The sequence below is a fragment of the Pollachius pollachius genome (assembly GCF_949987615.1).
Source record: "Pollachius pollachius genome assembly, chromosome: 10".
In the NCBI taxonomy this organism is placed as follows: Eukaryota; Metazoa; Chordata; class Actinopteri; order Gadiformes; family Gadidae; genus Pollachius; species Pollachius pollachius.
In genome coordinates, this window is record NC_136943.1 from 6,891,420 (window position 1) to 6,949,956 (window position 58,537).

Genomic DNA, 58,537 nt, shown 5'->3' on the forward strand with positions numbered 1-58,537 from the left:
TAGATAGATAGATAGATAGATAGATAGATAGATAGATAGATAGATAGATAGATAGATAGATCATTTGCTTGATTGATTTATTGAGTGATGGAAAGACCAACTAACAAACCCAATTATAATATATCTCTAGTCAGCATGAACTACCAGTACCACTTTTATATATTTAAAAATCTGGATTAATGATTCCAGAGGACAGCTGAGTCCTCAATCAGGGACTCACTTTCACTCATCAAACATCTTTGGGGAGATTCTGGCCTGCTAAATTAGATCTAATCTGTTGAGAACGCGGCTATTTTTACCCGCATCACGAGACTGGTAGTCAATCAGTGGCCCGGGCTGCCTATGCTGCCTAGGCTGAGGCAATCTCGGTTGTGACTCGACCTGAACGCTCAATCAGCAATACACTGCAATCCCAGAGTAATAAGACAGCCACGAGAATGCAAGCATTGATTTATCTCTCAGTTCTCGTATTGTCTCCTTAAACACGGAAAGATTGTTGCACGGCCGGAGGTGAACTTAAAGTGCGAGGGCGACTGCTCTGCATCTTCATACAGCATCACTAACAGCATGGCGAAGCTGCACGTAACATTCCAATGTAATAATCCATTAATCCACAAGAGGGGGAAACATAACCTTTTTTGACCCTGCTACTGAAATACCAATGGTTGGGCAGAGAAGTTAACACTGAAGTTGATAATATCTGGAACACTTTTTTTGGAATATGCGAATTTTTATCTCACGCTGAAAATAGAGTAGTTTGGATCTGAAACACACACACACAAACACACACACGCACGCACGCACGCACACACACACACACACACACACACACACACACACACACACACACACACACACACACACACACACAATAATAAATCAGTGAAGCCTGAGGCAGCCTGAGAAATGTTTAATCGCAATCTATTATACAAATATGGGAAGAGATTATAAACATCAAAAATGTTTACAGTCTTGAGTTCTATCTGGTTTAAGGTACATTCTGCTGCAGTCATCAGAGCAGTAAAGCCGGATGAAGGCGCGAGATGAGTAGGATCTGTAGTAAGGACATTTCACCGGTAGGGGGAAACAAATGCATATTCAGATGTTGGGTCAGTGCCAACAAGACACTCCCGTTATAAGTCTGTAGCAATAAAGGTTGTTTCTTATATCATACAAGCATGTTTGTGAAAGCATACATGAATCTGCCCTCCATTTTGTTGTAAAAAGATTCATGGAATTTATTTCAAAAGGAACAGGAATTTATTGCTCTGTCCAATTCTGGCTCAACTTGTAAAAAACAGAAAAATAATTGTCTTGGAGGGACCTGGGGTCCAATCATCCGTGGTTTAGCTTGTGGTTTAACAGGGAGACCATAATAACCCTGGACAAGAGGGGATGGGGATCGACAACAACACAAACATTGACGCTAAGTGACGTTTGTGTATGGAGAAATAAAGGACACCCATATGTTCGATATTGGAGATAGGTCAGAGACGGTGTGTTATTGATGCCCTCAGCACCACTAGACCATAATACTACAAACCTATATGTGTGTGTGTGTGTGTGTGTGTGTGTGTGTGTGTGTGTGTGTGTGTGTGTGTGTGTGTGTGTGTGTGTGTGTGTGTGTGTGTGTGTGTGTGTGTGTAAATACACAGAGACAGAGTCTCTGAGTCATACATTGAGGTAAATTGCGCGACTTGATTCCTCTGTTGAATCAGTTGCTGTTCTTCAAATCCAGAATCCAGAGAATGCAGATCATCTTTTCCATTGGGTCACGGTCTAGCTCGCCTCTCATGTCGATTACTTCCCCTATAATCATGACGCAACAACGTAATATAACAAGGACACGTATTCAAAATCAGACAACAAGGAAGACACGCTTTTTTTTATGAGGTTAGTATAAAGGAGGGGGGGGGAGAAGGGGATATGGGATGTAAGCCGGCGGTCAAATAGCGATAGTGCATCGCTGTACACTCGGTGTGAACCATCATCGGCCACTGAGAGCTGTGATATCTCGCTGAGGAATCCCACGGAGAGGCACGGTGGCGCCTCGTCCATCATACCCTCCCCCCTCCCCCCCCAGCCACCGGGAGGAAATATGATGCTGTCGACGTTTGTTTTTTGGGGGGGATTATGGTTTGTTGACGCATGCCTCCGAAGACAGCTTCTCGTACCGGGTGGTGGAGCGACTGCACGGCCGGCCTCTCAGACCTCCGATGAGTTTTTTTTTTTTTTATAAATCCTTGAACACGCACCACTATGGCGGTGTGTGACGTCACGATCAGAGCTTAGCCCCATGCTTACATGTAGCCCCTTTAAACCTTTAGAGAGAGAGAGAGAGAGAGAGAGAGACAGACAGACAGACAGACAGACAGACAGACAGACAGACAGACAGACAGACAGACAGACAGACAGACAGAGAGACAGACAGAGAGAGGGGCGTGTACGGGAGTTGGTGTGTGTCCTCGGTCTTTGTGTTTGTGTGCGAGCCCACGTGTGTGCGTGGATGTGTGTCTGTGAAAAAGAAGATGAACTTGAACTAGGGAGCAAATTTTCAAAGTACAAATAAGAGACACTCTTTAGGAGATGATCCACAGTAAGCGGGTGGGGGCAGGACAGGAGATTTGAGCGTATCCTTGTGCGGTTTCTATGTTTATAAGAGCGATTTATAAGAGCGACACATTGAACGATTTTTAGTATCCACCTTATATGTTTTTTACAATCATAAATCCCAAATATTCCATTCAAACAAGTTAATCTCGAAGGTATGTTAAATATAACCCCCAAAAAAGTTTCTAAAGTAACATAGTAACTCAAGTGTCATCATGGTAACGTTAGGAAGAATTGGATCATTTAAAATATTTCATGAATTGCATAGAAGTCAGCTGCCTAATTTAAACGCAAATATTATGCCCTTATCTACACAAAAAAAAAAAAATAGGCCTACTGATGCTTTAAGGCAAGTCTAATCGACTTCCACATTCCCAGGAATAAGAATTGTTATATTTTATTCAGTGAACTTGTTCTGCCATTGCATGGCTATGGCAAAACATTGCTTTTGTGTTTTTGGTTCATTCTTACAATGTCATCTATGAATTTTGTCAAAGACAATACAAGGCAAGGCAAGGCCAGTGTATTCGTATAGCACCATTCAAACCAATTCATAGTGCTTTACAAAGGAAGAAATCACAAAGACAATATTAAAACTGCTATTTGATTTGGAAAGAGGAGATCAGAGAGAGCCAAGGTAATGTTTCAATGGAATAGAGGGTGACACAAATCCAATACTCTATAATATTCTTTGTACGTTCATATATTTTTCTGGAGGGTTTACAATAATGATGGCCCTCAAAAAATATTTTACATCATGCTGCTTCTTAGAATGTATTGAGAAGCCCCTCTTTTGACAGCCCATGAATTTTAGTTTAATTTAGCAAACTGGGTGGGCTGGAGGCTTTGTGCTATGAAGTTTGATGAAGGGCTCCTTCTGCTGTCTGCTTTGGTTTCCTGGAACTAGGATACTGTGAAATCAAATGACTGGCACAAGATCTGTATCATCACGCTACTGCAACAACCCAAAGAGGCTCAATGGCGGTTTCAAACTTGGATTATTGCTGGAAAAATTGAAATTGATTCATGACGTAAATTTTCCACCAAGCCGATAGAACTGTTTTGATTCAGATTATTCCGTAAACCAAAATAAATGTGTTTGACGAGGCCTATTAAGAAATCGAGGACATCTGGCGATCTAGGCTTCTTTTCATGCCACAGAAGGACATTATTTAAATAAATAACTGAAGATTGAAGAAATAGATAACAAAGTCATGTTGAATTCCTGCATGACATTGCATGAAAAAGGGCTATTCATCCATGTGTTGTACCATCATTGATATCCATCCTTTTGTGTGAACCTATGTCTGGTAGCTTCAATTACTTATGGTAATTGATATCCTCAAGAATCCTATCTTCTCATAATCCGTTGCTGGAATGTCTGACTGTCTGTGATTTAGCAAAACATTTGTGATTTTTATTTTGGACTTCCATTCCAAAATAATGTCCAATAAACAGCGAAAGTAGCCTATAGTTTGAGATGTATTAAAAGATGACTAGTTTATCTCGTGGGATATATTTTATTTTCACGATCTAAATATTCATGTTTCTTTTTCTTCCCATGTTGATTACTGTAATTCCCCTTTTCACCTGTCTGAGCAAGACAATCCTGACATCTCAGATTTTCAGAAAGCAGCTGAAGACCCTTATGTTTGGACTTGCTCTTCTTTCAATTGTTTTGTTTACTTTTTGTTATTGTGTGTCTATTGCTCTCAGATTTATTTTCTTTTTCTGAAACCTCAGACGCCAGCCTTCCGAGTTGCACTTTCCGTCATTTCAGCAGTGCACGTCATTTTCCTGTCTCGGAGCATTTATTGCGTTCCTGTTCGTCTTTGTGATAGTGTCATGAAATTTGCTAGTCGTTGTTTATTGTTAGCTACATTAGCCTCTTTAACAAAGCCAGAATAAAAACAACGCAACTTTACATTGTATTGCACGCACAGCAAGACCATGCAATGTTTAAATTGGTGACCGGAATAAAGTAGCAATGTAATCAAGTGTGTAAGAGCATTTAAAATTGACATTAAAATGACCAACGAGGTACAAATACAAAGAAAATAAATCTCTTCACGGGCCCATTTTGTTGAGAGCGTCATCACTGCTCTCGGTCTACTGTCAGAATTCCGAAAGATGAAGACAAAAAGGGGGCGTGCCTCCGAGAAATGCCGCAAGAGAGCTGGGAGATCGTCAACTTTCGACTCGGAAGTCTGGCGTCCGAGGATTGAGGAACACACCAGTAAACCGAGTTCAGAGATGACGCTCTCAACAAAAATGGCTGCGTCCGTAAAGAGATTTATTTTCTGTGTATTTGTACCACGTTGGTCATTTTAATGTCGATTTTAAATCCTCTTACACACTTGATTACATTGCTACTTTATTCCAGTCACCAATTTATGCATTGCACGGACTTGCTGTGCGTGCAATGCAATTTAAAGTTCTTTTGTTTGTTTTCGAGCTGGTTTTTTCAAGAGGCTAATGTATCTAATGGTGTGTTCCTGAATCCTCGGACGCCAGCCTTCCGAGTCGGAAGTCGGGAAATCTCCATGCTTTCTTGCGGCATTGAATAGTTGAATAGTGATAATGGCGGCTGTTTTGCAAAAGTGTTTATAATACCAGTGTGATTAAAATGTAAGGGGAATAAACTACCACTAAATGTGGTAATTTAAATGTTTTACCATTGCTTCCGCTGTTTAACTAGCCCCATGAATTATACGCACTACACATTTATGGGCGCATGTGCAAACCATTATTCCAGTTTGTTTCTATCATTGCATACACAAGTCCTTTACATTTAAATGTTGGCTTCTGCATAGTTTCAAAGTTATTCTATATTTATTTTCTTTCCTGTTGACAGTTGAAGAGTTGTGTGTTGTTGCGGCACTGGAAAATAAATCCTATTTTATTCATTCTCATTCCAGTCTCATTCCTGTCTCGTTACAGTCTCGTTACACCGTCATTCCTGTCTCGTTACAGTCTCCTAACACTCTTGTTAAACTCTTGTTACACTCTTGTTACACTCTCGTTCCTATCTTGTTACAGTCTCGTTACTGTCTCGTTACACTCTTGTTACACTCTCATTACTGTCCCGTTACACTCTCGTTACAGTTTCATCACAGTCTCGTCACAGTCTCGTTATAGTCTCATTACAGTCTCGTTCCAGGAGCCCATCCTAGTAACATTCATGTTATACACTCCACTTTTTTGCATTGTGAGAAATAAATAAACACCTAGCTTTTTTTAATTTAATGTATGATAGTTTGCAGAAAAAGTTGATAAAAAAGTTGGGTTCAAAAAAAAAGAATTTGGAATAGGATCTGGTTCAAAATATGTTCTTTCTTTAAATAAAGGTTCCAAAGCCTAACCCTAACCGCAGATTGTGTTTGTATATATACATACCTTGTAACTAAATGTAACAACGGTGGAGGTTTGCTGGGTCGTAGTAAAATATGATAATCTTTTACTACTTTGACTGGCAGCTGAGGCAGTTTTCACACGCAAAAGGTATCCATGACAACACACCTTTCCCTGGACCTTCAACGGGCCTTTTTATACAAAATCGCAAGAGGACTCCAGATTTCTGCTCAGTTTTATGGTCATACTTACCCTAAAACAGTAGAACAGGCACCAAGTAGTTCACATTAACTAACTACAGTATAAATTATCTGTAAATTCCTCCCAAAGGTCTGGCTTATTGCTCATCAGGTCGTAGCCACCTTGTTATATTGGAATATAACAAGGTTCCATTAATTCACATCTTGTTCCCCAGTATGGTAGTATTGCTACACAGGCCTACTGTATTTGTAAGACTGGGCCTACAGTGTACATTGAAACTAAAGCGTTACCAATATTTATAATAATATTAATTATCAATGTCTTAACTTCAATGCATAACAGTTATTGTGAATTAATCTGAAACAAAGGAAGTTCAGTGTAAGCGTGGTTGAATGTTTGAGAACACGATTCTCTAATTGGGATTTTGAATAATTACCCCTTTTTCCATAACTTCACATCTTGTACACCAGTAGTATTGCTACACAGGCCAACTGCATTTATAAAATTGCCCTGTAGCTTTGGCCTATGCTGTATATTGAATCTAAAGCGTAACCAATAATTATAATAATATTCATGTACATCATGTACACCATCGCCCATACAATGATAGACTCTGTTTTTAAAATGTGACTTTTAACTAGCTCAGTGAGTGTCTGGACTCCCTGATGGGTAGGAACTGTACACTGAGTGGACCCAGAGCGATTGACATTGGCATGGCCCCCCAGCACCGATTTATATCTTTCATGAACAGAAACATTCATATGAGATCAGAGACATGTGATATTATTAACTCTGAGGCAGATAGAGCGAGCCATTGTTGATCTGTTTGTTCTCTCTCACTCTGACTTGGATCATTTAGTTGTCTGGCTCAAAGTATGCATTTTGTTTGCCGCCATAGTGAGCCATCCTTGCGTGCTGCGTCCGTGTGTGTGTCTGTGAGTATGTGTGTGTGTGTGTGTGTCTGTGTGTGTGTGTGTGTGTGTGTGTGTGTGTGTGTGTGTGTGTGTGCGTGTGTGTGCGTGTGTGTGCGTGTGTGTGTGTGTGTGTGTGTGTGTGTGTGTGTGTGTGTGGTGGTGTGCGGCCTCGTTCATTAAACACGCGTTATGAGGAACCATGTGACAGTTCATCTTGTCAACATTGAAGACATTTCCATTGAAAAGATTGTAATAAACAGATAAATAGCCTAATATGGGACATATAGGCAGCCTTTGTGATGTGTGTGAGTAAGATATATCTGTGGTTTTCACAGTTCCCTCCCATACTGATCTATGGGATAAGACAAATCATGTTCTCAAACTATAGTCCTTTGATACAGCTCTCCACTGGAGGCCAGTATGAGATGCTTTCTTTCATAGGGAGCCTCTTCATAATGACATATTAACTACCACAGCGCACGTGCATCTTCTCATACATGTACGACCCACTCGCAGTGCAGTGGGAAAAGGGAAATCAAGTGACCTACATGCCCATTCCTACCAAGGAGGAAACTATTGTACCGTCGACACTGCCCGGGACTGGCTCTTGTTATTGGAGCAGCAGCAGGAGTGCATCATTACGCGCGGATCTTTCTGAGCCCAGAGCCGTCACTGGGTCGGTGCGTGTAGTCTGATATACGCCGCATGTTACCTCCTGCTCTCATTTCATTCGGTGATTTTCCGGGTCGAAATTCTTCAACGTGGTAACGAAGTTGAGGACAAGTTTACCTGGCCTGTGTTTGAAGTGGAAACCTGCACTGCTGTACTGCTGTTCGTGCGTCTCTCTTTAAGCATCGGAGGTGCCTATACTTTATTTGGTGAACATTTCCACCCTCTGCGCTTTTACTTACACTATAACTACGCAAGACAACCTTTGGAGGAAAAAACAACAAGCCAAAGATGAATGCAACGGACATTTTTTGCAATAATAATGAAACGTGCAAGTCTACGAACATTTCCAGTACGGACGCCACCACTCCCCCCGACAGCTACACCGACATCACTACTTTTATGCACATATTTCCATCCATTTATGGGATCCTCTGTACAGTTGGCGTCATAGCAAACGGACTGGTTATCTATGCCGTGGCCACATGTAAAAAGAAAATGGTGTCAGACATCTACGTGTTGAATTTAGCCATTGCTGATTTGCTTTTCTTGCTTGTGATGCCCTTCAATATACACCAGCTGGTACGGGACAGACAGTGGGTTTTTGGGAACTTCATGTGCAAAGCAGTGGTGGTGGTGGATGTCAGCAATCAGTTCACCACAGTTGGAGTGGTGACAGTCCTGTGTATTGACAGGTAGGTTCCTTCCCAGACTGCTCAGTAGAAATTATAATAACACCTTGGCAGAGAATGCTGGGCCTATAGGATGCCTGCCCCCTTTTCAGATCTCGGCAAACCAGAACGAAAGGGATACATAGTAGGATAAACGAACAACGATTAACTATTATCAACAGAGAGTGAAAAAAAAAAAGGAATCACAAGAAATCACGGGGCACGTCCATTGTGTATAACCGCCATGTCATACACAACAGACTACTTGTGAAAACTAAATAATAAACACTAACTTTTCTAGGAAAATGTGTCTTTAAAGGAAGATGAGCACACACTGATACAACTTAAATCAGGTTAATTAATGTTAACCTTCACTGCTACCTTGAAAATGCGATGTCGGAGCGTGATGCTCATTTTGAACATATTATATGATTAAAAACACAGGAATGTCATGTGTGATGGCAGTGATAAGACAAACATTATGTATGCTTTTTATTTTGTTGCATTGCCACAGCTATTCTATCGATTAATTCAAGAGTATTATTAGAAAGAGAAGGCCTACGCACAGACAAATATTTTGGGTTCAACAAAGATATCCTTTGAGGGCTCTTTTGTTTTTGCTTCCTCAATATAAGCATACACAATAATACAATAACAAGAGAGGTGTTAGTCATACATGAGAAGAGTGACAATCCACTCTAATGATACACTCCAAACCGAATGCCAATGTTTGGGATGGTATTTATCCGTGACTCTGGATCTCGTGCTGCAGATTCCAGAGATCAGACACAGATGCTCCATGTCCCGTGTGTTTGTGTAACTAGAATGGACAAGTGGATGCTCTGTTTGTAGTCCAAATGAATCCAAGTGAATTTGAAGGCGATATGTGGCTGTAAGTCAGGAAGTCGAGGTATGTAACCATTTTAATGACAAGGCCATCTACTGTAAAGCCATGGCTGCTTATTGTGTTATTCGTTTTATCACATAATTTGGCAGAGTGTATAAATCACAAAGGGAAGTTTACACTTGTGTTTATGTTTGTGTCTAGCTCTAGGCAGGCACTCGTGTGTTTATCGCACGCACGCACGCACGCACGCACGCACGCACGCACGCACGCACGCACACGCACGCACGCACACACACACACACACACACACACACACACACACACACACACACACACACACACACACACAAAGACACAGACACAGTGGGCTACCATAGGTTATCCTGATCGGGTCCACGATAAGTCTTGAGCCAATTGAATGCCCTAGTTTCCGGCTCCTAAGGTGAACCCACAGGGGGGTAACACTAAATAACTGATTAGTATATCGTGATGGCTGAACATCCTTCCATTAATGCAAACAATGGTCACACTGTATCCACTGATGGCTATCTCTCCGGGGGTTTTCTGTATGACGCGGTAGGTTGAGGAAGAAGAAGAGGCTCGCGCTCTTGGGAGCTTGTTTATCCTTTTCCCTGCCAATTACAGATGAGAATAACACAAAGGCAACAGCCCACGAAGACCAAATTTGATCTTTACACTTTGACAAACACAAATATGTGGCCAGACAATTGACTGCTTGCCAAGTTGTTTTCCACATCAATCAAATTAGGCGGCTTAAATGCAGGTTATAGGGGTTAATTACCCACAAAAAGCCTTTTACTCCAGACGGTATAAAGCCTGGCAATAGTAGATAGTGGTTTCTTTGTCATAACTTGCAGCCATTTAAACCAGATAACTGTCTACTGCACGGCTTGATTGGTATGTTTCTAGGCATTTTGCTTTATATGATGTACGTCTGCAGAATATGACTGCGTTGCCATCGTTACCATTATCGTTGGCTTAAAACAGAGTGTTCCCTTTGAGCTGGCACAAAGCAAACATGTCAGGACCGACATGTCATAAATGTTATGAATTAAGTGGTTGGACCACAACTTACATGCCAATTAAAGGTTGTTTTGTTCCCCCTTCAATGTCAACAAATAAATATCAAACTCTGGCTCTTCAACGAGTCATCTTGTATTTCTAATCTAACTCTGCATTACTGTTGCACTATATGTTAATTTGTTTGACCCCCCGCGGTCGATGTGTCTTCAAAGTGCCCCTGGAGGCCACCCTCGTCATGACGCCTTCCCTCCTGTCTACCTCCCCAGGTACATCGCCATCGTGCACCCCACCTCGGACAAGCGTACCATCCAGTGGACCATCGTCATCAACCTGCTGGTGTGGCTGGGCAGCTTCCTGCTCACCGTGCCCGTCATGATGTACGCCAAGGTGGTGGGCAAGCGAGACCTGGAGATGTGCATGATGTACCTGGACGGCCCCCAGGACATGTACTGGTACACCCTCTACCAGTCCATCCTGGGCTTCATCATCCCCCTGGCCATCATCAGCACGTTCTACTCCCTCACGCTCTACCACGTGTTCAGCTCCATCCGGAGGGTCAAGCGCAAGCAGTCCGTGTGGGCCAAACGGGCCACCAAGACGGTGCTGATGGTCATCGCCCTCTTCCTGGTGTGCTGGTCGCCCTACCACGTCATCCAGGTGGTGAACCTGAGCAACAACACGCCCACCACCGCCTTCGTCTACGCCTACAACATCAGCATCTGCCTGAGCTACTCTCACAGCTGCATCAACCCGCTCATGCTGCTCATCTTCGCTCAGAACTACCGCGAGCGCCTGTGCCGGCGCAACGCGCTGCTCAGCTCCCAGCACTCGTCCAAGACCACGTCGGTGCGGCCGGACGGGTCCAGCCTGGCCACCGAGCCGAGCTACCGCTGCACCCCTATCTGAGCGCGACGCGGGGGGGGGGGAGCGGGCCCGCGTGGACGATGATGCTGCTGCTGTGTGTGAGGGCGCTTCAATAAAAGGGCTTTGGTGTAATGAGGAGCAGTGAGTGTTCTGTTGATTCGAGACAAGGTTGTGTGCCAAATGCAATGTGGTCGGTCGCTTTTACTCCAGGGCTGTGGGGGTGTGTTGTGGACTCGATATCGGGAGGGGGGGATTGATGTTAGAGCTGTATTCCGGCGAGACCTGTCAATTTCCCCCAACCCCATTGATCACTCTGGCTCTCTTCTCTTCCTCTCTGTCACACTCTCCCGCCTTCTCTTCCTTGATCTTTTACACGGTTCGGTTCTTTAGCCTTGTTTTGTCTGGGTCAGATCGGGTGAGGTTTCACGACTCCACCGTTGACCTATTTACGATAGGTGTTTTGGTCCCGGAAAATACACTCCCAGCTCAGGAACAAACCAAAAGCTGTTTAGTGTTGTTTCACTTAGAGGATCAACATGTTGTCAAACTGATATTACTATTCATTTTAATTAAACTTGATGATAGTAATGACATTTAAATGGAGTGAAATGTATTCAATGGGATCACGTCTTGATTTGGTGTTTGTTTATGTTGTACATAATGTGTGTCTGAACCAATGGGATTTTCTTTTTGTTTTTTAATTGCGTGTCATGCGTTGGTTCTACGACTGAGCTGTTCAATGATGAACACGGGAGAAAAATACATTTTCTGTACCATTGATCTGTATCAACGATTCACAAAAACATCCATTTATAACTTGAAAAGAAAAACGTGCATATGTGTTTATTGCCAATTTCAGAAAGGTTATATAATGATCTTGGTGAAATGCTCAGTAATCTAATCGGTAATCTACCATTGCCACCTGATCAGTGATATACCACTACAGGTTAGAACAACATAGACGACAATGACGGTGTATATTAGAAAGCACATGCAGACAAAGAAAATAAACATCTGAAATCACCTGGAGATGCTGCTTATCGCTGTCATCAACTAAAGCAAACCTGTGGTTCGTTGTTTCAGTCTAGACTCATCAAATTTACTTTTTTGTTTTTGGTTAATAGTATTATGAAAGGTGTCCTACCCCGAATGATGTACCTCTGCGTAGTGATGTGCCTTAATATTCACACAAATCATTTGAAAGGCGTACATAGCAGTGGTCCTATTTTGTCTGCATGTATGGAATGTGTATCTTGTGGATATAGTGAAAGGTTTTGTATGAAAGTCTGAAGACACAACAATTTTGTGAGAAGGGCCTAACCCCAGAGGGCCCGTAGTGTAAGGAAAAACAACATAAAACTTAATGAAGGACTCTCATGTTGGAAAACCTGAAACCACACTGTTAATCCAGCAACAATACCCATATTTGTCTATCAGTAAAGCATTTGCGTAGCTAGCTCTGGCAGGACACTATAGTCATGTGCTGCAACAGCTGACTTTTAACGTAACACACACACACACACACACACACACACACACACACACACACACACACACACACCACCTGCTTTTGTTCAGCTCTGTAATCGATGTTACCTCCTGCACGATTGGCGGAGACATCTGCTGTTGATTGTATAGTGCTGCCTGCATTTGGTATGCTGTATCTGACCTCGGTATGCTATGCTTTCGACCTTTCAGCAAGGAGGCCTCTAAAAGAGTGGATCCGTACCAAACTAAAGTGTATTACCATTTCATGCAATAAATGGTTGATGATGGACTTCAGACAGTCTGAAACGTCTCTTCTGTAATAGAAGTGGGTTTGTTCATAACAAGGCTAAATGCACTTGAAATATCAACATGATAAAAGGTTAAAGCTAAGGACCCATTTCCACCACCTGATCCCTGGTCAATTCCTGGTTCTGAAGAACAACACCACTTTTTTTGCCGGCTTAAATTAAAGTTAAAGTGCATGATGATCTTCCATTCATTGAGTATGACATTGGTAACATCCTTAACAGGGACGTTCAGCCTTGCTCCCGAAGCCAAGCATAAGAGATTCATATAATGAAAGTCAAATGTGTTCTAGTACGGCCCTGTGTTTTAGATATAAAATGATCCTTAGTGTAACTCAATTTTGGGCTTGTGAAAATAGTTAAACAAACTTTAAGAAAACACACTTCCAATATCTACAATGAAGGCATGAGTCTAGTCGGAAAAACAACTTATTTCCAAATTAAGTAGTTCTGAGGATTGGGGTCATTTTCATAGAAAGATACTCCAAAGTAAAGTTTCTAATAAATTTGATGGCCAAATCATAAAATAGATATTATAAATATTAGAGTTGAATTTCTTAAATGTCTTATTTACTATTTGCATAATATTGGAATATAAAATAGCTATTTAAGATGAACTAATGTACGATTGCATAAGTGTATGACGTATGCATATTACATAAAATGTTCTCCATTTCCAAAGTAATAAGGATAGGAAGCTAAGCTTCACATGCACAGACTGTGTTTGGTCAGGCTCCAGACTACTGGAGTTTCCATATCCATAAATCTCAATAAATAAAGGCTTCTCCAGACAAGCTGCATATATGCCTTCAGATCACTTTCCTGTCCAAACAAACACAGCCGTGGGGTCAGTAGAGAATGTTGATGATGTAAGTGAGGAAGCCATTTGAGCTTCACGGTGTTCCAATTCTGTTAATGCAATTCGTCTCTTTGGACGTACATGATAATGCCGGTGATGCATTCTGTTTTATCAGGTAAACTGGAACCAGATCCTGGTTCAATGACGCCCATTAGTTGTATTTTAGGTTCCATCATGTTGAAGTTCATAACAAGCCCAGGCTTCAAATCTTATTATCTTGACGCCATGAAACGTCATTGAATCATCATTCTTTGTGTGTAGGATTTAATCTCATACCCATTTTGGGCCAAGTACTCTCAACAGAAGCCCCACTATAAAGTATGATGTCGGAGCCATGCAAGAGAAGAATGCAACACTTCATGTTTTGATGATAATCATTTGAAAACAGACATTCAGTGAATCAAAGATTCAGTGTTGAGTATGCCCATCTCAAGTGAAGTTGTTTGGGAGCATTACATCGGGCACCCTGGAATCATCGTGTAACAACTGGAATAATAAACGCATTCATGTCATTCTAATAAAAAATATATATGATATAGAGTCGGTTTTTGCATTCAATTGATGGTGGGAATGTTGTGCAACACGACAATGTTGTGCGTTAATTCCTATTGTACTATTCATAACAAGTCCCAATCAAACGATCAAGATACCCTCTCCAGGAAGGTACTGCCTTGAGTGTCATCTCACAATAGAAGGCTAAATAGGGTTACTTATTAGGCTCTACAGAGTTGAAAACATAGGGGTTGGGGAAAGACACTCATTCAAGTACGTAATATTGACGGCAAGGTAAGGCTGTTTCACCAATGAGACATAATGACCGTCCTTGTGCATACAAACACCCCTAGGCCCATAGGAGATGAATCAAAGCGCCTTTACAAAGCATGCTTGTAAATCCAGATCTCATGCCGGCCCATGCACCCTGACCAGGAAACAAGGGAGGCAATGATAAACATGGTTGATTTGGGGAGTTCCTTCCATCCCTCGAGGGCCCATAGCATCTGTTCAGTGTGAATAGTATTTCAAGTTTTTCAATTTATAATAAAAAATAAAATTGGTCATGCTTTTATGCTCCTCCATAAATAAGAAGCCATGAACATATCTATAAAGGGTTAGCTTGCAGCAATGCCAGTGCCACACTCCTGCTAGGCGACTTCAGCTGGGCTCCTCCCCGACAGAGGAGGCAGGGCAGTGGTGTTGGGGAAGAGGTTTACAGTAAGGTCGAAGACAATGACACAGGACAACGGTGCTCCGTGTCGATGACTCAATGTGAAACAGGCGTTTAGCCTCACCCAGCCCCAGATTTCAATCAGACTCGGCCATGTGACAAGTGTTGTAATCAAGGGCGATCCATCCATCCATTCGTCTGTCCATCCATCCATCCATGCATATGTCAGAGCCTGCCTGCTAACGACCCAGCCCGCCCACCCATCCATCCGTCCAACAAACACATTAAAGACAACCGCCTTCAGAAGCCCCGCCTCCTCCCCATTGATAGGGCGGCGTATTCCGAGGAAGCACTCTTAATGTGTTATACATCGCAGAGGACTCACTGTATATATCCTCCGACCACATTAGCTAACATGCGGCCATCGACTGCGCTGAAGTTACTCAGACTGATTAAGCGATCCTGGGTCTCATTGAGCAGACCGATGGTTTCCAGTCATTGACCAGCCCAGTGTAATGCGAGGTGAAATAACTAAGATTGAATATTGATCAGAAGGCCTTACATACAGCCTGCGAGGCACTTTGGTATCATCGCTTCCCCACTTGTCTCGTCTGCCTCGGAGCACTGCTAATGAAGTGAGTGATGGATAGCAATGCAAGGCCATCGCCGTCGCTGGGATCTTTCATAGCACCGCATACGCACGCACGCACACACACATACTCACACACAAGCACGTGCACATGCACAAGCACGTGCACATTCACACAGACCCACACCTGCATGTTCACACACACACACACACAAACACATATTATGCACAAACTCGCACGCGCACAGGCATACACAGACAAACACATGCACACACAAACACATGCATGCACACACACACACACACACACACAAGCACTTGCACATGCACAGAGATCCACGCTAGTATGTTCACACACTCACAAACACACACACACACAAACACATATGTACACACTTGCACGCGCACAGGCACACACAGACAAACGCATGCACACACACACACACACACACACATGCCCACACACAGGCATACGCCCCCACGTATTGAAATAGAAATTGGGTTTTTGACTCTGCAGTATACAATTAGGGGGGTTGTCTTCCTACACACCTTTAATTGAAGCACAGCAGAAGTGGCAGCACTTGTGTGTGAGAGGGACATAGGGAAGAGAGCTAGAAAGCAAGAAGGAGGGGAGTGGGGAAGAGAGAGCTGGGGAGAGGAAGAGAGGACAGAACAGAAGGAGAGAGCGGGAGAGGGAGACAGAAGGAGAGAGTAGGAGAGGGAGTATTCAGAGAGAAATAGGAAAGAGGTGGGAGAGAAAGAGGCAGAGAAGGGAGAGAGTCAGCTGTAGACGGAGAGAGAAGGAGAGATGGGAGAGAGTGTGTCGGAGAAGGAGAGAGAAGGAGAGAGAAGGAGAGAGCGGAGTGCTCAAGAGAGATATACCGATAGTTTCTGCAGGAGAGGAAGGGTCATTCTCATCATGGATCTCAGCTGCATCTCCCAGAATGCATCATCCTGATTTCATATGACAACCCCTAGGCCATTTCAGAACCCAATCGGAACATCAATTTTGACTTCGGTTAGCGGCCAGAACCTGCAGGGCAGGTGTAGGGCGTTTGTCTTGCGGAGAGAGGATCCCCCACCCACTAGCACCACCAACTGCCTCCCCATCGGGGAACCTTACATAATGTTTCTCAAGGCTCACAAACACAGTATGGGGGCGGTCTTTTTGCTGCAGACCATCCCTTGTATTGCACCCTTAACACAAGAGCTGCACAAGGACAAACTTCCCTCTTTAACCAAGCCATGGCAGGGGCTTTATGTTATCATCTGTCATATGATGGACATCTCTTCTTATCTACAGTATTTGTGATTCGCCCGCATCTTCAGTGACACCTAATCTACAAACATTTAGGACCACCGCGAAAACTGCAGAACAAACGATCATCTCATTGGCTTCTATGTGGATGACTGTTCAATTCACAGAGCCAGATCGTATCCAAAAGGCTAACTGGGTCTGGTCTGGACAATATTTTGTTTGTATATGTGTTAAATGGCCCCTTTTTTAGATGTACCCTAGTAAATGTAGACATGTGTGTACATTCCGGGGCCTGAAGGTCTGTGGCTCACATTCATGCTGAATTATAGCTTACCAAGGTCGAATCTTTCTAGGCTTTCAGTCAAGGCTGTGGCGTTTGCGTTCATGATATACACGGTGCAAGGTCTACCCTCCAATAACATTAAGCATAATTATCTTCATCCAGGAAACTGTTCTTGAGAGCAAGGTGTAGCCCAAGAGAGAGAGCATAACGGCGTGTCTGGGTATTTCAGCTTTGAGCGATATTCCCCCTTTGCCATTAATTGGATAGGGCTCTGATTCAATCATTCATTCCTGAGAACCTCAGGAACTCATTCAATTACTCTATCATCCAATCAGAGTCATTATACAGGGAACAGCCATGCACTTTGGAGCTTGCCTGAAATCAGAGCCTCCTTGCATCAAAAAAAGGGAACACAAGGACGGGGGGAATCCAAGATTTTAATATTGAGCTGCCGACAGAGAATCCGATTGCAGTGTGTGGTGTCTGAACACCTCCATGTTTCAAGTGCATCTTATTTCATCGCATTCAATGGGCTAACTATATCCATACTTTATACATCTATCCTAGTGTGTCTGTAATGTTGTTTTATTTTTAGAAATAGAGAGGGCTATAATACCTGGCAATCTTTGTTGATCTTAATTGTGTTCATAAATCCATAATCCCTCAAACATTCTTGGAGCCACAGCAAGGCGTTATGCGATACCCTGGTTATCATCTGTTCATTTTTGCTGTTATTCCGATGATGTTGTTATCGTTATTATTATTCAATGTTATGGCGTGTTTTATGTTGTTTTTATTCTGACTGGCCTCCACACAGCTCTTATAGTTATTCCTTTGACAACCACACAGTGTTTGGTGTTCATCTGTGACAAGCCCTTTGGTGCCGTGCGGAAATATACGAGCGACCGAAGCTCGCAATGGGCAGGGAGCCAGGTCGATGGTACAGCAGTCAACTGGATAACACACCCACACGCACACACACACACACACACACACACACACAAACAAACACACCAATGGATGACTATTGCATAAAGATCTCAGCCGGCGCACATGCACATTTGCATTCATACACACATCATCCACACACATACAAACACACACACACACACACACACACACGCACACACACACACATCAGGAAGTGTGTAAGGAAGTATATAATGCTACTCTTGTAAACTTTGTGTTACCACCAGACACACACTCATACACACACAGACACGCTACACAGATATTTGTTTATCTGCATATCCTTGGGTGGAGGACAGTCAATCAGAAGACAGTCATGCGAGCGGAGAAAACAGAATCCTTCATAAACACACACACACACACACACACACACACACACACACACACACACACACACACACACACACACACACACACACACACACACACACACACACACACACACAGATGACAAGAGCTGGGACTCAAACCCTCGTGCCTCACAATGAGCTGTGCTGGGCCCTACCGGACATTTTGTCTTGTTTTCTGTTTGTTTGGGTTCTTTTTATGATTTTATTATATCATATTACATTATCTATTAATTTCAGACATCATTAGCTGATTTCAATGCGGGCGTCTAATGAAAGCCAGTTTGATTGCATTCAGCGTGCTGCTGTCTATAATTTGTGTCCCTTCACGGTGCTCTTGCTATCTTTAATTGCAATTAGCAATCTGATACACCACTTACTTTTTTACCCTCTACTATATCTGCATTAGCAAACACAGTCTTGTGCGCCCACACAAACACAAACATGCACGCACACGCACGCACACACACGGCCTGCTGTGTCAAAACAGTGCTGTTTTTAACACACCACATGAAAAGGCGTGAAGCTGAGTCATGTGACGGCGAGTTGACGCAGACATGACGGCAGAGATCCCTGAATGGATGCTTTTCAAACCGCTTGCCGATAGATGGTTTCCGGCCCAAAATGAGAAATAAATAAATGAGAAAGACCAAACAAAAAGAAGATCCTTTCATTGATGGTAAGACACAGAGGCAGAGTCATATAAATATATATATACTCCTCTACTAGCTATTCACTCCTGGGGATGTGTAATTTTTTAATCTTTTAAGCTTCCATGTTGGTGTTTAATGAGCATTAACAGCACTTAGGTTTGATTGTACACTTGAAGTTCAGGCCTACAAACTGTATAGTGTGTCCCCAAGGGGGGGGGGGGGGGGGGCTACAATGTGACTCCACTATACTGTGCTAATTTTACTCTTGGCGCTACAGTTCTATTATTAAAAAAATGTGCATCTTCTTGAAATAATAGGAGGCTTTGTTGATTAACAACACCGTTCATTCACAACAAAACCCAATACAAGAACATACAAATAAATAATTGTGTTGAAACAAACTGACAGCAGGAAACGTGACTGCAGCAAAGCACATTTAAAAAAGGACCTCAGTGATCACAAGTGTAGATCATAAGTCAAGCAAATTACCTTTTAGTTTTAATAAAACATTATATTGTATTATGAGCGAGGGAGTATGTTTGTCCAAATTGCTAGTTGACAAACACTATTACTACACTAATAAATACTAATACTAATATATTAATAATACTAAATAATACTAATACAAAAAATACAATTTTCACAGTATATCCCAGGATGCATAGCAGTTAAACGCCATCGAATTGATCGCATAAAGATAGTTTGCACATATGGGTTATAAATGACCGGTCCCAGTGTGATGGTTTTATCAGATTGAGATTTCTGTCACGTAATTAGTGTGCAAATCCCCCCCAAAGGCTACCATATATCGCTTGAAAATAAAAAAAACTCTACATATAGATATATGGAACCTACCCCCCCCCCCCCCCCCCCCAGGATCCATATATCTATATAGAAACCTATATAGATATATGGATCCTTGGGGGGAAAGCTCCCTATATCTATATTATTGTTTTTTGATCTGTTGATGAAGTGATCTGAATGGTAGAAAAAGAAATGGGCTGCTGAAATCGAGCGCAACCTTCCGGCGTCTCCTGTTTGACGGAACCAAAAATGCAGCACCAGCGCACCTAACTGATTTTGGCTGTTTTATTTGTATTTGTCTGTCTAAGAGGCTAGCAAGTCTCATCGGAACCATAACTCAAAGATTTCCAACTTTGTTGGAACACTAATGACCAGGTAATGCTTCATTTTAAAACCTTTACATAATCTGTCAGATGTCTTGACAGTTGACCACAAGGCGATTCCATCAATGCCTTTAATTTATTTCTTCTTCAAAAGAGCTAGAGACAAGCCAAAATGTGTTTAACATCCCTTTACTCTGGAATGAAATACTCATACAGATATTATGAGTTTAACTTAGGTTAAACTGTTACAAAAGGTTGTTGCTTTTCTGACAATAAACCAGTAGACTGTTAAAAATAATCAATGTGTTGGATAGATAAATAAATAGATAGATTAACCACCGCTCCACCCTTTTTTCATTCTCTATGTCTTCCTGGGGGCTGAGCCCCCCAAAAAGTCAGAACCTAAAACCGCCCCTGGGCTACTTGCTCTCCAACTAGTGCACTAATGGTCACTTCGTCTCTATTTGGAGTAGGGAACGTGTGCACCAGGGATCTAATCGGAACCCGCCCCTCATATCGCTTCGTGGATCGCGGGTGGATGAGTTTGCTTCCTGTTAAGTTCATCCAATGAGAATCTCTGATTGGGTTGCAGGAGGGCATCACTGTGTCAGGGTTGAGTTCATGAATGCATTCGCATGGAGGACCAGGAGCCGGCGGATCCTTGAGAACTAAACCAACAAGACCTCTCTAAGAGCAGACCGAGTGTAAATCAAGTGCTCATTATCCCCGCATTCCCCGCCACCATGGACCTCCATGGTCCGTGACGCGCTGGTCTGGAAGACTTCCTCCAGAGCCGCGCGGACACGCCGTTGCTTTAGGTGCTGAACGAATCTTGATCACCACCCCCCCCCCCCGAACACACACACACACACACACACCATTTCATCCACCCCCCACCTCCCCCAGCCACCATCACATCCTCTCACCCTTCCCCCCGCCATTACACCCATGTGGATGTGGGTGGATGTAATGGTCTGTTCTCGTAGCAAACTCAAAAAGGAATAAAAATTGACAGAATGAAGACTTATTTCCCGAGGGCGGAAGATCATAAATCACCTTTCTGCCGAGTCAATAGAAAAATGCTCTTTCTGCTGGGAAATGAAACGCCGGCTTAAAGAGATAGGAGGCTTATGCCACTATACCTGGCCCTGAACTTTACACTGCCTTGGTTGGTTTCGGTGCGAGGATCAATCTGTTGAACAATATCATTAAGTGGAATAGTACCCAGAAGTGACATCAGCGCCGCACCCTTCGAATTACATTAAGGGGCCGATTTTAAAATGATGGCAGGCATGGGGGGATAAATTGTGTAGTTTCTATATGGAGTTTCATCTCCAGCCAAAAGCTTCATTGTTGCAGCTTGTACATGATATAATATAGACATGCGTGTGCGTCTGTCACACACACACACACACACGCACACACGCACACACACACACACACACACACACACACACACCTGTGAGACATAACGGGACTCGGTTTATGACAGCAAAGTTCGGCTTTGATGCCTTTCCCCGTGAACTTAGGACACATCAAAGCTATCTGTATTCTATTCTGGAACTGCACAGCGGAAAAACACAAATGGCCTTTGTCCTCTCGTCAGTCTCAGGTGCTATAATGAATGAATACACTTCTGTAAAACAACGTTTTCAGTCCTTCCTCTAAGCACGTCTTTCTAATTGCCTCATTTAAACCCGTTTAACCAACCATTACAAAATATTTTAGAATGAACATAAATTGGCCAGATTGCCATATAAAATGTTATATAGCACCCTGGCCAATTTATGTAAATAATTAAATATTTTGTCTCGGTAGCACCACTAGATGCATTTAAAAACATACAAGGCTTAAAGTGTTTATTTGATTGCGATGATTATTCACTGGTATTTCAGCAAGAAAATGATTAAGTAATTAATAATTGAATAATTAAGTATTGAACAGCAACATCGTAACCAGCCTGATGTTTATGATCAGGATGTGACATCATTTCCCGCAATGTATTAACGTTATTTGTCTCCCTCTAACGGTGGCCAAAACATAAAACGTTCATCTATAAAAAAAAAAAAGAGATGAATACTTCATTGCGTCATTCAAGTGCTTGGAATATGTTGCTTGTAAAAACACCCATCTCAAAAACGGCCCATTTTCATAAATCCTTTATTCAATATCTGAAAGAGGCATTTTCCGACACATTCAGTGTAAAAGACCATGTCCCACACATTTCAAGAGAATTTTGCAAGCCTACGCCTGAAGGCCTTTTAATATGCAAGACAAACCATGACAGAATAATTGACAACTCGCTTGTCTACACTGCCGGTAATTGTTGCAATCTTAGAAAATAAAAAGATATAAAATTATCACATGCTCCAAACAAACATCAAACAAAGACATCAGCATCTATAAAAAAAAAAGATAAGCTCTGCTTAGACTTCTTCCACGTCCACATTGTGAGTTCTGTGGGCAAGGCTTTAATGCCCGTCGACTCCGATTTAAACCCCGTTGTACGTACTTAAGTGTGACCAACGACGGGCCGTGACTGCAGGTTAAAAAGGTACGCGTCCGACGTTGCATTGTATCAGGCCAGATCTGTGTGTCGGTCCTAGGCATCCACCGGTTGGGAGACGCCTGTGTTCATTCTCCACTGTGACGCTTGTGCTCGCTGCGTCAGAAAGACCCAGCAGGTTGTTAGCGTCAGCAGGTTGTGAGGTAGACATGGGAACATTTTCTGCATGTTAAGTGATATAGCGGGACCAAAAGGAAGCATCAATCCTACACGTTAAGTGTATATGTTAATTATTAGCACACATATCTTGAGCTGGAACTGATCAACATCAACTGGGAAGGTCAGGGGGTGGAAATCACACCTTACAAAATGTAGCACAAATAGTGGAACACTAGTTCCTTTCTGATTAATTGTTTTTGAAAGAATTCAAAACGTGCAACAACTAAAATAATCCCCCTTGTAAGCACACGGTGCCGGTCGCACTCCTTGAATTTGCATGTGTTGTGCGTTGCAGAGGGCTGAGGTATAGGTCCATATTGAAAGAGACATTTGTGGTATGCATAAGGCTCCTCTCTCCTTGGAACCTATTAAAGCAGTGGTTCCCAACATTTTGTGGCTCGTGACCCCATTTTCAGTTCTGAAAATGTTTGCCAGCCAGACTCTAAATCTCGTTCATCTGTTTCCGAACAAACAGTTTGTATCCAATCAATAGCTCCTGGTAAAATCAATATCCCAGTGAACGTAATCGCATCACTCTACTACACACCAAGTGATTCGCTCATGGCAATGAATTATAAGGCAGTCAGTTTGTAGATACTGGACAACTAGGAGACCTTCCTAAAGAAAAACATTGTTTGCTAAAATGGATCAAATGTCCAGTTCATGTCAACCATCTCCCATGACTTGATATGCACATCAGGGGAATCCGCGTTGGGTCCCGACCCCAAGTTTGGGAACTACTGTATTATAGGGTCCACAAGGGGCCTATTCAACATTGCAAGGCTATCATGCTTTAAAGGGACACAAGAACAATTAGCTGCCTGCTCTCTTCATCCACCGTCCCCTGCATAAAAACAATTACCAAATATAATTGTCTTCGGTGGGAAACAAACATCAGAGTCCAACAGCAAATAAGCCTAATGGATTGTGCCTATTAAGAGGTTGCACGCGCCTACCGTATGGTGAGGGCGTGGTAATTATTCTACCCCAACGAACGTGCGTGTGTGTTGCCTAGCAACAGTATGGGGTATGGCCGTCATGGAGAAAAGACCAGCTTGGCATTGCGATCCCTTACCTGTGGGAAGGGCGGGGGGGGGGTCACACACTCAACGCAGAAATCCCTGACTGTGCAGAAACAAGACGGGAATATGTTCAGGCCCTGAGTGAAGAGGTGGCCCCAGAAGCAGTGTACTCTATTTACTTCTCAAAGACGTTTGGAATGGGACAATGCAACGTTAAAAAGATCAAGTAAAAAAAAAAAAAGGAAACCTATACATTACACTTAAACATTTTGGTGTCGGAAGACTTAAGTCGAGTCGGACGATAAAGATTTGGGTTGAAAATGGTGCGTCAGGGCATTGTTGACTGCACTCCCCTCCTACTCTGTTGAACGGTTGACAGGGGAATGACTTCAAATACTAATCTGGTCATTGAGAGTGAATTAAGATTCCATGGCTGCAGAATCGTTCCACAGTGGAATAATTTACAAATGAAGCCACTGTTGAGAGAATAGCAACCGTTTGACCTTCTCGTGCTCGTACTAAAGAGCCCGGTGAAAACAACCTTGGCCGTTTTGAGGATGCATAGCAGAGAGGAAGATGGGGACAGCAAAGTGTTATGCTTTGTACAGAGTCAAACAAATGATGATCTGTGATGCTCACAGTTAAGCAACAGTCAAAGGGAATATAATTGGATAAATTGAAGTGCTAGGCGCTGTTGCCCTGGACGTTGTACTAAATACCAATAGCCATCCGTAAAGCAGCATTCATGTTATATTGTGTTTGAAGAGACGTTAACAGTGTATATCCAATTGAACAACTTTGTAAATCCATGAGCATGACAAGAGCTCAGCAGACACAATACTATGATGTGAAAGTTGTGAGTGACATTTTAAACTTGTTAAATTATTTAAAACAGGCACTTGTCCCTCGGTTGGTAAAGGAATTAGCAGATCTAATCACATTCAAGTTAACCAAGAAAGGCTTATTAGCAAGGCCAAATTACACTGTTGTTTCCTCTCATAATGGGATCCCCCATCAATGAGATATGTTTATGAGTCATCTGGAGGCTCCCTTGCAATATTTGGTTTCCATCAGGGGAGAAAAGTGTTCCCTCTCCCCGAGATTCTCCACCCGGCGAAGTTAGCAAACACCCGTATGCATATCAAAAGTAAACAGCATACTATGTCATAACGGCTTCAACCTCACAATTCAAAGACATAAAAATGAAAAAGCAATAGAACATGAAAACCATAGTTTGGACACCCCAGTCCGGTGAAAGGAATCAGGCCTCGGTCAAGACATCCTGCGTCCCTTGGGGACGCTTGGGGAAAATAACAAAAAGGTTCACCAAACTCAGCTAAGAATACCCCAATAAAGCCACATTACAACACATCTTAAATTTATAAACAGGTAAAACAGAGATTCCCAAGGGTTTGTGTATTGTAATATTTACCTGAAGGTAGACCGAGGGTTGCCTCGGTTACCTGTGCTAAGCTGTAGCTGGATGCTGGGTTGCCATTGGTAACCTGTGTTGCGCAGTAGCTAGACCCGGGGGTTGCCTTGGTAAAATGCGTTGACCTGTAGCTAGACCGAAGGTCACCTTGGAAACCTTTGCTCTAAAAACCCAGGGGATCCAGCTGTGCCCTGTAACCTGCAAACTTGTGTTGATGAAAGTAAAAAAATATGGGTTACAAAAGAATGGAAAAAAAGCACACTAAATAATGGCACCTTTATATATATATTTATATCTATAATATATATCCAACCTAAAAAACGTTTTGAATCCCTCTGTATATGCGTTTAAAATGTGGCCTACTTGACCGGCCAGTGTCGGGTCTTCAGTGGTCATGCGGGGTGACCAGAACGACTCCCCGGGTAGGAATGCATGAGTCAGACCTCATCCGATCCACGCCCGATGACGGCCTCCCCTGAACACTTCTAGTGGAATGTGACACGTGAGGGAGGGCAGCGCCGGGCGCCGGGCTGTGTGACATCGAGACAACGGGAGACAAAGCGTATAGAAGGCTCCAGTCACGTGCTCTTTCCGCGCAATTAATTCCTCCAGTCGCCCGGCGCTCCCTACCCTTGGTCCCTTGGCGGGGGGGGGGGGGGGGGGAGAACACCAAACCAAAAAAAAGGACCCAGAGAGAAACCCGAATACAAACGCTCCAGGCTGTGAGGTGTGCTTGAGAGCGAACCACCCCCAGCTCCGTCAGGGTCCAGTCTCCCCGAGCACCGTGGTCAACAAGCCGTTGTGTTGATTCTCCCCGACCCCCCGCCACCCCCCAATCTTACCTCCAGCAGACCTGGCAGGTAGTCTGGGGGGTAAACTCGTGTTGTTTTTCTGTCAGAATGGTTGTGTGTGTGTGTGTGTGTGTGTGTGTGTGAGAGTGTGTGTAAAGAGCATCATGCTGCTGCTGCCCCCCCCCCCCCCCCCCCCCCCAGGTGACCTCTGCTCCTGAGGACGGACCTCACCAGCTGGCTCTGACCGCACCCACGTCGCTCACCAGGTTCTGAGCCAGGCAGATACCAAAGATCTACACACACATTCAACACACACACACACACACACACAGTAAGAGACATACTGGTACCGATTCGTGAGCAGTGACATAAAGGCCCCCATTATAAAAGCTCACTAGCGGCGTGCATCTGAGCAATGTAATGACCAGCAGGGGGCAGTAATAACCAAATATCAATACAGCCATAGCTAGTGTTAGAATATGGCTGCACTTAAGGTTTGGGCCATCGTGTGTTTGAAGAGGCGCACTCACCTGTAAAAGTGCCACGCAGACAAAGACTCCAGCCACAACGATGAGATTCTCCTGAAGCCATTTCTCAAACTGGCCCACGCAGCCCTTTGTGTTGATAAACCTCAGCTGGTCCGACTCCTATTGCACAGAAAAAAATGACGCCTTTTATTCATCCAAAAACACAACAGTAACAGCCGACTATAAATTCTGTGTTTCGTGTTCAGCATCACTGGGTACGGCTGGGGCCTTTTCGGACGGAGCATGAGTCACAGTGAACACTGGGGCTGTGACCTTTTGACTAACACGAGGGACAAGCACATTGTCTAATGGGGGATGGCTTAGCGGCTGCCATCTCGTCGACTGGCGGGCTGGCCGTGAACGCTGCCGTCACGGGGAGACGGTGACAAGGGGGACATTATGAGACTATGGGAGCGATGATGCTCCCAGTCACTCAGGACGGCTGATGACCAAAAAAAACGACAAACTCAGTTTATGTGTCATTACCAAACACCCCCCCCGATTGTGCTGCGTACGCGTCAGCAGCGGTCGGAGGCACAGGGGTCCTCTACACAAAGGGGGTGCGCGTCGTTAAAAGGTCCCTTCCTGCAATGTTTTCTTTGTGACATTATGAGGGGACCCCCTTTGTTCTGTTGCAGAAAAACAAAACCCAGGCTGGTCCAGTCTGAGCCGGCGGGTGGTCGCAGGCGGCCCACGGGCGGCAAATGGCGCGGCGGGAAGCTGAAGTGTTGTTGTTGTGGTGGTGACCTTCCCCTCGGGCTATTTTAGCCCGGTCGGTATTGTTGTGCTAGCCTGCTCCACCCCCTGAGTCTCCTGCTCTTCCCCCTGTCCCGCAGCACGACTAGTTCATGAACCCTATTTACAGCCGACGATTGTGCTTCACCGACAGATTCAGTACACCGTCGAGCGCAGCAGAGGAAGCGATTATATATATATTTATATATATTTTTTTAAACCATCCAGTGGGGTAGGTGGTTGACGTTATGGCAGGGTGCCTAGCAACAGTGCCTCACAGCCCTTCCTGACTGCAGTGCGTTTGTAACCACCTCACCCACACTCCCACCCCCATCCAAAACACACACAAACCCTGAAACACACACACACACACACACACACACACACACACACACACACACACACACACACACACACACACACACACACACTCCTGCCAGCGAGGCTGCAGATTACAGAGTGCAGCCGGGCTTCTCTCCGTGCTATAACGGGACTCTAATTATCCCCGTTAGAACAATCTGTTATTAAGGGCGAAGCGAGTGCAGCCCGTCGGCCGTTAACCCTACACATACGTCCCGTATGTACATACATGCATACTTCTATACATGGGAAAATAAAGAAAGATACCGTCCCTTACAACTCAAAAACAGAAAACAACTATTTTTTCTTTCTGGTCTGAGTTGTTCAATGCGCTTTGGACCAGATCAAAGTCTTTCAGAGTTTGTTTTGGTCGTACGTCAGTACGCAGCCCAAACACCCTACCCTGCCCTGAGCCAGCGCATCGAGAGACAAGAGCAGACTTTGTCTCGATTGGCAGCCTTCCCTTAGCAACTGCATAAATCTCTTGAACGTAGCGCACACGCACACACACGCACACACACGACCCCCCTCCGCTCAGAGAACGGTAAGTGTAACTGGCACCCATGGACATCCTTGCGTCCACAAGGAAACGCCGACCAAGGGCTTTGTGGCGGGATGGAGGGCTACTGTGTCTCGGCTCACTAGATCAGAAGCACGAGAAAAGAGAGAGGGGGGAACAAGGAGACACCTACCGCTTTAAGCCGCACGTCGTAGCCACACTGTGTGTTGATGACGTCCTCCTGTAAGGCACAGAGACACGGACAATTAGCTCACCGCAGGTTAGTCGTGATGACTCCGACTGGAAGACGCAATTTGTAGGTTTAGAGGCTATACAAACACCTAGAAAACACGATTAAGGCCGGATGAATGAGTTGCTTTAATGAGTTTCAAGCAATGACTTGAAATGACCGGAGAATGAAATGTAATGGCCGGGTGTGATTCCAGGAATCGTATTTGTTTCATCGCACTGCACCAGTAGTTCCAAGAGGCGGAATGGCAGACGGGGGAAGAGGCTAACTGTTTGAACAGCCGATACATCTGAGCGTCCGCGGTGCGGAGCCTTACGGCGGGGTCTTTGATGCAGCAGGAGAAGGGAACCCCACACCTCTCCCTGCTGGGGTTGTTGTCGGTGCAGTTGAAGTAGATGTTGAGGTTCCAGTCGTTGGGCCCGTGGGCTCCACAGCACGACCACTGTGGGGGGAACACACCGGGTCAGGACGCGGGAGTACACATGATGGCTGGCGACCCGGAGAAGGCCACAAAGGAGGGGGTGAACCGGGTGTAAAAGGGGGGTAGCTCAGATCGCTTCACTGGTGAGTGAGCCCCGAGTTGGATGAGAGTCGATTAAATGTCCGTAATGCGACGTTGAAGCTGTCACATGGCTCTTAATCTGTAAATCCGTTCAAACAGTTCAGTCCGAGGAAACAATGCATTATCACATAAAAGAGAGAGTTGAACAGTGGCTGGATCGGGGGGGGGGGGGGGGGATGATATAGACTCACGTAGTTTTGTGCAAAATCGATTAGGTTCTGCAAATCGATGTCGTCGCGGTACGCCTTGACGTTATTGTTGATGAAGAAGTTGAGCTGGTCTTTGATCCAGTCCTTGAAGACCAAGGCCAGGATCCCGGCGGTCAGCTCCAGGAAGAATATCAAACCAAGGAACACAGAGAACTGGACGGACACACACACACACACACACACACACACACACACACAGTTGTTTCCTTTAGCACAAACTCCATCAACTGAAACATTGTCTCCTTTACCTTTTGTTTATGCAGCACCTAAAATACAAACGGGCAGCTCAGATTTGTGGTTTTCGATAAAAGCGCGACGCAGTGGCAGCTCTGATTGATGCATCAACCCAGACTTGAGTGGGGCCTTTCAGACGGCAACAACAACAACAACAACAACCACCACCATCCCAGGGTGTTCCATTAAGTCTTCCTTCTTTCCAGTAATCGTAACAAGACTACGGGCCTGGCCGATAAATGCGCCATATCGTAAAGACTCAGCACACCTGCCCTTAACACCACAAAAGCCCCTGAATGATTCCTCTGCAGCCAGACCCACTGGCTGTGCTAATGGGCCTGGGGAGGAACTAATGGCTGCTCTGAGTGGCAGCGGGCTATCGGCCCTGCTCGACGCTCGACGCAGTGAGGCCCCATTACGATAACGAAATGACCCAGAAGGCTTCGTCCGGGGCGTACGCTTTGGAGCGTGTGGTCAGCTCAGGGCAGGATCGTAAGCCGACATGACAAGCTGTTTTCATCTTAAGAAAAAATATTATGGTCGGAGTAGGAAGATAAATATCGGCCCCAGCTGTGCGGTGAGTAGGGTGTGAGCTTCAATTTCAGACATACCTTCCTTTTTTTTTTACGTTTTTGGCTGCCAGGTAAAGACGCTGTGCCTCAGATCAGAAGTGACACAAAATCATCCTTTCGAAAACAAAACCCATTGAGGTTTAATGGCTCAGACGGAAAATCTCTACTGCAAACCAGCGACGGAGCCTTGCTCTGGTGTGAAGCACAGGCGTGGAGGTGTGAAGTGCCGGTGAGGGGGGTATCGGGTGCTAATGTGTGTCTGGGGCTGACTTGACGCAGGGGGAGAGGAAGTGTCGATAAGCATCTGCGGCGGTGGCTTACAAACTTGAGCAGAACCGTGTTCTCTCGCAGAGCCCCAATGCAGCCGGCGAAGCCCAGCACGAACATGACGGTGCCCACCACCATGAAGAGCCACACGGGGTCGAAGCCGCCCAGGTCGGTGATGGACGACAGGTTGGCCAGCACTCCCTGGGGAGGGAAAAGCAGTGTCATGGTGGAATCACCGAGATACAACGGACGGGATACAGAACCTTGTCAAAGTCAGACACCAGAGGTTTCGCTTTCCATCGGTTTGTAAAAGGGGGAATACATTAGAATCATTACATTTCCCACCTAATTTATAATTACCCCAATCTACTAGACAGTAAGTAATATTCAGTAAAGGTAAGAGATCAGAATCAGCTTGGATATAGTCTGCATTCATGGTTCAGAATCAATACGGACGCTGAAGCCCGATCAAAGTCGGTCCCTGGTGCCATGTTGTCCCTTTGTTGCTCTCACACACTCGATAAACGAAAGGCTCTCTGAGCAAACTGCTATAGTGCGAGGGTTGTTTTCTAATCCTGTGTACAAGGTTGTCTTCAAAGCGTGTGGGAAACTGGTAGAGAATGTTAAGATCCTCTCTGGGCCTATGGCCCCTGAAACCATTGGCGAAAAGGGGAATCGCATGCTTCACAATCTCCTGTGCATGCTCAGAAACAGACAGTGGGTCGTCCTTTTTTAACAGCTGTGCAAGCAGCCACCCCGAGGCCGCCCATTCTGCTTCCTGTCAGGCCTCTCATGTCAGCCCCGTGCCCACATCCTGTTTACTTCCGTGACGAATCCGAAACCAGAACAATCTGAATCCGTTTGAAAATTGACCCGAGAAATGTTTTGACTACGCTCGAACACTACACGACCGGATAACGACGACACGGTTAGTTTTTTGGAACAATATAAATCTGATGCTGTGGAAAACTGGTTTTGATTAAAATCTTCAACTTTAAATCTGCGTTATAGAGTCCTGAGGCAACATGGCTGGTAGTAATGGTCCCAGTCACATAGAAATTTAAATGTAGTCCCCCCTGCCTTTTACGACATTACAAATCATGGGCTCCATCTTTGCAAAATAATACGGTTTCTTCACATAAGAACTTATCTTTAGTCCTCCATTATTTATTGGTGTAAACAAAGTTTGTGATGGTGACTCTCTGCCTGTTATGCGTTCTCTCTTTGATGCATTATTCACTCAACCAACTGGTGTAGCCCTTGAATGGCTGATGAGAGAACTTCAGCTGGGAGGCACATTTTGATTCCTTCGATATGTCTTCACAACTACTGAACTGAAAATCCAGCCATCTGGCCTTTATGGGGATCCTCGCCGACGAAATAACTGCAACAAAACAATACATAATTGGACAAATTATTTGGCCTAATCTGCACTAGACTCCATTTAAGAGCAGAATTCATCAAGCATGGAGCTTCTAAATTAAATGAATAGACGATATCAGCCCTATGGTTTGTCCTTTGTGCCTTTCGTCTTAAGACCGGATAGCTCATTGAATTGATTACGATACGACACAGCAACCCATCCAAGAGGTCCTGGAGGTCTCGGAAATGGAGGGCGATGCTGTTTACACAAGCATTTAAAATGGGGGCTCAACGAACGCTGTTCACAGAGGCATAACTCACTGGAGGTATATAAAAATAATTTACTTTGCGGGGGGTGAATCATGCATTTTAAGGACCACCATCAGCTGCTCTTGCATTATGGATTGTGGTTTTAATATCCGTTTTGCCCTTGAGGGATATAGGGGGGTTGCAACAGTAATCAACATGAACGACCATGCCACTTCCGGCGTTTCCCCTCTCAATACCGCTTCGCCGTAGGTGAGGACCACAATACAGCGATGAATATGGGCTGGAATGTGAACTATGTTATTGTAGCAATCATCTCAACGCATTCTGAGTTCATGGGAGTGGTTGTTATTTTTTTCGCGAGGATACGTACCTTCTCCGCCCACGCCCACAGGCCAACGGCCAGGAATGCAGCACCGAGTAACTGCAACAAAGAACAAAGGAGGAAGATATTAAGGTGCAGTCAGGTATTGAGGTATAGGTATTTAGGATAGTTAACTGGATTCAAAGCTGATTCACTAATTTCCCCCGTGATAACGGAACGACATTTACATATTGATCCTGTCTGTGTAAAGTTAAGCACTTTGGTTTTGCAATGCACACGATTCATAAATATGAATATGTATATTTGTCCAAATTTGTACATACTCACACCTACAGACATACCGACACGCACAACTACAGAAATATATATCGACATGCAGACGTACAGACATTCATATGGACACGCACACCTACAGACATATATATGCAAACGCACACCTACAGACATACATATCGGCACGCACACCTACAGACATATATATCGACACGCACACCTGCAGACATATATATCGACACGCACACATGCAGACATATATATCGACACACACACCTCGGACATATATCGACACACACACCTCGGACATATATATCGACACGCACACGTAGACATACAGTGGGGCAAAAAAGTATTTAGTCAGCCACCAATTGTGCAAGTTCTCCCACTTAAAAAGACGAGAGAGGCCTGTAATTTCCATCATAGGTAAACCTCAGCTATGAGAGACAAAATGAAAAAAAAAATCCAGAAAATCACATTGTCTGATTTTTTAAGAATTTATTTGCAAATTATGGTGGAAAATAAGTATTTGGTGACCTACAAACCAGCAAGATTTCTGGCTGTCACAGACCTGTAACTTCTTCTTTAAGAGGCTCCTCTGTCCTCCACTCGTTACCTGTATTAATGGCACCTGTTTGAACTCCTTATCAGTATAAAAGACACCTGTCCACAACCTCAAACAGTCACACTCCAAACTCCACTATGGCCAAGACCAAAGAGCTGTCAAAGGACACCAGAAACACAATTGTAGACCTGCACCAGGCTGGGAAGTCTGAATCTGCAATAGGTAAGCAGCTTGGTGTGAAGAAATCAACTGTGGGAGCAATTATTAGGAAATGGAATACATACAAGACCACTGATAATCTCCCTCGATCTGGGGCTCCACGCAAGATCTCACCCTGTGGGGTCAAAATGATCACAAGAACGGTGAACAAAAATCCCAGAACCACACGGGGGGACCTAGTGAATGACCTCCAGAGAGCTGGGACCAAAGTAACAAAGGCTACCATCACTAACACACTACGCCGCCAGGGACTCAAATCCTGCAGTGCCAGACGTGTCCCCCTGCTAAAGCCAGTGCATGTCCGGGCCCGTTTGAAGTTTGCTAGAGAGCATTTGGATGATCCAGAACAGGATTGGGAGAATGTCATATGGTCAGATGAAACCAAAATAGAACTTTTTGGTAAAAACTCAACTCGTCGTGTTTGGAGGAGAAAGAATGCTGAGTTGCATCCAAAGAACACCATACCTACAGTGAAGCATGGGGGTGGAAACATCATGCTTTGGGGCTGTTTTTCTGCCAAGGGACCAGGACGTCTGATCCGTGTGACGGAAAGAATGAATGGGGCCATGTATCGTGAGATTTTGAGTGAAAACCTCCTTCCATCAGCAAGGGCACTGAAGACTAAACGTGGCTGGGTCTTTCAGCATGACAATGACCCCAAACACACCGCCCGGGCAACGAAGGAGTGGCTTCTTAAGAAGCATTTCAAGGTCCTGGAGTGGTCTAGCCAGTCTCCAGATCTCAACCCCATAGAAATTCTTTGGAGGGAGTTGAAAGTCCGTGTTGCCCAGCAAAGGCCCCAAAACATCACTGCTCTAGAGGAGATCTGCATGGAGGAATGGGCCAAAATACCAGCAGCAGTGTGTGAAAACCTTGTAAAGACTTACAGAAAACGTTTGACCTCTGTCATTGCCAACAAAGGGCATGTAACAAAGTATTGAGATGACCTTTTGTTATTGACCAAATACTTATTTTCCACCATAATTTGCAAATAAATTCTTTAAAAATCAGACAATGTGATTTTCTAGATTTTTTTTTTTTCATTTTGTCTCATAGCCGAGGTATACCTATGATGAAAATTACAGGCCTCTCTCATCTTTTTAAGTGGGAGAACTTGCACAATTGGTTGCTGACTAAATACTTTTTTGCCCCACTGTATATCGACACACACATCTCGGACATATATATCGACGCGCACACCTACAGAAATATATACGCACACGCACGTGCACACAAACAGATAGCGCTCACGCAGATGCATGCCCCAAGGCATGCACAGGCACCCAAATTCAATACAGCCGTCGAACTTGGCAAATGAGTTATTTTGAATAGAACGCATGCAGCGAGTGTGGGGGCTTCTGAGGTCGGGTCTCCATAGAGTGCCTATAAAAATGCACTCCTTCCTGTAATCAGCTAGCATGCAAAGCCTATGGTGTCTGCCCACCGAAATGCTAATAGAGGGGAAGCTCCAATGTTCTAGGTGGTTGGTTCACTTAATGACTGTCGAATATCACTTCCAGCGATACTACTCAAATAGCTCTCCCAAGTATGGTTTCAACGTGAGACCAAATATATTGCACATGCATGCAGATTCTTCTTCTGCAGAGCCCCTCTATTCTAGGAACACCAAAGAAAACCCACTATTGCTGAGGGAGCTCATATATAGTTCATATATTTAAGACGAAAGGACTTTTCTTTTCCTTCAGGGAAAGGTCGTTAATGAGCAGGTATGTTAAACGCTTCCTACAGGTAGAATGAAACAAAAGACCTTTTGGCTTGGAGTCCAAAAACACAACCCCATTTGTAATCGTTCCCCTAATATAACACCAACTGCACATGACCATGAAAAAGAATGAGACATCCCGACGTTGAGGCAGAAACCATATTGCTAGAAAAAAATAAAAAACAAAGCTGATTCAATCAGGAGAGGTGACGCCACCGGGTGAAGCCAGTCAGCACATGCAAAACAGGAGGCACAATGCTACACTATATGCAAAAATGTCCTGAACTGGCCCAGTGATATCCTCTGTGCGGGTGGAAAGGGCCCAGGGCCGGAGGCTAGAGGGAAGTGAGGCTAGGAGGGCCAGGAGACGATCCAGACTCGATGAGGAGAGTGGGTATTAATCCTCTTGACTCTGAATAATCCCTGCAGATTAAGGAAAGCAACAACCAGAAGTGACCTGCGTAAAGGCTCTCCTAGAGGGAATGTGTTTGGTCGTTTTTTGAGATTTGATTTTAACCCTGTGCTGATTTGCATGTCTTGATTGGAGCTGGAATCACTTTAAAGGATCATATAAAAAGCACAAGATTCACACGAATATCAATAAATTTTATTTACATAACATATATCTATATAGATAAATATCTATATCTATATATAGATATAGATATATTACAAATATTAATGACAATAATTTGTGAAACAAAGGGTTTTTGCTTCGTATTGAAACCCGTGTATAACGATTTTTCCCTCAAAATGTCTTTCTTGGCCGCAATCGTTTTAGTTATGTCAAAGCTAATTCCGCTGTGTTCTTTCTGCAGGCGTCTAATCTGAAACTGATCTTCCTCTGTAATTCACGTCTTAATTCTAATTCTCCTTTAAACTCAAACAGCAGCAGGACGAGTAGCAAACCAATTGTTTGAACAATGAAACTTTACTCTGACCGGAATACAAATATTCTGCTGCTTGTTTAAACAGCACCACGCAGAAATAGCCAAACTCATGCCGCAGGAATGCACTTGTGTTGTAATCATTTATGAATATCACCTGCACTATATCTCCTGCACAACAAGAGTGTTGAATTTCACTTGAATTTCTGAATAGCGTTTTGCAGTGTATTCTTTGTTCACCTCATGCTGTGTTTCCCCACCTTGTGCCTGGTATGCACAAGAGGTCACAGGAGATAAGATTGCTTATTCATAGATAAAGATATTTGATGATCCATTAATGATTATTAAAGTATGATGACTTAAAAGGTTTAAATAAAGGTTCCATCAAAGGTCCTGTATATAATTAGACACCCAAATTATTTTGACAACTACTTATTACTAATTGATGCGCATTCATTCACTGCGATATTGTCATTAAGAGATGGTGGCAGATGCTAATTGGGTTAAAATGATCTGTGTGGGAGCAGAAGATAAAAACTTAGTATAATATCCTAAATCTCTCCTTAATCAGTGTTTACTTATCATTCAATTTATTAAATGCAAGATAGCAGTGGATGCCTGTGTTGTCATGTGTGGATGCCTGTGTTGTCACACACACACAGTGTGTGTGTGTGTGTGTGTGTGTGTGTGTGTGTGTGTGTGTGTGTGTGTGTGTGTGTGTGTGTGTGTGTGTGTGTGTGTGTGTGTACATCGAGGGGCTCCCTCTACACGTGTGGACCAAGGGATTATGAACAGTCCAGTGGCTACTCCCCTAAGCCAGCTGATCCTGTTAACCTCTACTAACTAGCAAATGGAACTCCGCTCCATGCTACTGCCCACTCACAACATACACACACACACCCATGGGCTTACCTAAGCGAGCTTTCTATCAGACCCCAGATCACTACTCACTTCACTGCATGCCAAGACAAGTCCTATATTCTACATACTAGTCTTAATTCTCCATGCTTGTTGATGAGTCTGAGGCTCATCGATGTTCCAAGTTTGGATTCATTTGTTTGCTGTTTACAAAAAGTGCAAGGGGATGCCCCCCCCCCCCCCAAAGAAGGAGGATGTATCCAATTGGAAAGCAGTCAAGACGGGGGTCTACAGCGGTGAACGCAGAAGCAGAGCCTGCTAATAACATCCAGCCCAGCGCTTCCACCACCATCAGCAACTCGATTACAGACTAACAAGCTCTTAATTACCGCATTCACAGCCCGCCCAAACATCCTCTGCAGCAGGGTGAAGGAGAAGAAGTGATTTATTGGTTCGATGCAAGGAATGTGTCTATTCTAAGCCCCAGACAAGGCATGTTGTTCCTGGGTGAGAGAACGTCTGACTGCCAACAGGCTCAAGTGCCGAAAAATAAATTAAACTAGAAAATTGCATTTGCATTCTTCTTCCATGTGGGAAAAACAGAAGACACACAAGCCATGAAGCCATGTTTAGACAACCTTTTTGAATTTAATTCAAAAATCATTCCAAGACAAACCCTAAATTTGGCTTGGAAAGTCATGTGGGGAGGGGCAGTGTTGTAATATCTATCCATATGGTAGAGCACCAGTTTAACAGCATGAGAAGAGGAGACTTTTGCAGGGTGATCATTGACGCAAATGGTCGACCATGCCAGAACTTGTTGTCTCTCTCTTTGACGGGATGTACAGCAGACGGAAACAAACAGGGATGACAACACCCCAATGAGTCAGTCCTCCCTGACTGATAAGTAAGCAAGTCGTACCAGAGACAGAGAGCTCCTCTCACACAGTATCTGTGAATCAGTCAGTAATATTAAGAAAAGAGTACAGAATGTGATCCAAGTAGGGGACTTTAGTGTGACCGCCACTACTTTCGAGAGGTGTCGAGTGCTCCTCTGTGAGATGTGACCAGAGGGTGTAGGTGGGGGAAAAGGCGGTAAAGGAAGAGGAGGAAAACAAGCCAGAAAACAAGTGGATCCCATCTGCTTGTCGATGGCATAGCAGGACAAGCATCTGGGGGGGGACAGGACGCAGAGCAGACAAGCATGGCTCTTAGCCCCCACCCAATCCCACGCCTTGGTTCTGTGTGTGTGTGTGTGTGTGTGTGTGTGTGTGTGTGTGTGTGTGTGTGTGTGTGTGTGTGTGTGTGTGTGTGTGTGTGTGTGTGCTTTCCCTAGAAAGACAATGCTGTAGTGCAGAGAAATGGAACACAATGGTGGTGGAAGGACTGAATGGGTTGCCTGAATGAGGAGGGTTGGGTAGTATTCAGGGCTGTGGGGCCTTTCCTTCAGACAGTGTGTGGGAAGCTCTGGGCTGCACAGACATGCCATACGCCGTTCTATTACCCACATATATTATAAACCGTCAGCGACCAGACTATTGCTTCATGGTAGACTGAGAAGATGAGGGTGGATTCATGGGGGGGATGGATTGGAAAAATAAGATGGAAGAATACATTAAAAAATATAAATGTATAAATACCTATTTCCCAAACACAAAAATCAGTAAGCACAAAACTATGCTAATTTCATGATCAGAATATGTTGAGCCAGAAGTTTTACACCTTGAGGTGGATTCTTCATACATACACTATGTTATGCACCGTTTTTACCTTTTTACTCAAACTTTTGAAGAAAGACCTTGCCTTGGAGTCGGCCATCTGCTTGACTGACAGAAAGTTCAAGTGTTTGAAGCCGGGGTGTGTAAATAATTAAACTTACAAATGTATTATTCGACAACGTTATATTCTGTCAAAGAAAAATAGACTAATGACAACTATGATTAACAACTTTTATCCGACCATTTGAAGGAGAATCAATCAAACAATCGAGTGGCAGAGAGATGAAGATGAGATTTATATTGATGTATTTATGAATGTATGAATGTATGGATGGACTGACGTATGAATGTATGCATACATTTATAGATGGTTGGACGGGCGGACGGGCGGATGTCTGACCACACATATTGACAGGAAATTGATAGTCAAAAAGTCACCCAACTCAAGGAAAACGTGTAACTTACCCAAAATATGATGTTGAATCCAAACAAGACGTATTTGACCCAGCAGCTGACTTCGGCTCCTCTGTAGTGTTGATGTTTTCTACTCATTATTCTGAACTGCAGGCGCTAGCCTGTGTGTTAGCTCACCAGGCTAATTAAAGAGAGCAGCTCAACTAAACGTCCAGTTTTTAAAGCACTGGGACAAGTGTTACCTGGCTCCATAAGCCACGGCATCGACCTGCCTTCTATCCAACATTAACAAACGAATGATAAGTAGCTCATTGACAACACTTTTTCAGCTCGTTCACGTAAACCACCTCGTTGGCTAAGGTGGCTAGCAAGTAAGCAGCTAACAACAACAATTCCAGAAACGCTACGTTGAACGCATAGACATTTAACTCCAGAGGAATCTATAACTGTTCAATGTTGAGCTGATATCGCGTGTAGAACCTGATAGTGATGAACCTCGTCGGGTGAAATACTACTTTTCCGTTGCTGTTAACATTAATAGCCTGAGAAACTCATCCTTCTGTTGTGTTGTTTTCTGAATAGAACTCCTTGCTGTCAAACAAGGAAACGCGCTACGTTGTCAGGCTGAGAGAGGATCCCAAGTGGTAACGTTACGCCGGTTTATCGCTACGCAATTCCGGTCTGTACGATCCCATGGGCTGGGGCAACAGAGTTAAGTCCCGATATGCGGGGAAAATGAAACTAACAGCAAAAAAAATAAATATGACTTTTTTTATGTTGAATTTGGCAAAGTTGTCTTTCGCAACTTAACTCCTGCATCTAATAGTCCCGCCCTCGTTCTTGCCATAACGATAATTTGGAGTATTCCGTTCCAGGCTTCTCGTCGTGAGATGAGAACGCCTGGGGACGAGGATGTTACTACAATGTAGTGCCGTCGCCCTCTCCCTGACCTAGGAGAGCCAAGAGTGACCTCTAGCGCCCTAGCTGGCAACCTTTGTGGTGGACAACACAAATTTATGATCGCTATTATTTTATTCAGAGATGTTGGTTAATGTATATGGTCAGATATACCAGCAATTGAGCCAATATATACATTCATGTTAATATTCATGTTCACCTTTTGATGTTTATTTTTATTTTCCATAAGTAGGCTTATTGTGGACACTATGAATTATCATGCCTTCCCATGTCATACATATATATGATAAATGAACATTAAAAAGTCACAACAGAAATGAATATATGCAAATAGGCCAGTTAAACTTATATCTGCAATCCTACAGATGGCAGTCTATGACCCTATGAAGCTTTTGGCCTTGGTTGCTCTCATTCACCTTATATGCTTGGGTAATGAATACTGATCATTGAATGCACGGTAGTAGATACCCATGAAATGAAAAAGATAATGTCATAAGCATTGGAAATTGTGGCATTTATTTCCAAATTCAATCGCACAACTGAAGAGCTCTACACTTGAGGTGTGTCACAAATATCACTGCATTGTTTTGAATATGTGTGTATAAAAGACGCAAAAGAACATATAAGAAAGACCACCAATTATATTTAATAAGCCATGAGGTCAAAGTGAATTAGGGGTTTGTTATGATCTGTTGCCAATGGATATTAATTATAAAGACATATACTACGTAGGGCCTTAACTTAATAGATGCTTTTCTTAAATACACATTATTACATTTAGGCCTATTCGATTTGAGCTAAAATTGTTAGAATATGAAGCAGCATTGATGGAAATTACAAGTTAAATATAATTTAATTATCCCTCAATCTTATCTCCCTTGGGAGCCTTTTGGAGACTGGAAGTATTTCTAGAGGGTTACATTTCCCTAATCTTAGACGATTTAAAATTGAAACCAAAGTACCAAAGTCAAGCCTTTCTAAATGTATGCTCTCTAAACTATATTAAGAATAGATTATGATTGTAATAAAGAACCCGTATCCATCAGCTAAATTAACAGATGAGGGCTATTTTCTGTATAAACAAATGCAGGGAATGTAACACAATCACTGAATATGAAAACTGGTGTCATCATTTGTTTTTATTATGTGCTCACTTAGGTCGCCAGGTTCATAACCTGAAACATGAATGACGATCATTACACCCATATTCGATTTCTATCATGTATGGATAAGTCATAACATTCTAGAGAATGGTTACTTGTGCTAGGCATGCCCGTGAGTTTCTCTGGTGGAAACCATCCATGACGGTTATGTATTCCTACCAGGGAGAGCAAGTGAGCACTGCAGGTGTCCCTGTCACTCTGGTGATGCATGTAAATATTTAGCAATGTGCTGCTGATACTTTTGGCTTACGTGTCAGAGAACAGGGGAATTGCTTGCCCGTGCCTGTGTTAAGCATGGTGGAATGGCCAAAGTGACGATGCTTTAACAGTCACCTGCGATCTGCTGGAAGTTGCAACCACCTATGACATGGTGACTCAACATGTGTGCGTTATACGGATGCCTGAATGTGAATAACACATATTTGATATGGTTTTGACAAGACTAACCTTTGTCTTTGAAATTAAACGATGGAATAAGTGCAAATCAAACATAATTGATTAAAAAGTAAGAGCATGTGCATTATATCAATGTATGCATGTGAAAGACATACCGTCGTCCCAGAATCCTTTGCTTCTATACTCACAACCTTCTGTCGACCTTCTGTCTCACTGGACTACACCCAAGCCTCAAACTCGTCTGCATTTTGGGAAAACTATCATAACCATGTTTTGATAGTTATCAGCAGTTTCCTTTGCAGACCATAAACATCCATATGGCCAAATGTCAACACTTTATAGTAAACTTTAGAAAATCTATGCCAAGGTAAACGTATACAAACAAATGTCAATAATGGAATCAATATTTGGTTCATTTAGCACTTTTTGGAATTCCAGCAATATAATTTCAGTTTTTTTGCAGAATTATGGAAACATTATGTTTCATTGACAATAATGCCCGAACAAATAACTGCATAACATTCTATTCTTCCATCTGTCATTCTCCTTTCCCCTTACATCCTCCCTTTATATCATTCTCTATCAGTCTGTTCAGCTATACATTCGTCACACAACATACAGAACATAAAACATACCTTGTCACACTGTAGATGCGTTATTGCACAGCAGAAATTATACACAAGAATTTTCTTTTTCGTATTTGTAAATACAAATGGCCAATAATTTGGCCAATTGTTATCATGGCACTACCAAGATGGCATGATGTATTAAATCTTTGTGTTAAAGTCTATGGAATGTTGTTTATATGATAACCAAATCCTAACTCTGTTTGGATAAAGAAGGCCCCATATTCTCTTTTGATTTACAGTACTCAACTTTAAAGTTGATAAAAAATACAGTCCAATAAGCAGCATATTTACATATTCTTAACTTCTTACATTCTTCAGATCCTTTAAATGTATTGAGCTCAAACCATGTAGACTTGTGGCTGTCCAGCAAACATCATGTCAATTCATGATCTTTTCCTAAAACAGTTATCAAAAGAATAATGAATATGCATTAATTATATCTTATATAATGACTGCATAAGTCAAGAGGCTATAATACATACAATATATAACACTGTTTTGATATGAGTTATAATATCTTTGGTTTTATTTTTACCTTTGTTTAATTTTTTAGATACCCTCATAATTAGATCCGCATCTGCATCAACTGGGAGGGAGTTGTATGTGTTCACGAGTATTACATAAGGTGTTATCCTTTACCAGATGAGTAGAACTGTTGCCTCCCTTAATCTCCTTTAAAGCAATAGAAACAGTTCCAAATATTAGATCTATCAAACTGCATCAGTATTCTTCTTTGGTCGTGTTGGTCTCAAAAACGGTTCGAGAATAGTTGGAACCCGCCCCCCCAAAACCGCCCTGTGGGCGAAGGGCCCCATACAAAATTCATGCGGCTGCTGCCGCCGCCCCAGGCCTCCCTTACAGGTCGGTGGACATGCTACCCCTCTTCACCCTCAGGCTACCCCCCCAGCCACGGGGACAGGTGTTGTAGGTACGTGAGCTGGGCGACCTCAGGCCTGAGTCCTCGGACTCAACCGAGGCATCCGAGTCGGTGAGCGAGCGGCTGTTGTAGAGCCGCGCCGGCGAGCAGATCCTCTGGGTGGGGGTGGGCGGCGGGCTGATGAAGGTGGGAGACAGGGCCCCCAGGGACCGCGTGTCGAAGGGGCAGACGGGCGGCTTGCCGCAGTCGTAGCCGTGGTGGGACGTGCCCAGTGGGGAGATGGGCAGGCCGTGCCCGCTGAGGGCTCCGGGGGATGGGCTATTTTTGCGCTTGGCCGCGTTGATGATGTTCTTGGCCAGCAGGCGATGGTTGGCTTTGGAGTCTAGATTGCTCACCACGGGGGACATGCAGCGGCCGTCTCTGGACAGGGAGACGGGAGAGGTGGCGCTGGACGCACGCTGAGTCTTACTGGTGGAGGGCGGGTGGGTGGTCTGGGGGGTGAAGGGGGACGCGGAGCGCGAGCCCCAGGGGGGCGACATGGGAGAGGAGGCTGTCAAAGTTTGGGGGGGCTTGGAATAGGGCATGCTGGTGTTGGCAGCAGGCTGCGGACTCTGGTTGATCGCTGGAGACTGGCACCGGGAGCCCCAAGGGGGGGAGACGGGGGATGTGAGGGGGGGCTTGTTGGCAGGGCGACCCGGGGACCAGACACCCGGGACGGGGCTCTCTGGGCTGCTGAAGCGCTGGGAGAGGCTGGGGGCCCGGGTCAGGGGAGGGGTCGCGCTGGGAGCCAAGACTGGAGATGATTGCTTCTTTGACTGTTGGATAAAAACAAAGGCAGATTTAGACAAAAGTCGGCATTAAAGTGATGCAAAAACCTGGGTGTACATATCAAAGCTGTGGGTTCTGGTCCATCTTTAGAAAATTGCATCCTTTGAAATTGATGATTGTGTCTTAAATGTTTTAATATTGCTAACGATTGTGACAGTTGTCAACCCGACACAAGAAGCTTTGTCCCCTTAACTATGTTTTTATTCAACAGCAGGTCATAGCCCAATCCATTTTAAGGGTTGATACTGAGTCCTAATGGTATCGTATTTATTACCGTATTGCCCTTCTGACACAGTTTGACATCTCTCCAGTTACTGTAATTTGGCCCTTTGAAGTCAGTTAACGGTAACAGGAATATGAAGGTAAGCCCCTGGAATCTAACTCGGGGGTGTGTGGATTTTGAGTTCCTACATGAAAAGAACTGCAAGTTAAAATGGCTATATTCAGAAAGGTTGCGTGTTATTGGCTTGTTATGTTTTATCAAAGGAGGTATCAAGGAAGCTTTTGGTGTTAGGATGAAAGCAGGAAATGGTTATGGAATGGTAATCAGGACCACTCCTAAAGCCAAACACATACTAACACACACACACACACACACACACACACACACACACACATTCAGTGTTTCAGCAGAATTCCAATAACAGAATTCTCAATAAACAGAAAGTCAATATGAATCAGAAGGATAATATCGCAAGTGTAAGAAAAGTAAAGTTTTAAGTGAGAGCATGAAAAGAAGAAGTCAGAAAGTCACAGCAGATAGTAAGGGAGCTTTAATCAGAGAATTAGACATAAGGGAGAACACAAGAGAACACAAGAGAACATGAAATGCAGACAAGAGAGATGAAATATAAATCAGAAGGATAAAGAGTAACAGTAGGTGCAGGAAAACTGTGAATTAGAAAGTTGTAAAAAGAAGCAGCGATGATCACAATAGGCATTATATGGTCATTATATATAGTCATATATAGTCATTTTGTATTCAACTATTATTGCTATTAAAAATTTCCTTATAAATCTTGGGTACAAAAATGTACAAAATTTCCTCACGTGAAAGTTATGCTGTAATAGTGCAGTGTCATGGGTTCTTTAGAGACAACAACACAGACTCCGGGCTAGGCACAGGTATAGCAACAGAACAAGATCTGTTTGCAAGTGAAATACTTTTGCCTGCAGAGGTAGAGGTATACAGTTTCTCCTCCTGCAGCACATTTCCTATCTGCCAGCAAATATTATATAGCAAATGATGGCTCATAAACCAGATGCCAGACCATCTGCCAAGGTACCTTCATCCTGATGCCAAAGTGCTTGGGCTACCGAAAACTGCAAAATACAGCTTTGGAAAAAATTATCCTAATGTAGCTGAATATAATTATTTATTTTCTTCTTTGAAACTAATCATTCAAATCTGAAATTAACAATTCACAGATAATACTCGGAGAGCTGGAGAGCTGCCTGTTTTCACTATTTATCCTAGAAAAGCTTCCGTTTTAATTAAATCTGCACACGAAAACAAGATAAAGTGCTAGGGTTTAAAAGTATCAGAGCTATTAGAAAAACATCAACACGATAAGCCACAGTTGTGTAACTAATATTATCGGTGCAACTGTCAAAATAAAGCCTATGCAATACGATGCTCCCACTAGGGACATCCCATTAACTAATAATAGTACAGAGAGGGCCTCCAGACCTGGGGTTCTATCCCGGCCTTCCTGGTGGAAAACATGGGTCTTGGTGCCTGAACGCCTGACCGCGAGGAAGACGGACGCTCCGGAGAGACGGCAGACATGGGAGAGTTCACCCTCGGCTGGCCGTGGGCTGGGGCGGCGCCGTAGTGAGCGGGGTACTCCATGCGTCCCGTCGGGCTGAGGGGTGACTGTGGAGACATGCAGTGAGGGGAGCTGTGGGTCGCCTGGTTACTGAAGAAGGCTGGGGAGCCGGTGGGGAGGGAGGACTGCCTCGAGAAGGGCTGGGTGGGAACAGGGGCTCTCGTGGCCGGTGCCCCTCTTGGTAAGGAACTAAGGGGGTCCTTAGTGGGGTTGAGAATGAAGAGGGAGGACTTAAGTTGATATGGCTGGTGCCTGGAGAGGTCCATCTCCATCTTGGTGCAGCCGTTCTCCAGAGGAGGGCTTTCTGGGACCGGTGGTGGAGCCGCTGCTGGTTGACTGGGCTTTCTTTTGATTTGCTGTTGGGCCTGTAGGGTCTGTGTGAGCTGAGTCGACATTTCAGAGTTTTTGGCAATGGCTTTGACCCTGCCAGGCATATTTGACGGGAAGACCCAAGATGGCGGCAGAGAGATGGTCGGAGAGGGGGACCGAGCTGGTTTGGCGTTCTGATTCTCCACAACAAACTTATCCATTCTGGACTGGCGCTTGGCAAAAAGCTCCGCCCCCTTTCCCGAGGCGTTGGTGAGGGCCTGCTCCGGCCCGCGCTCTTCCCTCTCGCGGGTCCTGGAGTTCTTCAGGCAAGACGCCCATTCTGGAGCGGTGGCTCCCTCTGAGCTCTCCTGCTTCTTGACCAGGAAGTTGGACGCCTCCGCGCCCAGAGCGAGAAGCTCCTCCTCAGATCCTGGCTCGGGCGCGGGGGCCCGGGGCCCGTGTTTCTTCCTCTCGTCGGCCCCCTGGACCAGCGAGAGCAGCTCAGGGTTCGGAGCGACGATGGTCTTCTCTTTGAACGTGAACATGGACTTCCTGCCGGTGGATCTCTTGGCGGCCATCTCCTCCAGGATCCCCGTTTTGACCATCGACGTCCTCTCTTCGATCGGTTGAGGAGCATATGTATGTGCCCCGGGGACTGCAGCCGGGCCCCCATAATAAGACCCCGGCGGGTTGCTGGGAGCAGGCATATAAGGCGTGGTGGAAGCACCGGTGGCAGTGTACTGGGACACCGCCGGGGACATGACGGGAGACACGCAAGTCGGGCTGGAGTAGATTTGTGGGGGCTGGTTAGTGAAGGCTGGCAGAGGGGGCATCGGGTAGGAGGGGGGTGGAGGTGGGGGAGAGAACGCAGCTCGATGGGGGGCTGAAGGTGGGGGTGAGAAGGCCGCTCGATGGGGGGCTGAAGGTGGGGGCGAGAAGGCCGCTCGATGGGGGGCTGAAGGTGGGGGTGAGAAGGCCGCTCGATGGGGGGCTGAAGGTGGGGGTGAGAAGGCAGCTTGGTGGCGGGCCGTGGGTGGGGGTGAGAAGGCTGCTCGGTGGGGGGCCTTGAAGGTGGGCAATCGGGGAGCGGCGTATGAAGGGGCGGGAGGGGTGCCCATGACGGGGCTCGTTGGCACGGCCTCAGGAGACTGTACGGTGATCGGAGAGAAGAAAGGCCTGGCGGTTCTGTTGACGATGGCGGCGGGCTGCTTGGTGGCCGGTACCGGGCCGATGGGAGCCCTGTGGCAGCTGTTCAACGGAGGAGCGGGCTCCGGCGTCTCTCCACCCGGGTCCTCTCTGGCCTGGGTTCGGTAGGTAGTACAGCTCGCGGGGGCGAAATCGACCTTGACGCTCGCCTCCAGATCCCCGAGCTCTCGGTCTAGTGCCTCCTCGCTGCTGCACTTCACCTCCTCCTCCTCCTCAACCTCCTCCTCCTCCAACGCCTCCCCCTCGTTAACCGGAACAAAGTGTCTGTCCTCGGGACGCTCGCTGCTCTTTATCCGCTCCGCCTCGTGGATCTGCCCCCCAGCCTCCGCGGGCTCCTCCATGATGTCCCCGACTTGGTGTGTCCTGGCGGTGGGCGACCAGAGCGGCCCTGCGGCGCGGCTGTTCCTGCTGTTCAGCTCACGGTCCTTCTGCTTACCACCTCCCTCTGCCCATCCTGGTTTATCACACGACGAGGGGGCGTTGGCGTTCTCCGCGGTGTTCTTGGCCGAACCCTCCCCTCCGCTCTCCAGTGTGAAGGCGTTGACCCTCTGCCGGCGGCGGTTGAAGAGCTGGACCCCTCTGGAACCGGAGTTGGTGGGCAGAGTGAGCTGGTTGGCGATGATCTGACTCCGGACACGGTTCTCTTTGAGCTCCTTCTCTGACAAACTGGCGCTCCTGGTTAGATCTGGAACCGGAGCACAAAGGAAACCCATACAGGAATAATGAGTACATAAATGAACAACCCGTGACATGCCAAACGTTACTTAGACCATCAAAGCTGAACCACCAAAACCGATGCGAATAAATGTCTGCTATGTTTTAATAAATGAGATGCTAGCCTCAACAATGGATCTATAAAATGTTCTTTTTAGGTATTCTGTTCCTCTTAAGAGGTTTCTCTTTAGATATTCCAAAAGGAGGTTTCAAAAGGAATGCTTGTAAATGTAGTGACCGTGAAAATGAACAAGGAAAAGGCCTTAACAAGTCTGGGGAGGAAAACCCACAAGATTGTTTCTGTACAATGTGGTTGGTTGTTTTTTGTTTGTTTTTCCTGCTGTCCTGTTTGATTTCTACCCAAGAAAATAATGAAAAGAACTCAACTAACTAGCAGACAAACTACAGTTGAACTACACACTAGAGAGTTTTCACATCAACCATACACTAGAGTACACACAAAAATATTCCATACGACACAAACAGACTGGACTCATGCAAACTGTGCTTCATTTATTTGTGTTGAGGATTGACTCCCCTCCGCAGTAACATTTATTATTCTAAGAGGAATACAGCGTAGAATAACACGTTTTGGCTGAAGATGACTGAAGCGATTGTGTGGGCTCACGCGCTCCATTCCAGTCTGTGCAGCCACTTCCTCTGCCATCTGCTCTCCTCCCACCCAGAGCATTCCTAGACTGCTGTGTAAATTCCCTGCTTAAGCCTCCAAAATGCCTTTGGTTTCTCTTTGTAAGTCAACGTCTTCAAGGCTATGCTTCAGACGTGAAACAATAACAGAACGGGCAGAACCACCATAAAGTGTCCCCGAACGATACAAATTATTATTAATTTAGAAGGTTTTAAATTTGAGTGCTGTAAAAGGTAAAGAATGCTGGATTATCAGGATAAATTATATCAAAAATGATTACTATGGAATGCATATGATTAATAACAAGCTCAGTTGTAATAGTTGTTATAACTATTATTTGTTGGTATTCATATTAATGGAGAAGGGCTGGTAAGATCACCACTATATGAGGTTGGCTGAGGTCATTTCAGCATGGAAGAAACAATGTAGAATCCGATGAAGTAACTGTCCTGAATAATGTCTGAAATAATGATATTTCTCCTTTTAATGACCGTATAGAGCCAGACCAAAGCATCATTAAATATATTTTATTGCTTTATGGGTTCTACTGCTGTCTTTCTGAAGCTTTGTCATCCTCTGGTATGCTTTTCCATGGTTAATATTGAGAATGCATATTTTCCTGGCTCAGTGTTTCATAGAAAAACTAGAATGATGACTTTTCCAGCAAAACAGGAGTAATGTGTATCTGTTCTTGATTTTGCATACCAAATTGATTGATTTACCAAAAAAACGTACTTTCTGGGATTGGAAAAATTTGACTTTTCAGTGAATCCAGGTGAATTTGCACTGTACTCCTGGAGTACACTTCACCTTCATTTCCCCTACATTTGGTTTCATTGTTCTTGTTGTGGTTATTATATTGGAGGCCTTCCTGTTGCTCTCTATATCTATTAATATGTATCTCTATTTTGAATCTGTTTGGCTGTGTTACTATGCTGCTGTAGCTTCAGATTCCACCTAAGGGATCCGTGAAGTAATCAACATCAAACAAGGAGTTGTTCTACAATTTGGTAATTGACCTTGTCTGTCAGCAAGTCAATAAAACTATATCAAAACCAGCTCGACAACCACATAAAAAATACCTCCAGCCACCTATCTAAACTGAAGGGATAATAACAGCCAACTGTCACCAAACAAGCCTTGATCTCTTTTATAGAGTCCCAGAGCTCAGCTCACGGCTCAGCCCGTTTGTACGCCTTTCAAGGTTGTCCCAATAAAGACTTTTTACAGGCCGTTTCGTCTCAATCGTTTAAATCCAACCAAAACACATGCTACAGACTACAGAGTGACAGTAGCAAGCGATAGGCCTGCTTTGCAGTGACGGTGACATGACCCGTGAGCTATGTTTACAGCGACGACTGCCACTCTGGATGTGGACACCAGATGGCAAGTGACATGCAGGTGCAAATTCCGCCATTGATTAACATATCATGTCCCAGGGAGGAGTACGTATATAGTGTAACCCTAGACGACGTTAGGGATATGCTGCGTTCAGTATTTAACATTGCATTGATTGACCAGTCCACTGGGTGTAAGGCTGCATAGGGATGAAGAGACCAACCATCCTCATCATCATTTAGCCAAATCACTGGAGATTACCCGGATAAGGTCGATTTTAGAGAGTGGTAATCATCCTGTGCACTCTTAATATAGATCCGGAGAGCATATCAATTCACACTTTCATTATTCATCATAACAGAAATTTTAATTAAAGCTGCCACCCCGGTATATTAAATCGCAAAATGAAACGCGCATCTTAATCAGCAGGAAAGAAAAGTCGTTTTCTTTCTTCCTTTTTTTTTTCAACTTCGTAAAACTTCCTACAACGTGACTACAAATAATTTTGTGGAATTATTCCACATCACTCGCTGTTGTCGTGCCTCTTACCTTCACACAAACAAAGACCTTGACAGAGCTCAGAGAGAGAGCGGTAGCACTTCCATCGGCGTCTCCTATTGAACTGTGTCTCATACCTTCACACCCCCGCCGCCTTTTTCTGCAGCTCCGCAGCGGATCGGATTTCTTTGGACCAGAGTTTATCCCCCAGCCCAACGTGCTTAGCAATGCAACTTGTTGGGAGGGGTAGGTTCGTCTGGAAATAAAACGCTCACTAAATTGGCCCCTACAACGCTGTACTTTAACTTTTGGGTCGCAAGTTAGTTCCTATAACATTGAGAAAAGTAAAGTTCTGTTCAACACGTAATATTCAGCTAGACGATCGCTCGTCGGGGAGACATTGTCACACTTTCTGGAATTAATTGTTATTCGTGTGAGTTGAAAAGTTGTAGCCGGAAATCAATGAAAGATATCAGCATGTCTGTTTCACACATCGCAATATAGTAAACTGTTTCTCAGCCAGTCACTAGACAAATGGAAAGGGAATCCAATGTTTACCCGAAATGGTCTGCATGTAATGCAGGCTCTGACTCCGGGAGATTAACGCCTCTTATAAGCTTGACCTCACATGTCCTGTGTGTCCTCACCAAAGTCATTATTTGCTGGTCATTACTATGGAAGCACTCTTGGCCAAGTGGATTTTGCCCGTCACATGTTTGCTTACTAAGAAGGGCTTTTTGAGCTGTCAGCCTGAGGGGGAATTGGGTTTGTCCTCAGAGCAGACACACAGTTTATCCCCCCCAGGCAATGACACACGACTCTCACTCGCCCTCTGTAATTCACTCCCTCTGCCCTTCTCACTTTGGCCTATCCCTTTCTGCACCTGGCTCTGGTAACGTCCCCTTCTGTCTTCCTCTTCTTTCTCCCTGTTCCCATGACCAGCAAAATCCTCCAAATAACCACCACCATCATCATCATCATCATCATCATCATCGTCATCGTCACCATCTACATCATCATCATCATCACCTTCATCATCATTATTATTTTCCCCATCATCATCATCATCATTATGAACACATTACCCACATGTTCCCCTGAGTTGAGGCCTAAGAAGTATTCATATTGTAAACTCCCTCCCTCAAACCGGCTACAGTGATGCTGGGAAGGGCTGGCGAGGGGGATTTGTCTATCAAAGCTCAGATTACCCCTGTCGGATGTTGTCTTTTGCTGGCTGACAGCAGTAGGGGGAGTGGGAGGACACACCACCGGCCCTGCAGGCTATTTGTGAAGCGGCATGAAAATACCCAGATTAACAAAGGTCCCACGGGGGTATATCAGACTGAATGTGACCCAAGTCCCCACTCAATCCTGGGTATAAAATGAAACACCAGCCCCCTCCAGCACAGCAGTACAGGGGCATTGCCAGGCCAATAGGCTGATAAAAGATGGAGTAGACGTTTTGCACTATATTTACTTTATTTAAGGTCAGTTATGATGACTTCAAGGGTTCATTGTTTCAAATGCAATCAGTGGCTGGGAGGGCTGGGAGTAGCAGGTATAGCGTTATAGATTCACATCTAAACTATTTTCTGGCCCTCAGCCCTCCACTTCCTACAAGCACAATGTCTTGTTAGTTCCCCTGATTAGCCCCATCTGTTCAGACGGTACTTTCACAGCACAGAGGTAATTATCTTCTGTGTACTACATTTTATTTTTCCACATTGTGATTTAACGACTTATCAATCTTTTTTCTTTTTTTTTCTCTCGGGAGTTTTAACTGTCGTCGCACACTCATTTCCAAGGGAGCAGCTGTGAAAGTAGAAAGGTTGGGTCTAAAGATGTTATTATAGATTTATTTCTCTTTTCCCGCAAGTACGACCATTTTTGTCACTGGCGAAGTTAAATGTTGACATGGCTCCTTAAGTGTGGTGCATGATTGCATTTCCATCGCTGTCTGTATTCTGAAAGCCACAGAAACAGATGTTTTACTGTCTGAGGTCACACTGACAAACTAGGGCGGCATCTATTCTTGCCCCTATACAAGTCAACTCCTAAATTCAACAGTTCCTTGTATCTTATGTATGTCACTGTGTGTACAGCTGGGATATAGGTGTCTATAGGTGTGCAACGCATACTTGTTCTATGCGTGTGTTCCTTGAATACACTCTGAGAAAACAAATAACGGCAACAGACACGATACAAACGTACAAAACACACAAACAACGACGCATGCACACACACATACACACACACACACACACACACACACAAGAGAGGTCACACTTACTCGTTTTGCGGCATGACTGCTCTGTCTCCGGGCAAAGGGTTTGTGTTCCCTGGAACCCGCATTTCTCCCATGGTGCATTGCTGCTGATATTGGAGGTGTCCTGCGTGTTCTGCGTTGTCTGGAACTTCCTCCCCCCAGCTGGACTCCAGCTCACCCCTCTCCTGATTGACACATGTCCCTTTTCCATCTCGTAGTGCAGTGGAGGCTGCTGCCTCCCAAACCACTGCAGTGACCACAGGCTAAGGTAGCACAGTGAGTTGAGTCCCCGCCAGTTCAATCCTCTCGCCTCCTCGCAGCTTTTTCACTACTTCCTTTCCTCAAGCAGTAAAAGGACAAGAATAGCAAATCCCGAAGTGGAAGCAGGAAGATCTTCGTCTTTCCACAACAAGCAGTGAATTTGATGGAAAGTACCAGGAAAAAAAAAAAAAAACACTACAATAACACGATCACAACAAGGGGAGGAGGAGCAGAGTCAGATCTCTGGGTGGCTTCTCCTTCTTCGGCCTGTCATGGATCTCTTCTCATCAGTAATCCCAGCGACGGCTGTTCTGTAGCCAACCAGCTCAACGTTGATGAGAGAAGTGCGCTCTTAGTCTGGGGTTTGCGCTGTATTATTCACAATCTAACAGGACCTCCCAGGAGAGAGCCTGCTCCAAGGCACTTTGGAAGAGTTCCCATGGAAGGGAGCCAAGAGAATTTCACAACAGGGATGTGTTCTGCTACAAATCCAGCGAAGAAGGCTGAGAAACCATCAGATTCTCTCTGCTTGTGTCTGTCGCTCTCCCGGTGGTTTCCCGAGCACAGATGTTCCTGTGTTCCTCTTCTATTTCAGACACCAAAGCATGGTTGTTTTATTCATCTGAATGGCTTACCCACTCATTTTACTCATATGCTTTATGGTATCAAGGTAAAACTGAGTTATGTACAAAAAGTTAAACATTAACTACTGAAGTGGGATAGTATCTATGAGAGCCTATTCAAGTCAGGTAAGGTTATAACTTGGAAAGTGAACAGGCTTCTTAGATATCAGTTTAATATTATTCATGAACCAAGTATCTCAGCACTGATACCAGGTTCACAAGTTCCTTCGGTGCTTCAGGGTCTATCTGTCAAGAGTACGTGATTCTTAATCCAGGTGAGGAAATATTAATGTGTTAGTGCCAGGTTGGAGATCAAGTTGTCATTTTGATAAGGAAGAAGGAGTGAGAGCGAGAAATCCAAAAAGAGCTTGATATCCTTTGTTGATATCCACAGCAACCTGCAAAGTAAAAGAAAAACGCTTTCTTAGAACACATATATCAAGTAAGAAACATAACCTATTCATATTGATATAACATCAAATAGCAATTTTATAAGATCCGATTGTGTACTCTGTGGTTGGCTATTGTGTAATATGTGGACAATGTTACACCCACTGCTTTGTACAGGAATGAGAACATTCTCCGACGTCATCCAAAGCAAACAGGGAGGTGGAAACTGTCCACAAGTTGTACTTATGCCATTTTTCATATTGAACTATTCATCCATTATCTATGTTACTGGCTTCTTCAAGTTTCTTCTGACAATGACTTTATAAATGCTTTATGTCGCTCATTTAATCCTCGTCACTGTCTAACGATGGGCTTCCTGTCAGAAGACATTAATCTCTGTGGCCGAGACGGTTCCCATATTGGAGGCGCGGGGCCAGGCTGTGTCTTCAAAAAGCAGCCTTCTCACCACAGCCAAAAAACGCAGCCGGGCTCAATCGGCGGGGAGAAGGAAGCAAGGAGCCGCCTTCGTATCAGACTAAACACGATAAGGCCCACTGTTCCCTCCTCGCTAAGAGGAAGGAAGGTGGCAAATCGTTTAGTCATGGATGTCAGAAAGAAATGTCTCCTAAACTGGGCCTGATAATGAATAGCTTAATCTCCACCACGGGGTTGCGGAACATGATTTGATCATGCAGAGCTGACATTAGGAATCTGAATTCAGCATCCGATTCTTCCGTGTTAAGTACAGACTTGACCTGTGTACTTCCTCCCGTTAACATTCCGCTCTCGTCCTGTGCAGCGTTTTATTAGATAAAGAGATCCTGTTTCCTCCCCTGTAAAGTCATTAAGACACGCTGAGATGCCATGTAATAATAAGCTGATGCTTTTGTCCTCCCCGGCCCTTGATCAGACTTGTCTGCCTGTGAAGCCCATCAGGCCTCTGTTTGTTATTCTGGTGACTCACCTCTAAAATACTCAGAAGAAGGAAAGGTTTTCACCAGTCGGGCAGAGAAAGCCCACCCCCGCAATTACTTTTAAATGTTTTTCCTTCCTCTCATAGATTCCTGGGAGACGTAGCTACTGCAGTCGCCTACATCTGCTCGCTTTTTTTTCTTCTGTTTGTTTTTCAAGGTGCACACACATCATAAACTCACTTGAGTCTCTCTCTCTCTCTCTCTCCCTAGGTCTCTCAGTCCCTCTCTCTCCCTCCCGGCCTGTGTTTCATGTAGGCACTGAGCGGCCCAAGAGTGGACTGAATGGAATGTATGGTACTACTGCTGTGACCCCACATGACCCCAATGAATACAGTCAATCACTTTTAACACAACGCCAGCCCCAGTTCCAGTCCCCTACCCACGCACACACACACACACACACACACACACACACACACACACACACACACACACACACACACACACACAGACAGACAGACAGACAGAGAGATAGACAGAACGACAGATAGACAGACAGACAGACAGACACACACACACACGCCCACACACACACTTCAGCCTGCTGGTAGAGCCATGACAAATCAAGTTTTTGTTTCCATTTGGACTGAAACCAAACATATTACTCTCCCAGATGTGTAAAATATTAGGTATGTTTATGTCAGCCTGAATCCGTGCTTAGATTAACTGTGGGTGGATGGCTCTTTAATGCATTAACATCTCAATTTGCTACAGGCGTTTGTTCATTACTGTTCACATGTTTGCCATGAGGATTGTTTACACTACCTGGAGCAAAGTACTGTAATATTTAGTGCATAATAAAACGGCATTGCAGTTGACAATCTGCAAGAACTTTTTCCAAACTTGTCTGCAAATATTTAGTAAGATGTAGAACAAGTGCAGGAATTGCCAAATTGACAGCAGCAGAAAAAGCCATCTTTGAGGAATCTGGCTCCCAGAAGACGGCATATGGTCCATTGAAATCACCATCTGCCAGTGACTCTTTTTCCTTTGTACTTTCCCCCAGGCTTGTTATTACCACATATCAGTGTCATTCTCCTCTCTGATCTAACTTTCTAATATCTTCCCCGAGCAGATACGGTAATCTCCTCTCTCCTCTTGCCATTTTCGAACGGGGCTCAGAACCTTGTCCACTGTTTCCACTTTTCTCCTCTAACCCTCCAATTATCTCCAGCTTCAAACAGCACATTACTGTACCCACCTGAGTCCCCCCTCCCCCCCCATCATCACACACGCCCACTCCCATCCGCCTCACACACACACACACACACACACACACACACACACACACACACACACACACACACACACACACACACACACACACAACACACACACAAAGTCTGCGCCTGTGCCACCCGTTACGCCCCATGACGGGGGCGAAGGGGTCTCCGGTTCGCAGACGTCCCCCTGGGCCGCTTAAAGTGCTTAATCACAGAGTTCCCGTTGGCTGTCGTCCAGTGATTTATAGCACCCCCTGTGAAACACCTATACACTGGGGCGGGTGTATCCTCCGCATACTATACCCCAGGAGGACGTCCTATTAGGGGAGGACTCACTCGAACTGGGGGCGTGTAGACTAACAAGGAATACCGGCCAAGCTTTAATCGCTCACGCCTGTCCCATAAAGCATCGGTGTATGTTCGCAGTGGTTATGGCGTGTCTACATCACCGGTGGTGGCTCTGTATTTACAGCGTGGAGGAATGTGTGTGTGTGTGTGTGTGTGGGGGGGGGGGGGGGGATGCAAGTTGGGCGTGCATTCCACCTGGGATCTCGAGTGCATCGGGGGCCTGGCCTGTAGCGAGGTGTCTGGCCAGACAGTGACTGACGTGGTTTTATGGCGGCCCCCAGGGGCCGAGGTTTTATTGTGTTTGTAATTTCTTGTCCCGGCTGGGATCCATTACCGTTTGACACGCAAAAACTCCTCCAACACCTGAACCGCCGACCCACCACCCACAGCTCACCTCACCCCCTCCTCTCCCTCTTTCTCTCTCTCACACTGTCTCTCTTTTCACAGCCCACCCTCTCTCTCTCGCTCTTTCTATCTCTCTACCCATCTCTCTCTCTCTGCCTCTCTCTCGTTCCTTTTCTCTCTGAATGACACAAAGGTTCTTTATTTAAGCGGTTTTTAAGGCGCTGCTTTTAAAATGGACATTCCTGGTTCAGAAGTCATTAGGAGCCTGTCCCAGAGAGCGTGCCCTGGCTTGTGCCAGCCGATGACAGACATCCAAAACACCTCCATGCCCAACCTCCAATGAGAGTCCCAACAGGCTCACTATCAGGGCCTCCCCCCCCCCGCGGTAAAAACCTGAAAGGCAAGATTGTCATTGGCATTTGTCTTTAATTATTTATGTGGATCCCATCTTCCTTTCGCAAAAAAAAAATACAGATTGCATTCCAATCTTATCTGATGCAAGCTAGAGTTTGGCAACTTCAAAGATGAAGGATGAAGGTTAAGAGTAGGTGTGGGACAGCCGCTGGCAAGAGGAAGGAACCCACTGAATCGAACTCTTAAATGCTCACAAGGCCTGAGGCAATGCATCAAAGAAGCAAAACCGATGAATAGGTTGGGATGACAAATTGTTATTTCGGCTTGCATCGACTCAAACCGAAAGTCATGTTGTGAGTATCTTCATTGAGGTGCCCACGACTCATGGTGAACAAAATCTCCTGTCGTCTCCCCTGCTAAAAGTGTTCGGGGCTTTCACCTGTTGTGTAAACAGGAAGCAATTACTTACCCATGCAACCCGATAGGCGGCACAGCCGGCTCTGTCATTGGACACAGCTTCTAGTGTTACACACTGTGTTTGTGTGTGTATGTCTGAAGACACTAAGGTTACACTACAGGCATTGAGCAGTCAGAAGAACAATAGGCTATAGGCTATCACAGACCACAGCGCTGCTGTAGCACTCTATTCCCATCTGCAAGTCCGGGTTCTGTCTGTGGAGTGCAACAAGAGCCACAGATGTTTGTCATCTACTTCAACAAAAGGGTTTTTCAGAGATTCCCCCCCCCCCTCTCTTCCTGTCTTATTTAACTCGCTCGCATTTTCCTGCGCGCCCCTCCAAAACAAAGATAGTTCTCTTACCCCCAAAAAGATAAAGATAATGGAGTGCAGGGGAGTTCCAGCTGCAAAGTTTCGTGCGGGTGGCCGAGGCGGTTTCGCGGCGAGACGCGGGCGTCTGTTATTCCGTTCCCCGGGACATGCGAAGGCGGTGGCGCGTCATGTGCCTCTCTCACCTGTGCTCCGGTGGATCTGGCTGCTGTGAGATGCGGTTAGCACGCACAGCCCCCTGTTTTCCTCAGCCCTCTCAGACTCTTTCACACACCTCCCCCTTTTTCCCTTCTTTTTTTTTCTGGTAACCTCTTCCTCTCGCTCTTTCTCCTTCCCTCGCTGTCTCTCTTTCTCCCCTCTCTCTTTCAATTGAGGCAGACAGAGGGGATGGGGAGGGGAGGGATGGGGTGAGGTGGGGGTGGGGGTGGTTCGGTGCTCGTAGCTGCAGCAGACGGAACACAGAGGGCTCTTTGTCCGAGAACGTTTTTCATATGGTTTCCTTCAGGCTTGCATACTGAACACATTATGCCATAATATATTTTCATATTCAACACAGGGATGCTGGAGGACCAGTGGGCCCCACTCTCTTTCCCCCCCCTCTC

At 44.8% G+C, this 58,537-nt stretch overlaps 3 protein-coding genes across 3 annotated transcripts; 1 reads left to right on the forward strand and 2 right to left on the reverse strand.

Annotated features, from left to right (window-relative positions):
- Positions 1-8,036: 8,036 nt before the first annotated feature.
- On the forward strand, positions 8,037-11,213 carry mchr2b (melanin concentrating hormone receptor 2b; the record flags this gene model as incomplete). The annotated part of the gene is made up of 2 exons (XM_079744492.1): positions 8,037-8,440; positions 10,574-11,213. The coding sequence occupies 2 exons, from the start codon at positions 8,037-8,039 to the stop codon at positions 11,211-11,213; spliced, it is 1,044 nt and encodes a 347-aa protein (XP_079600618.1).
- A 15,155-nt stretch (positions 11,214-26,368) lies between these two features.
- On the reverse strand, positions 26,369-39,604 carry tspan17 (tetraspanin 17). The gene is made up of 8 exons (XM_079745307.1): positions 39,062-39,604; positions 32,402-32,452; positions 30,454-30,600; positions 29,309-29,479; positions 28,872-28,997; positions 28,499-28,546; positions 26,715-26,831; positions 26,369-26,477 (listed from the first exon to the last, which is right to left on the reverse strand). The coding sequence occupies exons 1-8, from the start codon at positions 39,146-39,148 to the stop codon at positions 26,412-26,414; spliced, it is 813 nt and encodes a 270-aa protein (XP_079601433.1). The 5' UTR covers positions 39,149-39,604; the 3' UTR covers positions 26,369-26,411.
- Positions 39,605-40,529: 925 nt separating this feature from the next.
- synpo (synaptopodin) lies at positions 40,530-58,270 on the reverse strand. Its single transcript, XM_079745451.1, has 4 exons — positions 57,969-58,270; positions 52,655-53,912; positions 45,512-47,850; positions 40,530-43,808 (listed from the first exon to the last, which is right to left on the reverse strand). Exons 2-4 carry the CDS (start codon positions 52,839-52,841, stop codon positions 42,972-42,974), a joined length of 3,363 nt encoding a protein of 1,120 aa, XP_079601577.1. The 5' UTR covers positions 52,842-53,912; positions 57,969-58,270; the 3' UTR covers positions 40,530-42,971.
- Between the last annotated feature and the right edge of the window lie 267 nt (positions 58,271-58,537).

Excerpts from the sequence above, each read along its gene's own strand:
- tspan17 (XM_079745307.1), bottom strand. The coding sequence starts at position 39,148 with ATGAGTAGAAAACATCAACACTACAGAGGAGCCGAAGTCAGCTGCTGG. Across the intron at positions 29,480-30,453 it reads ACACGGTTCTGCTCAAGTTT|TTCTCTGTGTTCCTTGGTTT; the intron begins GTAAGCCACCGC and ends GTGTCCGTCCAG. Across the intron at positions 26,478-26,714 it reads TCTGCGTGGCACTTTTACAG|ATCTTTGGTATCTGCCTGGC; the intron begins GTGAGTGCGCCT and ends ATGTGTGTGTAG.
- synpo (XM_079745451.1), bottom strand. The coding sequence starts at position 52,841 with ATGGAAAAGGGACATGTGTCAATCAGGAGAGGGGTGAGCTGGAGTCCA. Across the intron at positions 47,851-52,654 it reads GCAGTCATGCCGCAAAACGA|ATCTAACCAGGAGCGCCAGT; the intron begins GTAAGTGTGACC and ends CTCCGGTTCCAG. Across the intron at positions 43,809-45,511 it reads AGGCCGGGATAGAACCCCAG|TCAAAGAAGCAATCATCTCC; the intron begins GTCTGGAGGCCC and ends TTTATCCAACAG.